The sequence below is a fragment of the Centroberyx gerrardi genome, chromosome 13 (assembly GCF_048128805.1).
Source record: "Centroberyx gerrardi isolate f3 chromosome 13, fCenGer3.hap1.cur.20231027, whole genome shotgun sequence".
In the NCBI taxonomy this organism is placed as follows: Eukaryota; Metazoa; Chordata; class Actinopteri; order Beryciformes; family Berycidae; genus Centroberyx; species Centroberyx gerrardi.
In genome coordinates, this window is record NC_136009.1 from 25,022,007 (window position 1) to 25,082,954 (window position 60,948).

General features: G+C 41.1%; 2 protein-coding genes across 2 annotated transcripts; both read left to right on the forward strand.

Moving 5' to 3' along the window:
- The first annotated feature begins 38,587 nt into the window (after positions 1 to 38,587).
- On the forward strand, positions 38,588 to 47,162 carry pold3 (polymerase (DNA-directed), delta 3, accessory subunit). Its single transcript, XM_078287520.1, has 12 exons — positions 38,588 to 38,724; positions 39,484 to 39,539; positions 40,111 to 40,210; positions 40,317 to 40,356; positions 41,081 to 41,213; positions 41,554 to 41,809; positions 41,922 to 41,994; positions 43,927 to 44,053; positions 44,708 to 44,811; positions 45,208 to 45,296; positions 45,773 to 45,854; positions 46,154 to 47,162. The coding sequence occupies exons 1-12, from the start codon at positions 38,668 to 38,670 to the stop codon at positions 46,357 to 46,359; spliced, it is 1,323 nt and encodes a 440-aa protein (XP_078143646.1). The 5' UTR covers positions 38,588 to 38,667; the 3' UTR covers positions 46,360 to 47,162.
- A 2,516-nt stretch (positions 47,163 to 49,678) lies between these two features.
- On the forward strand, positions 49,679 to 60,709 carry LOC139918628 (sodium- and chloride-dependent betaine transporter-like). The gene is made up of 14 exons (XM_071908048.2): positions 49,679 to 49,835; positions 50,011 to 50,145; positions 50,647 to 50,784; positions 51,029 to 51,116; positions 51,250 to 51,382; positions 51,587 to 51,721; positions 55,250 to 55,353; positions 55,598 to 55,722; positions 55,814 to 55,926; positions 56,236 to 56,373; positions 56,462 to 56,564; positions 58,973 to 59,073; positions 59,886 to 60,056; positions 60,614 to 60,709. The coding sequence occupies exons 1-14, from the start codon at positions 49,679 to 49,681 to the stop codon at positions 60,707 to 60,709; spliced, it is 1,737 nt and encodes a 578-aa protein (XP_071764149.2).
- Positions 60,710 to 60,948: the final 239 nt, after the last annotated feature.

The following is a 60,948-nucleotide window of genomic DNA, read 5'->3' on the forward strand; positions in this document are numbered from 1 at the left end:
AATTCATGGTGGAGGAACGTAATCTTCACATAATTCGTGTCTACAACATGTAATCTGTGTTTCAGACTTTGTGCCCATTTCACGAAATTTGATGACACTGTGTTGTCCTGTTAATGGCTATCAGGCTCACGGCTCACTGGCTGGTAAGTGGCGGCCTGGCTGGTGGCTGATGGGAACCAGGCGGGGTGACACTGCACTCTCAGCTCTGTCTGTCTGAGCCTGACTGAGACAAACAACAACACAGAGAGACACTCCTGCTTCACACCACAGCCCACACTGTTAACCACACTGTCACCGACCGCAACGGAGAACACATTACCGTTTATGTCAAATCATAATCACCGCTGGCGATATTGGCAGAGCTGTTAGAGGCGTCGCCGCTGCAGTTTAGCTGCCATTGACCGCTTATTGTTTATATGGTCAGTCTCAGTCCTGTTGTCCTGAAACTGCGCTGGGTTCAGATTGATCCGGCTGTGAAAGTGTTCAGCATAGACATAAACACATTATACTGAGATTGACATAAACATATTATACTGAGATTGACATAAACACATTACGAGTTGACATGAATAAATTATACTGAGGTGGAGATACAGTAAACAAAATCAACTGACATAGACATAAACACATGACACTGGTTTTGCATAAATACATCACAAATATAAACACATTAAACTGAGTTGATGTGAATAAATTATACTGCATTACACATAAACACATTACAATAAATTAATCCATGACTCAAACTTGGAGACAAATAGAGGCCAACAGAATCAAACCACGTAGAGTTTTATGTCTAAACTTTGTCTCTCTCTCTCTCTCTCTCTCCCTCTCTCTCTCTCTCTCTCTCTCTCCCTCTCTCTCTCTCCCTCTCTCTCATTAAGCCTCCACACAGTTTGCTGCCACATCGACAGACCGACGACATCTTCAGTGGGAGGAATTCAAAAAATCCTCCATAAAAGCACATCAGTCAGGCAGAACAAAGTCACTTATTCTCTGTCTGGATCATGACCCATAACCACCCATCACCACATCTCTCTCTCTCTCTCTCTCGCTCTCTCTCTCTCTTTCTCTCTGTCTGTCTGTCTGCTGGGAGAAAAGATTAAAGCAGACACCAAAAGTTTTCCTCATGTCAGCGGGGGCGAAGAGGAGCGGAGCATGACCGGAGCAAAGAGCAGAGAATCAATTTGAAGTAAAGTCAGATTTTAAGGCGGCTTCTCCAACATCCGTCCTCCTCCAGACTGATATGAGTGTCAGGGGATTTGAGTTGTTGTGTGGCTGGGAACTGACGACTGACACAAACATTTTACAATACATTCAGGTAATACTTTTTAACCTACGCCGTATTCGGACAAGATTAGTTTTACAGGGGGAGGTGGGAGAACGTAATCATTGTCTGTATTTCTGTTATTTTAGTTCTGTCTGAATTTGCCATGCCAGTAATTACTACAAATTTCACATTTCATGGAGTAAAAATAAGCTAAAACTAGTCCTGTCCAAACTGACTTCCCTGAGATTGTTGTCGGTCCTGTTCCTGCCATAGCCAAAGTTTTTTTGGTCATTTTTCTACAACAAACAACAATGGAGATGTCGAGATCAGACCCAAAGTCTTAATTCTAGTCCAGTTGCAACTTTTCTTATCGTACGAGTACGTCAGCATGAATCGCAGAAGTTTTTTGGTGTGATGACAATGCATAAATGGAGTAGACACTCCCATGTAATCTCTTATCCCGTGCAAATTGTCCATTAACATTACAGATGTCCTGTGTTACAATAATTACTTAACGGCCATTGTCCTGAAAACTAATCCCGACCAGATAGGGCTTTAGAGAGAGAATGGCAACAAATTAAAGAGGGGAAAGGAACAGACAGAGGTAAAGAGAGACAGAGATCGATAGAGAAAAAGACAGATGTGGAGAGAGAAGGAGAGAGAGATGGATGAGAAAGAGAGAGAGATGGAGCACTTAGGATCAATATTTACGGTTTAAAAGGCCTTCTGTCCCAGCAGGAGTCCCTGCAGCTCTGATACGCTCAAGTGAATCAAAACTTGGGGAAAAGTAAGTTCTGTTGATACTAGAAACCATGAGTTCCAGATGGAGGACTTTCAAAGATCAATGTGTAAAAACATACAACATGTGCTATTTGGTGGATGCTTTCATCCAAAGCACTGAACAGTATGAGGTCTAGACTGTTCAGCAGTACTGCAGAGTGAGTGAGTGAGTGAGTGAGTGAGTGACTGAGTGAATGGATATGTGAGTGAGTGAGCGAGTGAGTGAGTGACTGAGTGAATGGATATGTGAGTGAGTGAGTAAGTGAGTGACTGACTGAGTGACTGAGTGAATGGATATGTGAGTGAGTGACTGAGTGAATGGATATGTGAGTGAGTGAGTGATTGAGTGAGTGAGTGACTGAGTGAATGGATATGTGAGTGAGTGATTGAGTAAGTGACTGAGTGACTGGATATGTGAGTGAGTGAGTGAGTGAGTGAGTGAGTGACTGAGTGAATGGATATGTGAGTGAGTGAGTGTGAGTGAGTGACTAAGTGAATGGATATGTGAGTGAGTGAGTGAGTGACTGACTGAGTGACTGAGTGACTGAGTGAATGGATATGTGAGTGAGTGAGTGAGTGAATGAATATGTGAGTGAGTTACTTTCTGGATTCATGAGGTGCTTTGCATTTAATAACTAGCTAAGTAGGCTGGATTTAGCAGTCAGCTGTTGCTCATTGACATGGCTAAATGTTTTCAGGTCTGCACATTTAAATAAACAATTAAAATGTGTAAATCATGAGATGTATGAAGTGATCCTACCTTAGTCTCTTTGGTTCAGGTGAGAAAGGGAAAGTGTTGTTTTTCATCTTGTGTGTCTGTGCTTTATGAACCAAATCCAAAATCCCCAAATGGTGACTCTCAGCATCTTGTGTGCCATGCCTCCTAACAGCCACTAGGGACAGATAGGCTAACCATGAGTGAATGAGTGAACGAATGAATGAATGAATGAATGAGGATGTGAGAGATTTACTTTCTGGATTCATGAGGTGCTTCACATCTAAAAAAAAATATTCAAAAAGACTTCAAGTAAAGTTACAGTATAGAGATGCGATCGATCCCTTGAATCATCTTTATTGGCCTATGAATTTCAGAGCAAGCTCCGTATATTTTTACAAAATAGTGTTGGTGTCATGCTCTACCTACTGAGCGATACAGAACCACAGAGGAGAGAGGATCAATCCCAGATGAGCAAGGCAGAGTCAGAAATCTGTTTCTTCAGCAGAGGCTCCTCCTCGGTTCAAATATTGAATTGATGAATTGTGAAATATGGACTCTTCTACCTCAGAGGGAGGACAGACACATTCAGCTCATTCAGACTGCTGCCAGGTACAGTAATGCATTTTAACTGACAGAGGGAGCACAGTGATAAAGAGAGAGGCAGAGAGAAAGAAAGAGAGAGAGAGAGAGAGGTGCACAAGGTAATGAGAGAAGAACAGACAGACAGATGGAGACTGAGAGGAACAAAGATAAGAGACGAAGAGAGAGACATGAGGTACGTTCAGCCGACTTTCATGTGATGTATTCCGACAAGGACGGGAAGAAAGAGAGAGAGAAAGAAAGGAGACAGAGAGAGAAAGAGAGAGGAATAAAGGCTGTTATTGTCTGATTCATCGTCCCTCCAGGTGTCTGTGTGGAAATAAAAGAAGGAGCAGGTTTCATCTGCTGGCAGGAGGTCAATAAACTGAGAGCGGACACTGGAGCTGCTGTGTATTCAGCTGCTGAATGGAGATCCTCCGGGGGATCACACACACACACACACACACACACACTTTCTCTCTCTCTCTTTCACTCGTACACAAACACACTCTCTCACGTTCATCAAGACCAAATCACAGTCATCTAATCCGGAGCAACTCCTCCATTCTCCATTGTGTCGGTGTGAAAGAACCTGAGATCTGACCCAGTCTGGACATGTTAAACATCAATATATCAATTCAGTTCAATGATCTTTTATTGGCTTGACATACATGTGAACATTTTGCCAAAGCATACAACAACAACACAACAAATGTAGGACAAAATAATATAAGAAAATGTATCTTGTCTTTGTCTTCCTTAAATTGAATATTGGTGAATAATAATAACTTCAGCTTTTTGAAGTTATTTTTACTTTACTGTACATGTACTAATTATTGATTATAGTGTGGTGCCTCAGCCTCTTTGTGTTTTTTCTTTACATTTCCAATCTCGAAATGAAGCCATATGCACATTATGAAAAGCAATTATAAGGATGAACATTTGGTGAAGTTAAATTAGAACTGATTCGTCTATCTGTGTTTGCTATGCTGGCAGAAAGAACCTGGCATCATACGTGTGTGTGTGTGTGTGTGTGTGTGTGTGTGTGCTGTTTAAATAGCGCTACAGCAAAAGAAAAAAAGCCAGAACGAACATGTTTGATTTGCCGCTTTGCTCTGATAATGAACCTGTAGCTGAAAATAATGCAGACTTGTGTTTGAAGAACTTGATGCACTTGTTTCTTTCTCACACAGCGCTGACACTGAAGAGCTAACTCCCATACCAACAGCTCTAATTGGATCTTTCATGTCATTTCCTGTCGATGAGGAAGTGGTGACAAAGCCCCGGCAGATGAAAGCAGAGCGTTCTGCCACAGCCGCGCCGCTAACAGCCCGGTTAATGTATTCCTGCCTCTGTGTACCAAATTTTGTCTCGTTGCATTTCAGATGGTCGCGTGCAAAAGCTGATAAGGAAAATAGAAAAGGGAGGCTTGGATCCGCTCCCGCTTGTTTCTGAGATGATTTCTGCCCTCCCCTCCTCCTCCGTGTTGAATGGCTCCCAGTGTCTTGTGGAGGCAGTTTAGTATTCTGTCTCTGGCTCCACAGACAGAGGAAGCGCTGTGTGGTTTCAGATGCTCGGCCCAATCAAAGCCCTTCAAACAGAGCTTTGATTACATTTTAGAAACACAAATCTGCCGTTTGTCAGACTGACGGAGGAGCTGCTCTGCTTCATACTGCTTTAGATTCTTTTGTTGGTTCAAAGGAGGCTGTGATGGGGAAGATAACCTGTCTTCACCTGCTGGTAGATTAGCACACACACACACACACTCACACACACACATAAACACACACAAACACATGTGCCACTCAGTCTCCGCAGCCCTCCATTAGCTGGATATGAGACTGTGAAATGTGGCAGTAATGTCAGTCCTGATATAGAGCTGTGCTGAATTACAATGATGCTACAACTACACAGTGATACCTGACTCTCTCTCCCATACTAAACTATAGTCACTCTACCTGACTCTCTCTCTCATACTAAACTATAGTCACTTTACCTGACTCTCTCTCCCATACCAAACTATAGTCACTTTACCTGACTCTCTCTCTCTCTCATACTAAACTATAGTCACTTTACCTGACTCTCTCTCTCCCATACTAAACTATAGTCACTTTACCTGACTCTCTCTCCCATACTAAACTATAGCCACTTTACCTGACTCTCTCTCCCATACTAAACTATAGTCACTTTACCTGACTCTCTCTCCCATACTAAACTATAGTCACTTTACCTGACTCTCTCTCCTGTACTGTACAATAGCAGAATTTACTTGACTCTGCTACCAATCGGGTAATGTGTAAAGATAATCAATATCAATCAGTAACAAACTTTTGTAACTTTGTGTACAAAACATAATGGAAAAACGCACTGGACTGTGCCAGCATGGGAATGCCCCCGAAAACCACGAAAATGCTTTGCTTGTTTTCTACAATGTGTGCAAATAGCGCTAGCTGAAAACAAGAGCAGTGCATCATATTAGACTGTTTTCCATTGTTGGAAATCCTATGTCCTCTATTTACCCAGTCCTGTTAGTATGCAGGGGGGGCGTCAACTGCTGGAGATAATGGATACATTAATCCAAAGCTTATAATTATCTGTCCACTTTAGCTTCTTCCACGGCAAATTATCCAGTTACGGCTCACATTGAAGCAGGCGGAAATGGACTTTGTTTCTTGTTGTTGTGTTTTTCTGTTTGAGTTCTGGTTAATTGTCATGTAGTCGGATGTCTGGCTGCTCTTCTGAAGGACGCCGCTTTCTAAATGCAGCCAGTTCGCCCAGTGTCCAGGCTGTGGAGAGCAGACAGACCGTTATTCACTGTTGTGGATCACATTTCCCCTTCTGAACCAGCTGTGTTAGTATGCAGTATGGCTGTCCAATGAATGCATTAACACACAGCTTGTTCTGGTTCTTCTGTGCTGATTACCTCCGCCAACAGAGTCGGACGGGGTTTTGTTTCCACCCCGTTCCGTCTGTTTGTTTGTCTGGTAGCAGGATATCTCAAGAAGTTATCAATGGATTTGCACGAAACTTTGTGGAAAGATTGGTCATGGGGTAAGAAAGAACTGATTACTAATTGGCCAAAGGGGGGCGTGGTGGTGGGCGTGGCTAAAAAGGTATATAACTTCCGAACTGATTCACGTAACACCATCAAACTTTCAGCAGAGAAGACAGAAGAAGAGGTAAACCCTCCATTATTGGCCCAATCAAACAACATGGAGGCACAAGAGAGCTAATTTCCAGTTGACAAAATCAACCTGCTAATTTTTCCCAAACTTGGTCCAGTGGTAGAAAGGCAGCACTAATGGCCACTGAACAGATGTAGAGCTGATTGGCCATGTGGTGTTGCGATAATAGGCTAAAATGCTTAAAAGTGGCAAGAAAACAAAAAGGGAAAGAATGAGTGTACCTTCGTATCAATCGTTTTACTCATTTAAATGCAATAAATAAAAAGGCGATTTTACTGCCGTTTTGCTTTTGTATTTGAGTTGACACCACAGAAAAGGAAAAAGCGATGTGCAGTTTTCCTTTTTGCTTTTAGTTTGTCAATGCAGAAAAGAAGTAAGAGCTGCGGAGGAGTGGACAGGACAGCTGTGACTTCCAGACAGGATGAAGCTCCATTTCAGAGTAAGAGTCTTACTTTTACCGGTCTTAACTTTCTTAACTTGTCTGACCGTAGGTTTGAATAAGCTACGTTATAATGTTTTTTAGGTTTCACAGCTTGCTTTCTAACGTGAGTAGCCCTAGCTAATGTTAGCCTAGACAGTGGTCGTTACATTACGACCAGACGTCCAGGGGCAAGCCAAGCACAACAAACTGGAATAGGTTAGGATGAAGACAACGATGGATGAACTAACACTGAATAAATTACATTGAAGCTCCATGATCAGTGATGTCTTCATTTGTAGGACATTGAAGATTAATTCCATTGTATTGATGACAGGGTCTGTAAAAATAATATTTTATCTTATTTTCACTTTTCTGGAGGATGAAGTAGCCTAACTGAGTCTGACATACTGTGGTAAAATAGCTATTAATCCACTTAATAAACTGGAGGGGACATCCGAGTGCACATGATTATGAGCCTGTAGATGAGGCTGAATTGTTTTCAGAGCACTGGAGAAAAAACCCCAACTTTATTCTGATTTAACCGTGGTCTCTAAGGCTACATTTTACATTTACGTTAAAAAGCAAGCTGTGGAGCTTAAAAAAAAAACACTTTATAGCATAACTTTAACGTTACTGATTCAAACCTCCGGGGCGACAGATTTAACTGCCTCCCTCCTCTCTGCCACGCTTTGTTCAGACAGGAAGAAAGATGTTAATTACCGTTTGGTTCAAACGGACAAACACTAAGGCTTTTACTCTGAAATGGAGCTCCGTCCTGCCTGGAAGTCAGATTGGTCCTGTCCACACCTCCCAACACTTCACTCCTTTTCTGCATTGACAAACTAAAAGCAAAAAGGAAAAATGCACATCGCTCTTTCCTTTTCCGTGGTGTCAACTCAAATGCAAAAAGCAAAAAGCAGTAAAATCGCTTTTTCATTTATTGCACTTAAATGAGTAAAACGATTGATACGAAGGTACACGCATTGTATGCAGCTATCTTTCCCTTTTTGCTTCAGTACATTTTTATAGCCAGCACCTCCCTTATTGGTGTGCGTTTTTGCCTTTTCGTCATAAAGAAAACAGGTCCAGTCAGGAAAATGTGAGCATCTCCTCCTGTGAAACGTGGAACTGGTATATCACATATATATGTTGACAATTGCAAAGTGTTGGAGGAGGTATACGCTCTACTGAGGGACATCTAGTTAATGATCATGCAGACAGTTGACTTGAATGAATGAATGCTTGCTAAGGTGTTCTTTCAACTCATAATTTTCAGTCTCAAGTCCTGAACTCATGATTACTACTGATAACTAAGAGTATGTATTAAAATAAGAACAAACAAAAATACAATGGAACAAGGCCACAATAAAGAGTTACCAGCTTCTGTCGGGAGGGAGAGTGACAAAATCCCCATTTATTTTCCAACTGACAAATACAAAAACAAAAACCTCATGAATAATTAAGTGCATGAAATTAACCAGAGCAGTCGCTGTGGAGTAGATAAGGTTATAAACTGTCACCTACAGTACAGCTCACTGCAATGAAATCATAACAACTCAATTTCATCTTCAGCAGCCCGTTAATAAAGAAAGATTGTTTTTTGTTGTTGCTGTTTTTATACAGAAATGGGATTCCTGTCATGTTTAATTCAGCGTACACTGTAATATAATTTCATGACATTTCCCCATGGAGAAGTCAGTGAGCTTCGAATAGCAGAGGACAACATGAAGACTTTGCTTCCTCATATCTGCATGTTAGAAGCAGCAGGGCAGAGCCGGCTGCAGGCCTCACACACACACACACACACACACACACACACACATACACACACACACACTGGGCTCCGTGGGGGCAGGTTTGATGCAGGCTTAATTAATGATTTGATAACTGAGGCGTTAAGAGGAGCGCAGGGAAAGGCGTGAATCCCAGATGAGGAGTGAGAGCAGAGAGAAGCTGGCTGCAAATACGATGTGAAGGGTTTCTCTCCACATGCTTCAACACACGCTCTCTCTCTCTCTCTCTCTCTCTCTCTCTCTTCTCTCTCCCTCTTTCTCTTTATGCCTCTCTCTCATCTGTGTATCCCACAATCTTTGTCTTCTAGCTTTCAATCAGCCTCTTTCTCGTTCTCTCTCCCTCCCTCTGTCTCCCTTCATCTCTCTCTTTCCCCCTTCTATTTCTTCCTCTCTTACTCCCTCTTTCTCCTTCCCTTTCTTCCTCTCTTTCTCTGTTCTCTGTCTTACTCTCTCTTTCTCCTTCTCTCTCTTCCTCTCTTTCTCCTTCTCTCTCTTCCTCTCCTCCCCCTCTCTATCTCTCAGATCAGCGCAGCATGCGGCCTGCAGCGCGCTGCTGGTTATAAATGTGTAGGAGGAGAGACAGTTACAGTGGGAGCTGACAGGATTTCTTCAGTCTGCTCTCTGTTTCATTAGAAAGCAGCGGTGCTTCTTCTTGTATCTGGACAGAGTCAACAGACTGTCACAGGAATTATCTGTGAGTCGACTTTGAATGAATAAATTACAGTGTACAGTCAGAGGAACAGATCCCATCTGTAGTTTGGTTCAGCTGAATAAACATTAGTGTTGTAGATAGTTTCTGTAGGTAGAATCTTTGGATTCTTGTTTTTCTTGTTTGTTTTTTTGGCGACACCTTTGGTGATCAGCAGCCATTGCTTTGGTGTTTTGCACTCAGTGTCGGCACTGGCCCAACATACTGTGATAATAAAGACACTTAATGTAGACTGCGGCTTCTTATGTTGCTTCTACCTTCTTCTTATTCAACAAACCGCTGTCGTTGCTTCCGTAATCGTAAAACGCATCACTTCCTGTGCAGCAGAACCACTTCAGATGTTTAGAACAGCAAATGTAAAAGCTTTCATGAACTGGCTATAGGTTGAATCGCTGTTGGCATTGATGGTACCAATCAGCGATACAGAGTAGCGAAACAGACATTTGTTCATGTGAAAAAGCTGTGGATTATTACTTTAACTGATCTCATTGAGGCCAAATGACAGTCACAGCATTACAGTCACATACTATAACTACTGCATAATGTCCTGCCTTATTCTTCAGATACCAATGATTAGAGTCACACACCTTGACTGTGATGGCTCATTGTTAAATTAACAGCAATTATATATCAAAACTAGAATGCATTCAGTAGAGCACAAACATCCACCAATGCTGAGCAATTCTCCAACTTGCAAACCTGCAGCCTCCATTACGGTTTATGTTTATGTCGTCCGGGTTTGATTTTCCGACAAAATGGCATGTGAATATAATGCTGTTTAGCAGGCATTTTGGAAGCCCAGATGCCGTACTTCCCCACCAGCACATGAACGCAGCATCATTGTTGTGGCTAAAACATGAAAATTGTCAAATGTTGGAAATCCCAGATCTGGATCATCACCAAAATACAATCAACTGATCCTTGGGCCAAGAATCTCACATTTCCAAATGTTATCAAAATGTTGCTCGGCGGTGTGAAAACAGCAGCTTTGGCTGATGAAGTGGATGAAGCAGGTAACGACTCTCTGTCTGTCTGCATCCTGGACCTTCAGTCCAACACTGAGCTCCTTTTCTCCTGTCATTAACAACCTGAGCTACAGGCAAAGTCAGCCAATAAAGAAACAGGACGATTACACTCATAATGAACACCGCCGAGAGAGGGAATTAAAATTTAAACAGAGCCAGGTGTACCGCTGAATGAGAGAGAGAGGAGAGCGCTGCCAGGTTTATGAAATTAGACAGAAGGAGAAGAGGAATAGGTTCGACTGAATAAATAATCACACTGAAGCGAGGTGAGAATTAGATTTCTCTTCATCAGCGGCTGCTTCCAGGCAGATAGGAGCGCTGATGGGACACAAAGAGATTAAAGCACACAGCCACACAGAGAGAGAGAGAGAGAGAGAGAGAGAGAGAGAGAGAGAGAGAGAGAGAGAGATAGAGCACTTTCTGTCTATTATTTCTCTCAGAGGCAAATTCAGTGCAGCAAAGAGTCGGCTGCTTTCACATGAAACATTTATAACTTCAGTTTTAAAGTTTGTGGCTTTTACCAAGGCTTTTATTCATTAAACACATTCCACAGTTTTCAAATCATGTAAAGTAGTTTCCCTAAAACTTCTGCAAATCTCACTTTTTCAAGATATAAGTTTTTTATCCAAGAGCCGAAAGTGGAAGCATTGAGAGAACGGCCTCATAAGTCTCTCTCTCTCTCTCTCTCTCTCTCTCTCTCTCTCTCTCTCTCTCTCTCTCTCTCTCTCTCTCTCATATAATGACCTTATTTTCTCTGAACCATAATCCGGAGGTCTTGGTATTAAGTGGCCTTTTGATCCAGATGATGTTATTAATCAGCAGCAGAGGAGAGGAATCACTGATGACCTTTATAATGAGGAGGCTGGAGTCCACTTGTTTCCTCTCCTCTCCTCCTTACCTCCTGCCTCCTACCCTCCTCTTCCCCTCCAGATTCTGCTCTTTTGTCCTCCTCTCCTCTCCTCTCCTCTCCTCTCTTCCTCTCATCCTCTATTCTTCTCACCCCTCCTCTTTTCTTTTGCTTTCTCCTCTCCTTTGCTCTTCTCTCCCAATTTATTTTGAGAAGCGGAGAAGGTGTTTTTTCTCTCTCTTCCTTCCTTGTACTATAGCAAGGTAACCGCCGGGTTCAGAAAGCCACATTTGAGACATTTTAAGACGATTTACTGCTGCCTGGAATTTACTTGGAGATCAAAATAAAAATAACACAAAGCTGTCAAAATAGTTCTGAAACTATGAATGGGCAGAAAAGGAAAGTCCAGCTGTATTTGGTAAAAACAGGTTTCACATGCTAACCCTGTTCTGTATTAATCTTAGAGTGGACATGCAGCACAAAGAAACCTATCATTGCATCATGTAAAAAATAAAATGAAATAAAACCTCAAATACATTTATTTAAGGCATTTTAATATTTATTAAGGCCTTAAATTAGACATTTTTAAAGACATTTTTTACACTTTTTAATGATAATCTGTATAATAATTTTAGAGAGAGACTGAATAAGAAAATAGTCTCTGTGGAGCAAAAAGCAGCTCTGATATATTATCTGCTGTTTGGTAGATGTTTTTATCCAAAGCACCTTACAGGACTGTGAGTGCATACATTTTAATGACAGGTATTCCCACTAATTCTGGAAGTGTTAGTGCCTTGCTCTACCTATTCAGATACAGAGGGAATTGAATACCTAACCATGGTGTCGAGGCTAGGCTTTAGTTTCGCATTCAAGCATGCAAGCATTTATAGATGTGCGTTGGTGGACACTAGATGTAGTACCGTGCTTTGTTGCATTCTGTTAGAAGAAAAACAGAAGTACTCGTGTTTACTTTCTCTGAAACAGAACAGTAACAAAGGCGGCGGAAAGTGATTTGGAACCGGTAATGGCTTTGTTCGATGTGGAAGAACAGCTAATTTGTCTCTCGTTACTGAAAAGGAGAAGATTACATCGTAGGAGAAGATGGTGTCTCTTCGACCTGCTCCATGTTGTCCTCACTATCAGCGGAAATCAATCGCAAACGACACTGCAGACACCTACAGCGTAGCTACAGCAACATTTTGACACTAACCATAAATTAGCCTTTAGTGTCATGCTCTTCCCATTTAACCGTACAGGACCAGGACAGAATCTGTATGAGCCTGCATCTCTCAGGACAATATGTGGCTTTGAGCTTTGAGCATCCCTCCTGATGATGGGAAGCTGGGACTTCTCAGATGGGTGACAGAATAATAACACAGTTCCTGACATAATTGGCCTCAAGGCGACTAAAACGGCTTCACATTCAAGAACTAAGCCTGCATGTCTGTTTATAGCACACGCTTCTTTTTCTCCTTGCTTATAATGGAAAGAACACGCTGTTCCCAACAGCACCAAGAGCTTTGCATGTTTTTAGTTCCCACAGCACCAAGTGCTAGAAGTCAAGAATATTTCAACTTTTAATAAAAGAGTTTCTTGCTTTTCAGCAGTCACATAGCAACAGCAGGACGACCAGAACTTCCCACAGCAGTGACAGATGTACCTCACATTACACATTAATACAGAATTTAATTGTAACTACCGTATTTCCTCTAATAGTGGCCTGTAGTCAATTAAAAGCCAGGTCTCCGATAATGGCCGGGGCCGTGGTCGACACGAACAAATAAAGGCCGGCCTCAAATACAGGCCGGGGAAAAAACAAAGGAAAAAACAACGGTGGATACCGGTAAACTCCTGGTTCCTGTTATATAATGTAACTGTAGTTTGTAGTAACGTACAAGTGCCACAAGATGGCAGTAGCTCTATCCCCATTCAAGTTAGCAGAGGGCTAACTGGAAGTTAGCCCGCTCGGCCGGCGGAAGTCTCTGGAGCATGCCGTCGTCGATTACCGTAATTATCGTAATGCATTGCAGTAACAAAAAAACGTCTACCTAACGAACCCCAACAGAAGCAGATCAGAAAACAAGGAGGCTTCGTACTAAAATATGAGCAAATATACTTATCAAACAGAGGGAATTAGAAATAAAGGCCTGTCTCTAATATAAGTCTGCTTCCAATAAAGACCTGGTACCCTCTGCAGTTGAGGTAAATAAAGGCCCGGGCCAATATTAGAGGAAATACGGTATGTATATAGGCTGTTACCACACTTTGAAGAACCCATGAAGTGGCATGTAGAGCGTGATTTGCTTCCATGTATTGATGTATTTCCAAATGAAAGCTAGGGTGGGAGGCGTCAGTGGGAAGGGCTTATTTGAATATCGAGGAAGTGAGCACGTCAACGTCAAACCTGCTCAGATCAAACACGGACAGCAGTCTGCACTCGGTTGTGGAGGAATATTCTCCGCCTCTCTCCCCGTCTGGGAAAGAGTTTTAGGTGAAGTGCAGCCAAAAACGCTCCTTCATCCATGTTGCAGCTGAACCGAGCTAAAATAGAGGGGAGGTTTGGAACTAATTCCAACCGTTATCATTGGATGAAATTTTTGTATCCGCCCCTGAGTGCAGGATGAGTCATCAACAGAAATGTGCTGTTTACTGGAGAGAGACGCTCTGTTAATTTCTAGAAATCAACATTTTTTGTCATTTTCTGGCCTATGTTGGTGAATAGGTGAACACCGAGTCCAGCAACATTGGCAAAAAAGTTAAAAACATGTTATTTTTCACTTCATGGCATATTTAAAGCTACTGTCCAACAGCCAGTTTGAACCAGCTGATTGCTATCTGTGGCGCCACTGGCTTTGCAGCGATACATGGGACAGATAGCAACTGTAGAAAATGTCTGTAGAAAATGAATAGCAATATGGTTTCTTCAGTTGCTTACAATGTGAACGTACAGAAGTGAGATCCGCTCAGCCAGTCGAGCCTCATCTCTCTCATTATGAATTAGTCTGCCTCACTGACTGAACAGTGTTACTGTCCACTGCAGGATCACATTGGATTTATTCAGCTAATGGATGGGATCCATGGGTTAAGCATGAGAGGAAAATACTGGAGTCTGATTTTTCGCTGTTTACTCTGCACATGGGTGAAAAATTGATTTGAGGCAAAAGATTAAATCTAGCATTGAACAGATGAGATCTGTAGCTCTGATCCTGCTGTTCTGTTATTGTGGTTCTGCACTGCTGCCTTTTGAATACTAAAGTGAATATTGACATTAACTTTGATGTGATTTTTTTATTGTATTTTTCCTTTTGTACATTGTTTTATGCTGTTTATCTGCACCTCTTGTGCTCGTCTTGCTGCTTCCTCTTGGCCAGGTCGCTGTTGGAAAAGAGATTTGCAACCTCAGTGGGAAAACCTGCTTAAATAAAGGTTAAATAAAATCAATGAAATGTGGGTGGGAAACTCTGCCTCCAGGCTAAAGATTAAATCCAGCATGTCTAAGGCACACACACACACACACATACACACACAAACACACACACAGTCTTTTATGGGTGTGTGTGTCGGCCCACCCCAGGGGACTGCTCTCCCATCTACACACACATACACACACACACACACACACACACACACATATGTACATCCTGACAAGACCTCTCCTTTGACTCTTGCTACAAGTTCTGCATGGTAATCATATCCCTCTTAGTCATTTACACAAACACACACGCACACACACACACACACACCCACACACACACACACAGACACACACACACACACACTCGAACACGCACACAGATCTGGCAGGGATTTGGGTTTCAGGGACAGAGTTCAGACCAGACAAACCTGCAGAGAAACAGCTATGATGAAGACAATGAAGACGATTAATGACAATGAAGATGATTGATGATTGCGATGATGCTGCTATGGCAATAATGATGATTTGTCCTCCCCTGACGTCTCCCACCAGAGAATGAAAACAATAACTTGCCAAACGGCACCACAGAGGAAGAAAAGGTCCAGTTTGCTCTTGCCGGGCCCGTGGCCTTACATGGTTTCCATGGAAACAGAGCAGGACCGGTGACTGAGGGCCGTGCTGCGTCTCTGTCTGGCAGAACCTGCCTCTTGATCACGGTCTCTCCCCTGCCAGGTAAGAATCACCAAACATCCAGCAGACAGACAAAGAAAACTCCCTCCAGACCAGATATGATATATATATACTGTATATATAAAAGTGAGAGAGTTGGGTTTTTTTTTATTGGCAGAATCTGCTTTGTCAAAGTCCTGCCTCCCACCTTTTTTCACCTATTTACAATTATTGATAAACATACTATTTTCTTCCATCGGCTTAAGTTTCCCCCAAACGGATTTCGGTGTTACACCACAGGTTTAATAAACATAAAGAAAGCGATTCACTTAACCACAATTCAGCAGCATATCGTGTTTTTAATATATTGTCAGAATCTGCTTTGTTCGCGTTCGTTTGTGCTAGAAGTGTGATTTTCAGACTGTTCCTAGAGAGAGAAAAACACACAATTCTCCACTCTCTGCTACTGGAGCAACAGATAACAGAGAATCACCGATTTTGGGGTTTTATCATGGAGGAAGATATACAACCCAACATCACTTTAAGACTGCAGAAGACAATCCAACTTACAGTAATACCATGAAATCCCTCACTGGAACCATTTAGGTTTATTCCTCCTCATAGCTGCAGTTTAGGGCTTGTGGATACTATAAAGACTTATACCAGCTTACACACTCTCACACACACACACACACACAAATAAACCACCAATCATCCAGCAGTCAGACAATGAAAACTCCCTGCAGACCAGATATGAGCCTGGCTCTGCCATGAAGGAGGTGCACACTCCAAACCTGACCAGATGATTTATACTGAAGGCAAGAGCATGAAATAGAAAAAAGACACCAGGTAAGACTGAAGAAAGAGAGTTGAGGTTGAAATGCTGCTGAATAAAACCATTAATCCAGTGTGTGTGTGAGCGTCTTTTTTCTGTTTCACTGTCTGCTATGAGGAAAACAAAACATCAGTCACTGAAACACACACATGAACTTCGCATGAAAACACGATTCATACACTGTGACACACACTCAGGGACGCAGACAAACACACACACACACACACACTCTCTCTCTCTCTCACACACTCCACTGCCCATCAGCAGTCACACCATCCAGAACTATAATCGTCCTAATCCTGAATCTCTGCTGTCTGTTTGGCTGCGGTGTGTGAGAGCCGTCTGTTTGGAGCGAAGGTCGTCGTTTGGCTCATTCTGCCTCTGATGTTTGGCACCGAGAGATTTCTGCTTCTCTTTTTAAAACAAGTTGAACCACTCACTAGCAGAACGCTCGTCATTCAAACACTTTGCAGACAGGCGGTAAAAACAGACAGGAATTTGCACATCATGCACATTAGCTGCTTCTGTTTTGAACACTTTCTATACGAATAATGAGCACAGTGCAGAACTGCAGAAGACACACAGTGTGTACAGTAAAGCTGAGTGTGTATGTGTAAAGTGATTATACTCTACTGTAGTCTACTTGCACTGTCTCTCTGCACTGTGTGTGAGGTGGTCCTGTATAAGTGTCAGTATGTTCAGTGTTACTACTGTTTTTAATTCTAGACACATATGCATACAGAGCATGATGCATAACTCCAGAAGACAATCAAACATACTGCGGAATGAAGAAGAAACCAGCCATACAAGGTTTATTTTACAACTGACTGAAACACAGAAAGGTCCAGACTGCTTACACCAACACAACTAAAGGCTTTCTTTTAAGAAAAAAATAAAAATCCACAATTTGCAACGATTTGCACTAACCCTAACACTGCAAAATTTCCAAAGTCAACAGCAGCATATAGAAACAAAATGTCACACATTAAAGCAAGATGTTCATGTTCAGTTTTCTACCTAAAAACAAGGATTACTGACCAGAAAGGAGCAACTAAATCCTTTGATTTAGATAAAATTTGAAACTACAGCATTTTACTTTTTATCTTTATCTAACAAGGTAACTCATATTTATAAGTGTTCTTTGAAAATGATAACTGCAGCATACAGAAATACAATTAAACACATTAAGCAATAATAAGACTTTACTAATATAACTTTCTTCTGCCTCTGGCTTCCTTCAGGCAGACAGAAGGTCTGGGATGTTTCCCTCCTTCTGTTCTCCAGAGCCACAGAACATAACTAAAGTTATATTGAAAACTGCATTGAATATTGATTAAAGTGGGCTTTTTGTTCTTGTTACGCAGAGATACAGCAACACAGAACACATATGAATACTAAATGACTGTCTGGAGACTGTAAATCCCAGCTGGAGTTTTAAAAGCTTCTCTTTTCAAATAAATGTATCGCACTGAAGTGGAAATCAAATGAGCTTTTCCCAGTTGGAGTGTGGATTCCTGAAGTTAGTAACTGGATGTCCTTGGAAAAAATAACTTACTGGATGAGAAGTAAGAGCAAAACATTTTACAATATGGCAACCCTGTATTGATTATGTGAAGAATATTCCCTCCAACCAAACTGAATGTCCTGCTACCTACTGACCTAATACACTTTGTATCTATTGTGCTGAAGAAATGTCTGAGACCAAATGAACCTGAGAATTGCTTGTCACACCTCTCCTTGAATTTTTTTACTTTTTCTTTTTTTCTTTTTCCCCTTTTCTAAATCATTTTTTTTGTATATTCATGCTGTCATGTTGTGTCTTTGTCCTTTCCCTGTTCACTCTGAAAAAAGCAAGATAAAATATTTAAAAATGAAAAAAGTGTCACTTTTATGAGACTTTGCTGCTCACTTGGGGAAACTGGAGTTCAGCCAAGGCCGGGCGTCCAGCCTGACAGCTCCAGTCACCGTAAAGTCCAACTCCCACCTGACAGCAACAACCTCCTGTTGTTGTTCAGATGAAATGACCTTGGGTTTGTTGTTGCTGTGAGAATCTGAAACAAAGCCAGTTGAAGCTCGGGACGTCGAGCTCGACACCTGTGAGGACTTTAGTTTTCCAGCAGCAGATAAAGAGACAGACAGCCACAGTCACAAGAGCTGTTTGTTAATTTGGAGCCTTTCTCTAAAAGTGTAAACCTGTTGTGGATTATTTAGTACTTTAGTGACTGTGGAAGAAAATTGAACATACATATATTAGGGTCCCCCTCTGGGAATGTACTGTTTCATGATGAATGGTCACCTCATTGTATTCTTTGAGCCATAACTTACTAGGCCAGAGCTCTCTTGTCACAAGTGGCTCCTGGATGTCCCAGACTATCTGTGGATTCTCAAAACTAAGACATAACATATGCTGCCGTAACCCTGCTTCTGTGACCTCTTCCTATGTCAGCACATTCTGTACATCCTTGGAAGATACATAAAGACCAGTTCAAATCTATTCTCCTTTGAAGAAATGTATGTAGCCTCCTGCTGTGTGCATCTCTTCCTCTTTGAAGACTCCTTTTAATAAATATATGTTCAAATAAGACGAACCTCTGACTCCAGAACTTTTTCCTCAACAGTGACACAGACACTTCATTAGCTGCCATTAATTTTCCCTAACGACATCGTTAACAGTTTAACAAGTAATGAGAGGCAGGTGTGTCAGCAGCAGCTGTGAGTTACAATGCTGGTTCTCGTTAAAAGTCACCTCATCTTGTTTCCCTCTGTGAGGAAACTTGGTCGCTGTCCAAGGTGCTGAAATCTCTCTGAAACCGGTTGTCAGATGTCCTGTCTGTTTTGGAGATTTTCTTGTAAAATCTGAACATGCTGTATATTATTCAGAACTACTTTTTTCACCAAATGCATTTAAATATACAGGAATTTGTCTTGGTGGCATTAGAGCAGAGATTTATCACCAACTACGTAGTAACACATTCAGACACACATGGCATAAGGACAACAGGACCTGATGTTCAGTGACCGACATACTACAGACAGTAAACTAAACATATCACTCCACCTATATACATTCTGTCACTATGTACCAAAGATGGGGAGTCACAATTTTAATTTCTTAAGACATGACTTGATGCATGAAGAGAAGATTGACTTGACTTGGGTTCTGCTGACTTGGGACTTGACTCTGACTTGTACTTTGATGACTTGAAAAGGTTTCTAAAGTCTTGACTTGAGATCTTGTGTTTGTGTAAATGACTTTGAAAAGTGAAAGTGATGAGATTTGTTCCAGCAGACGACTGGATTGAAATTCTGTTTTCTGAATTTGTATGGAATGACTGAATTTATTGAAGTTGAAACTGATTATAGAAATCAAAATCAAGATGCTCTTACCAAGTTTTCATCTCATTAAAACGATATTGCACTGATGCATTGATTTGTTCAGAGTTGACTTGGTCACACCTCTGCTATGTCATACAGCCTGACTGCAGCTATAGTTTGAAAGTCCAGCAGCACTGGAACAGTTTGCCATGAAATAGTTTTACCTCAGCAACACAAAGGTTTTATTAGTTTCCATTAAATATCCATAATTACATCGTTAACAGGTCCTTATTACTGTGGCCTCGACTCTGCAGAAGTGCCAGCTGTTATCCAATCAGCTCTCTCTCAGCCTCGGCCAGGTCGTCTATTAACGGTCACTCTGCTTCGGGTCACTGAGCCTTTCAGCCGCTCCTCTGAAATGATGATCATCTCTATGCTGACTGGCATGAAGTCACAAAGTTATATACCAGTTAGCTTACATTAGTCTCATCATTCAGATTGTATACACATAGGAGCCACAACAGCTTTAAAGCTACAATACACAAAACTTAAAATAACATAAAAAAAATATATATATCAGTATGTGTCTGTCTATGATCCTGTGTGTTCATACTTAATCCCTCCGTTTGCCTGAAATTGGCTTTTGGGACATAAACCATTTGCTGTGGGTGTGGTCAGTGGTGAGCAGCAGTGTAGTAAGAACAGTAAGAACAAAAAGCACAGTGAAGCGAAATGTGCAGCAGAAAAAGCCTGTTAATAACATGGTGAACAACAACGTTGCTTTATTTATAGCAGATCGGCTGCGTTCGCCGCCTGCTTCTGTAGCGCCTGTGGTGTTTACAGATGTTGTTTTAATGTGGACAGCTCATCAAGATGAGTGACATGAGTGTTGGGGCGGGAAATTGACTGAGCGGGAAGGAGGGCAGGACAAACACTTCCTGCCTCAGGGCAAAAAGTTGCATATTGTAGCTTTAAATTTAAAACACACCTTGTATATTTTAGTTGCTCCTGTTTTGCGTGTTGGCTGCAAAATTCCCTACAAAACATGATGCATAACTCAGTTTGTCTCTGTAACAGCAGATAGAGGTGTGTCACTGATACTCTGATGACTGGGAAACTATCATGCTCCAGATCATGTGAAGACAGATAATAAAATATATCACTCAGCAGTCTCATTAGTCAATAATTATAATATATTTTATTTGTATAGCACTTTTCAAGATACTCAAAGACACATTACATGACATAGTATATGGACAAAAACAGTGCACAAATACATAGCATATATATATAAAAACTATATAAAACCAAGTATGTAAAAGTATGAACAACAAAAACATGGGTTAAGTCAATAATTAAGTCAATATGTCAATGGCACAAACAGTAGCAATTGAACAGTGGCAGTATCGATCAATAACAATAGTCAAGAGACCTTTAAACTGTGCCGATAATTCCCAGTAATCGTGTGTTAGTCGTGTTGGTGTGCTTTACTGGTTGCGATTCCTACTCTTGTGGAAACCAGGGAGCCAGTTAATGATTTCCCTTGCTTTTCCCTGTTTTGAATTTTATGCATGTAAACTACTTTGAAGAACATTTTTCAGACAACGTAACACAGACTGTGATGTTTGACGAAAAAACCCCAAAAACCTTGAGGATGTTCTTCACTGTGATTATGAATTTTCAGCTCACACCGAGCCGCATCACCATCATACTCCTAATCATAATCACAGTGAAGAAAACCCTCTCAGGTGTTATTGCTATGTTAATTTCCTCGAGTGGTTAATCACCTTTCAAGGTCTGTTCTCGAACAGTTTCTGCATAAATGTTCACTCTGCTTCAGGTCAGTGAGAAGCTCTCCGACATGGAATAATTATGAACTTTTCATTCTGAGTGGCTTAAAGTCACCGAGTCTTCAAACAGCTCTGTCCTCCGCACTAAGCCTGAGCAAACTGAATGGAAGCTATTTAGCGAGGAGGATTTTCCCTTAAAACCACTGACACATTGGATTAAGAAAGGATTGAATGCATAAAGAGCTGAGGAGCGGACTGTGAGGATGTTTTGGTTCAGTGTGTGAACTGACTGCTTCTTTCTGAACTGCTGAGCGGACTGAATTCATTTTGAATTGTTTGTCATTGAGAATTTCTTCAACAGGTGATCTAATGCAATTCAGTTTACAGTAAATACATAAAGCAGAACTGCAGCATGAGAAGATGCTCTTCTTATGTGATGTGTGTACTGTGAAAGAGCTCCTAACTACTGAAACCTACTCTACTTACTGTACTTAAGTAGATTTGTAGAGTCATTCTAATTTTCTGACACTACCTTAATGATTTTAGCTTGATAGTAACTCAGCACCTGAGCAAAATTTGGGTAAAATTTAACTGAAGTAGCAATACTTCTGCTTAGTATTTCAGACCTCATTGAACCTTGAACTCTGATTTTCTCCTTACATTTACTCTTGTCAGTTTTTTTTTCCATACTGTACATATTCTGTATCTGCTCCAATGCTTCCATTCCAACGCTTCATTGAAGCTATATCACACTTATACTGAGTGAAAACCTAAGACGACATTTTTTTTTTATGGCTGCACCATTACATCAAATGGGAAAAATCTAGATGCCTTGTGCATCATTTTACATACATTTTCATGTAATTCAGCCTGACATATTTGGTATCTTTGGAAACCTTGGGATCTTGACTAGAATTTAAAATAAAGTTCTGTGGATTTGAACAAACCTTGGCCATGCAATATGCGTTGGTTTGTAATGATGGTCCCACCGGCGGGACAGGCAGGGGGGAAGAGGCTGGAGAGCCAACTCTGTTCCACAAAATGTGTTTGTTGGACCACAGACAGAAATCAGAAGTCTTGTGAAGCTCAATAAGCAGAGCAAGACACTTTTCACTTTCCCACTTTCCACTGGGCTGCCCAAACTGAAAAAGTCCCTTCACTCTCAGTACTGTAAGCTGCTGCGGATAAGATCGTCCACCGAATGGCAAAGACATATGATGGCATTTAGATACACATCCATCTTTCTGTCCGCTGCTTCTGAATGGTTTTCATCTTCTGCTGATAGATTTCTCTCACTCGGACCATTTGAACTCGTTCCCGGCTCTGTTGGTGGGGAGATGCAGAGGAAAACTAATTGCTACCAAAAATCCTCCTGGCTGCTCGGTTCGGCCAACACTTTCCATCTGACGGCCTCCTGATAGAATCCAGTGGAGATCGGTCTCTTCCAAAGCTTTATCAGCAGCAAACAGCAGCAAAATGACACCGTCGACAATGGAAATGATTACTGGAAACAGAATCTGGGAATTTACATAACTGAGAATAACTGCCATCTCACTTTCTCACCATCTCTCCTATTCCCTCTCTCCATCTTACTCCCTCTCCATCTTTCTCTCTCACACTCACAAACACACACAAACACACACACACACACACACACACACACTCACACACACAGCAGCAGCAGCATCCCTGCCTATTCTATGCTCCACAGTTAAACCTGTTAACACACATTACATGGAGCAAAAGGATTCCCCCAGTTTAATTCACATTGCTGTGATTGCCAGCGACAGTTGTGTTGGTCTGGCAGACTTCAGCTACACAGCGATTAGTGAAGGAAACACGGAGAAAACATCTTCGTTTCCTTCCAAAGCAGCTGAACACACAGGAACGTCTCCAACATTTCTCCTCCTCCATCTTCCCAGTTCTTCTCTAAACCAACAGGCTGATAACTTTTTTTACCTCGTCTGCCTTCAGGTTTCAGGCTGGAGGTCTTTTTTAGAAATTACAGGATGGAGGCGTGGAAATGAAATGGTGTATGAACTGTAGCTTTGTGGGGAGAGAGAGGGAGAGAGAGAGAGAGAGAGAGAGAGAGAGAACAGCTTGAATCATGAATGAGAGAATCATCTGTCTTCTAGTAAGTTGCAGGTTTGAGATCTTGGTAGAAATTACAGAGTGGAGGGGAGAGAGAGAGGGGGATGAGCTGGTTTTCCTCAAGAGGTTCACAGAGAAGCAGAGAGCAGCTATTATGCAAATGACTCGAGAAATCAAAGCGTGTGATGTTTCCCACTGGAACTTGTTGACACCAAGCGGCCGGAGAAGTGGAACTTGTTGGAAGTAATCAGGCGAGGCGGCCGAAGCTGGAAGCCGACACGCCGGACAAACCTAACTGAGCGTGTGAAATCCACGACGAGTCGATCCTCCCGCTTTGTTCCGGCGTCTCCCTGCGGAGCGGGAAGCTCGCCGATCTAACCGAGCGAGTTGTGTTAGCAGATGCTGAGAAGATTTGTGGGATTCGTTTAATGACTTCACATGGAGGTTTAGCTGCTGCCGCAAACAGAGGCAAAGAAAACAGCTGCTCAGCCTTGAAGCCCCAAGTTTTGCAGGATGTGTTGTTATTGTGTGCGGTGAATATATTTACTGGAGACAGTGAGCAGCAGCAGTGTGCCGACAAATCCCAAAGCTGATTCTTGACACTTTGTATGCTAATCTGCTCTATTATTTGCTTCCATTCGCCCTTGGTGGAGACAGCTGAACCCTCAGGCCTGTTGGCAAAACAGTTAGTGGATTAATGTCTGCCGTGTCAAGTCCACACACACACACACACACACACACACACACACACACACACACAGTGTTGATCTGATAGTGTGAAGCCTCAGCACCAATCTGTCTCTCCATTACAGCCAGCAGACATTTATGAGCTTTGTCGTCCAAAACAACAGAATAACGCAGCGCTGCAGATGCTCTCATTGGTAGTTTGTGTGGATAAGAGCATCTGCTGACATCTAAAATGTAACTGTAAATATCTGAAATGTGTTTATTTTTTCACCGAGTTATTCATGTCACCTGTGGTGACGACACAGCTTCACTGAACGATGAGGAACAAGAGTCAGGAGGTGCAGAGGGGAGTTGATTGTATCTTCTTCATCTGCAGACATTTATCAATACATAGAGGAGACAATAAGATCACAGTCAATCTTACATATTGTTGTTATCCTGTGAAAACCTTATAAACCTTGGATTTTCATGTTTTACATGTTCCTCTATGGGTTGATAAAATTCACCAACCTCTTGGCTGATGAAGCCCTTTAAAAACCCCATTAGATAAACTAAAAAACACATTGTCATCAAGCCAAAAACAAAGCTGTTTCTTAGTTCCTGAAAAGTTTACATTTTGGACACACAAGTTTTTCGCCCGACGGCAAGGAATTATGTGTGGTCTTGTGACAGGAGGTGACAAGCAGTCACCTGTTTGTAATCAGTAATCAATAAGCAGAGTGTATTCACACACAGTTTCATTCCCCCCGTAGCTGCCAGACATTCCTGATCTGTCAGCTCCAGACCGCAGAAAAACACTGAATCAATACATGCAAGATAAAAACAAGGAGATGAGAAGTAAATATTACCTGTGGTCTTGTGACAGGGAGTGGCCGACTGTCACTTATTTGTGATCAGTAATCAATAAGCGGTCTATGTCTCCTTATATGCAAGTCTGTGACATGATAAAATATAGGCTATACATCATTGGGGTGATCAAGTTGGACGCCTCCCATCATGCATTTTACTGAATTAGGCCCAAGACTCTTCCAGAAGACTCAACTGTGCTTAAACGTTATCAGACCCAAGACCTGTCTCAAATTAGAGACTTCTGTTTGTGTGAATAAGAAAATCACCTGCTATTTTTATTAAGAACAAAATCCTGTCATGTTTGAAAAGATTTTGAAAGCTCACAGTTTCTACCGAATTTCCTTGTCTTGCTGTCTTGAATCTTACTCTGCTTCAGGCATCCAGACAAACAGATTTTGAAAGTCCATATTTCATCCATCAGCCCTCTGTACTTCTCAGTGTTTCCAGTGAGTAATTTCATTAATGTTAGCACTTCTTTGATCTTAATGTTTATCCTGCAGGGCAAGTCTGCTGTTCTGGACATTTATTGATAAATCTTAAAAAAAAGGGAGAAATGTGAAATATTGAGATATAGTGATATCTACTGACACAAACTGCATGATAGCATAAATTTAAAACAAATTATTGTACTTATATTGTACTTATAGATATTTTTAATGATGAACTACAGATTTTTTTTTTTTTTTCCAAAGTAGGTCAATATAACTTTGGAATCCAAAATTTTAACTCTTTAAAATCATGTTTGCAGCTCTCTGGCCTGTACAGTATGCGTTTAGTTTGGTTCCAGTCAGGGATTTAATGTAATAAAGTCACTTCTTTTCTTCTGCAGTCTTAATGTTGGCAGCTGCTGTCGTGGCCACTTATTGATCAACCTAAAGCGGGAGAAATGTCACCCGTCTCATTGTCGATTAGCAGATTGGCCTTTCTGGATAAATCTCATTAACTCAGTCACATGCCATTCTCCTGTCAGTCATCAAGCCAAAATGTCAAGAGAAATTTGTCACCTTTGCTCCGAGTGCTGAGAGAATTCAAACAAGGCAATCAAACATTTAGGAAACTTTGACTGTCGCCTGGCGGACCGAGGCTTCATCATCTCCTCAGACCCAGCCGGACCACGTGAGTCACATCAAAACAACAGATCAGTGCTGATGCTTCCTCACCCGACTGGACCAACATTACTGGTAACTCACTACACTTCCATCTAGAAGTGCAACCAAACTGCAATGGCAATGACAGACTAGTATGGCTAGGTGGGAATGACTGACAGCTTGTATTTATTCTGAGATCTACACTGAGCATCTTTAATGTAAATTGCCTTTTATTAAACAGTGAAGTGTGAGCATGAATTTCAGAATCCATGTCAGTTTAGTCTTCATTCAGCCAGTCAGAATAGTCCCACCTTACACAAACATGCAACTTGAAAAACACACCTTTGCCCCCTTGCCACCAAATAGAATGGACTCTATGGAGGATTTGCATAAAAGTGTGTGTTGTGAATAATTGAAAGCTCCAATTGCATATTGAATGTGGTGACATATATAATAAGACCCAGGTAGTATTTCTGCTAGATGTAAAGCTTGATTATACACTTTGTTTTGCCTCATGAATAATTCATGCAGGTCTGATGATGTCATTTGTCAACGTGATTTCCAGCAGCTTTTTTTTTTTTTTTTTTGCTGTGTGGAAGTGTTGAAGACTCTGTGAGCCATGCTTTCATTTAATCCTGGTTTGTTTTATTTATTGATTAGCTCTAGCTAGTTATATGAAATTACAGCAGGTGAAGTGTCAGTTGACAAGGTTGCCTGCAGCAGGTGTCGTAAACGGGTCGTACGGATACGGGACCCAGCTATTTATTATTCATGAGCCCTTTCAGCCAATGAGCGCTGATTAGCCACAATGCTTTGTGTTTGTTGAGGTGGATTCTGATGGTTTTGAAGCTGCAATGAAGAAAAACAAATCGCCATACTTAGCTTAGCGTTACAGTTTTTCGTGGCTTTGTGAAGCGAGGATTATATGTAATTTCTACTCCAAAAAACTCACCATTGGTACAAATAAATAGATAAATAGATCCAAATAGATCTAGACAGTGACCCTCTGGGTAACTGAGCGGCTCGTCAGCCACTCAGCCCAGCTGGCCGCTGGCTTCAGTCTGGTTCAGAGCAGAGAGGTGAGCCGGTGTCGGCAACACAAACCACTGTGGGGACTGTAATCATCATGCAGAGCTGGTAGCAGGAATCAGAGGAGAAGCCTGTCGGGGTGTAAGTGTGTGTGTGTGTGTGTGTGTGTGTGTGTGTGTGTGTGTGTAAATGACTAAGAGGAATATAATTACCATGCAAAACTGGTAGCAAGAGTCAGAGGAGAGGTCTTGTCAGGATGTACGTGTGTGTGTGTAGGAGAGAAGGAAGTTGCTCTGGGGTGGGCCCACACACACACACACAAACACACACACACACACACACACAGTCTTTTATGGGTGTGTGTGTGTGTTTTGACCTGTCTTTCACTGTCCGCTGTTGTATTATTGATGTTCTTCATATCCCTCCATCCGTCTCCGGCCGGCGCGTCACTCTCTCCTCTGAGGACGTTTTTTCACTCAGCAGTTTAATCAAACCTGAACGAATATGGAGAAATGACATTAATAGATGTGGCAGACAGACAGAGCAACAACTTAATTAGAAAAAAAAATATTAACAGGCATGGAGATATGACACTGATAATGACTTTCTGTGTGACCTAATGAAGCCGGCGACTGAATCTCCATATGGATGAGAGGTAATAACATGTTATTAATGAGAAAATATCTGCCAGAAATCTTCATAATTCTCTTTAGCACTAAACATTTTAACACGGAAATCATTCATTTCCCTCAAATATAAAAATTGAATCAAGTCTATTTCAAGGTTTCTGTGCTACATAAAATAGAATAAAGTTATTCAGTATTAAAGTCTTTTTTCTTTAAAAAGTGAAAAAAGCTAGTTAGTGAGGTAATTTCACTTGTTTCCAGTTTTTTTCAAGAATTAGAGCCAGTGTTTTTTAATCAGGCCGATCAACCCCCTTGAAACAAAGCTGATTTGCATTGGAAACAAGTGAGATCATCTCACCGCATTGCAGGTTTTTTTCCCTCACTTGTTAATAAGATTTTCAGACTGAACACAAGATGAAATGATTTAAGATGGAAATGTTTGTCAGTGCATTATTCATATTCTGTCAGGTTCTGTCCTCAAGCTGCTGTCAGGTGGGAGATGTAGATATAACTGAATCTGTTTTAGGATTTCCATTTGTTTTTTTTTCTACTCTAGAATGGGCTAAGAATGCAATGAGAATCAAAAGAGGAGTGTGATTACAGGAGGAGGAAGAGCTAATACTAATGCATGAGACAGCAGTGATTTTCTCCTAAAGCCCTGTGTGTTCTTCTGCTCCCTCATTCGTCAGCCTCTCCTCCTCCACCTGTTAGGGCCCTAAATCCCTTTTTTAGATCACACAGCGTCTTTGTCGCTGGCCTTAAAATGAGCTTTGGCTTAACGAGTGCCGAAACACACTGTTTAAAAATGAGTAAAAAAAAAGAGTAAGTGGGGTGGAGAGCGAGAGGGAGAGGCAGGTTGTGTCTCTGTGTCTTCTCACAAGCCCACCCACTTGTTTAATCTACACCAGCGGCCTCGAACCATGAAATTCAGGTTTGCAGGTTTTCATTCCAACCAGAAATTACAGCAGCTGATTTCACTGATTAATTATTCCCCTCCGGTTGAAGGTGTTAATCAGTGGAATCAGCTGCTGTTGTCTTTGGTTGGAATGAAAACCTGCAGGCTCTCATCCCTCCATGGCTCCTGCCTTCTGAATTGTGAATTGGTGCTCATATCTGTTCACATCTATTTTTAAAGACCCCATGAAATTAAAAATAACATTTTTACCTTTTTGCCGATGTTACTGGACTTCATATTCACATTCACCAATACAGGCCAAAACCGTCTCTTTCCGGTAAACAGCACATTTCTGTTGATGACTCATCCTGCACTTGGGGGCGGATACAAATATTTCATCCAATGAAATTTTGATAACCGTTGAAATTATTCCCCCCCCAACCACCCACTATTTTTTTCTAGCATGCAGCTCAGTTCAGCTGCAACATGAGACGAAGGAGTGTTTCTGGCTGCGTTTCACCTAAAACTCTTTTCCCAGACGGGCGACGGAGGCGGAGAATATTCCTCCACAACTGAGTGTAGACTACAGTCCATGTTTGACCTGAACTGCCCACTTCCTCCATATCTCATTAATATTCAAATAAGCCCCTCCCACCGACGCTTCCCGTCCTAAACCTTCTGTTTCATTCGGAAATACAAAAGCAAATCACGCTCTCCATGGCACTTCATGAGGTCTTTAAAAACGTGTGTATGGCATTGTATCAGTGAAAAAAGTAGAGTCTGTATGGCTGACGTTTCAACCCCCTGGCCCTCTGTTTCTGTCCCGCACCTCTGTTGACTTTTTTTGGATATTGTCTCAGAAATGTTGATCAGAAATATTGATCTCATGTCCAGAACTGATGTCTTTCACCATATGGAAGGCATACAAACAATATTACAGCTTGATAAATGTGACTTAGGCTTTGAGATTTATAGGGTTTAGTCCTATTTCTTTTACATTTTAGGTATTTAGCAGCCACTGTACGAGCGAACAGGGTTTCGGTGTCTTTCTCAAGGACACTTCAGCAGTTCTGGCAGCGGCTGTAGCAGGGATTGAACCTGTGACATTTTGGTTGTGGGACAGCCATTGTCCCCACTAAGCCAATCTGTCACCCCATTCATTGTCTTGTGTTTTGTTTCAAGCACAGGGAGCTCAGGGTTTTGGCCGTATGAACACTCTCCTCTATTGTAGAGTAACAAAAGCCCCGGGGCTAGATTCCAGTTTCCAGCTCCCTGACAGAGTGGATGGCAGAGCAAGGTGTGTTTATCATTTCCCCGTGCAGCCAGCGACCGAACAGATATTAGCCCGGCCTTATCAGCGGAGCCACAAAGAGCCGAGGGTGAGGTGGAGCTGATGCTGAGGGGGAGCAGCAGCTAATGATCCTCCACACTGACAGAGAGACTCTGACAGCAACAGCAACAACTACCAGCTCACAGAGTCTTTATCCAGAATTCAGTTCATTATAATTCAGAAGGTGGAAGCAGGCTGCTGGTTGGAGAAGCAGGCTTGTGACTGAAAGGTCTCTGGTTCATACTGGCTGGGACAAAATCTAGGTTGTGGATGTGAATGATTCCCGCTCTCTCTCCCCCCTCAACAGAAGCGATTTATCCACATTAGATTTACATTTGTTATCAAAAATGTGTCTTCAGCAGCTGGATAGAAATCTGATAGCCCTCCCTCCGCACTTTCCCTCACAATAGACTAATTCCTCTTCTCGAATGTAGATCTAGTGTTTAACCATCCTTCCTGTCTATTAGCAGGACGTAACGTGTTGGGAGGAGTATGTGCCTTGGAGAAACTTTTCCATTTACACTTCCAGTGCAGCCACAATGCATCTCAAACCTCCTCCCAAGGTGGTTTAAGCAAGTGGATTTTAATCCGTCCCCAGTCTTACGATTTTTATGTGGATAAGTGCGATTGGATTGCTATCCGATCACTCAAGATGCATTTTAATGCCCAGGTGTTTAAGACTCTCCTGGAAATGAACCTTGGTTGTTATGAGACTGCTGCAGCACATCACTGTAATCGAATTCAGCAGCCAGTCCCTTCAGATAGAGCAGATATTAGATTGATAGCAGCAGGACTGCAGTTCTGCCGCTGGTTTACAACATAATTACAGTAAAAGGTCAACAGAGACCCAAACAGTCCAGCTGAAGGAAAAACTGAAATGTAGTGAAGAAGAAGAGAGACGCTCCTGCTGGAAGTCTTTACCCAGCCGTCTGGTTCACAACATTTTATTGGTTGTTCATTCAGGTGGAACTCCTGTAAACAACACGGATTACATAATTGTTTTCTTTATCATCATTGTCATTTCCCTTCAGCTTCAGACCAGCAGAGCAGCGTTGTGTTGGTGTCAGACTTCACACATTCATTCGAAACTGCAGAAGAGCAGTTTCTCCAAAGTGTCGCTGGTCTTTACAGACTTAATGAGTTTGTGACAAAAACAAAGCTGATCTCTTATTTTCTTTCATCATCAGCTGTCAATCATCTGTGTTTACTGTGGATCACCTACAATCTGAAACAATACATTTATCCTCACAAAACAAAATCAAATGTGCATTCATGCATCTCAGTCTGCACTTTTTATCGGCATAATTGATCAAACGTTTTTGTGTTTGTGTGCGCTAATACTTGTGTGGGGGTTTTATCTGCATTCATGAGCGCCTGTATGACTGTCTATAGACCTTTATTTATTTAATCTACTCTTCTACAATCCTTTGATTCCTCTGTATTGAGCCGTTCTTTCTGATACTCTCTCTGTCTCCCGCTTCCTCTCTCTGTTTCCTTGATGTGGATGGCCAACGTCACCAAAAAGTCCACATTTTCTGCACCAACAAATGAGAAAACGAGGCAACTGTGTTTCTCTTTTTGTTCAATATGAATGTGTTTACAGCGACAGTTTTCTCAAGTCGATTACAGTGAGAACACACAGCTCAGGTTGTTGTGAGGAGGATTCAGCAAAACAACTTCACTTTGTCCTGCTAATCTGTGACTGAGAACAGACGGTTTAAAGCACGTCACCTGGATCAGTGGATGCCAAAGCAGAAAAATGTTTTATATAGTTTTCTTTCATTATTCTCTCACTCGTCTCAGATGTTGTTCCTCTTATCAAATAGGTTCTGAGGTCTAATGCATTTCTATTTGGGGCCGCTGACATGAAAAAGTTCAGGAACTTCTGAACCGGACTCTGTCGGAAACTGAACGGTGTGTCATTATCATATCAGCAGCATCACAGTTTCCAGCCGCTGTTTTTTCTGCATGGATCTGTCTGATCTCTCCATGTTATTTCACAGGTGTCCGGCTGCCTGAAGCCTCTGATGGGAGGTGAGACGGCCGTCGCACAGCTGAGCGGGTCGACGGCTGAGCGGGTCGACGGCTGCGGCTCTTAGCAGATAACCCCCCGGAGCCGCTGCCGCTTGGAGGTTTTAAATCACAAAAGTAATCAGGATGTTCTGCAGGGGGAATCCTGAAGCCTCTGAGATGAGAGAGATCTAATAGATTCTCCAAAAGCAGATTTTTCCTCCTCTGTGACTCGGACACAGCAGCAGTCAGACGCTTCAGCAGAGGACAGAGAGCAGGAGAGCAGGGGAAAGTCAAAACGCCGACAGTTTCTCCAACATGGAAGATATTTCCACAGGGGTACAAGAGGAAACCTTTGCCCTCTGTGAAACGCTTTGCATTCTCCATCTTGCACCAGGAAATCGCTGATGAAAGAATCTATTATCAAGGCTTAACCCAGACCAGACATCAAGGATCTCATCAAAACAGATTAGATTGGCCAGCTGCCTTTTGGAGCAGCTGCATGGGCAAATTCTGACTTTGCTGTTTCCTTTCATGTGATTGTGATTGTAGTTTTCCTTTTCACATTGTTGTTTGATGTTTGTCTCTTGGCCAGGTCTCCCCTGAAAAACAGATTGTTAATCTCAGTGGGGCTTCCTGGTTTCATAAGGTTCACATCAGAAAGAACAGTTTTAAAGGAAGCTCTGCAGTTCGCTCCCTGTGGTTTTTCAGTGGCGGGACTGTCATGATGTTATGAGCTGAGACCGTCACAGCAGAGTGTTTTCTTATTCCTGAATGTTTTACCAGTTGCAGCTTTGCAGCACCACTATCCTCTTTTGATCATTTGCATGTTTCATAAACACTTCATAAAATCACAAACTGCCACCTGCTCTAGATGATTCAATTACACAGTAATCCACATTAGTGAATAAAAAACACTCAACATCCCCAGAAATTTCATCTAATTTTTTTTTCTCTAAGTTTTGTTGACAAACAAAATTAGATGCAGGATGAAATCTTGACTGTATACTGTGCGGCAAGAAGCAGCTGTTCAACACGGCTTCTGATATGATGCCTTCCTCCTTGAGTAAATACAAAACTGATATATGCAAAAATTGGACAATCAAAAGTTTGAGTCTGTTGTTGAAATCAAATTAAAACATTTCAGAAAACTCCAAAGTTCTCCATTTACCATACTGAGTCCATGTGATGCGTACCAGTTCTGCCTCAATAAAAAACTAAATGGCATTTTGTGATGCACCATCCTGTATATTAAGCATGCTAGAGGCAGTGTACACACCACACTGATGCAGAGAGTAGCACTTGCACAGTTTTCTGAAATGTTCTAAGTTGATTTTAACAAGAAAATCTAACTTGTGAGTGACTGTTGTCCACATATACTGTATCTGTTTTGTATTACTCAGGGAGTAAAGTGGCTTGTTTTACTTGGTATGCAGTGAAGATTTCCTCTGAGGTTTTCAGTGGGTCACAGTCAGACTCAAGATGCAAGTCAATGTAAATGAATGACAGCAGCATGTTAATGTCACACTAAACCTGCCAGTGAGTTTTATTTGTGCCACTACCTCTTCTCTTACAACAGAGTTCTGCTGGGAGAATCTGTCTTTCTATCTGGTATGCGGTTCACTGCAGCGTGGATAATCAGGGAGGCTGTTAAATATGTAACACTTCATCAGCATGTTGATTTTCATTGGCTGTCAGCTGGGTCATCGCTGAGAATAAAGTAATATGACTTGGCAATAAAGTTAGGAAGAAGTTCAAATGACCAAGTTGCAGATTTTGCAGAGTTTTAGAAAATGGCCTTTGGATTTTAGATCGGTGGGTCAAACCACATAAAACACACACACGCATTATCAATAGGAGAGAATTTTGACATGATGCTGAAACACTGAAAACACTGAAACGCAGAAACACTGCTGTTTAGGTAGGAGTTGATACACTGGGATATTCAGGGTTCACTGTTTCAGAGTTTGGTGAGGAGCAGAAAGTACTGAATGTTTGACAGCTATTTCACATATGGAAATATATCACACACAATATATATACCGTATGTGATAATGATGTGATATCGGATCCTGCTCTCACCTCAACTCTCCCTGAATTAATGCAGACACCTGCAGACGGCAGTGACTTCATCATCACCTCCTCATGTGAGAAGCATGTAACCACGTCATCCGGTGTGTTTAATGTCAATGTGAAGGCTCATGTTAGGTCATGCTGCGCTGTGTGAGCTACAGAAAGAGACTGCATCTTGTTTTGAAGGCTTTTAAGTGGAACTTTTATGCAGACAAGCTGAAGTCCAAGTTCCAGTAGCCTATTTACTGTCCTGTGAGGGAAATTTGGTTTGCAAGGCTGTGTGTGTGTGTGTGTGTGTGTGTGTGTGTGTGTGTGTGTGTGTTGGGCCAGTCCCCCTCCAGTTAAAAAGCATCTCTCTCACTGTCTCTACATCTCTCTATAGACCTTTTTCACAAACATGGCTGACGTACTTCCGCAGGGTATCGATCGAAGCAACTTTCTGTCTCCTCCTACTCTGTCTGTGATCACTTATTTTGTCTTTCAACATAGAGTATAATACAATACAGTGTTGTCATAAACTAACATTCCTGTTTCTGTTGCCAAGCAACTGCAAGACTATTAAAAAAGTGATTTGATTGAGGGTCACAAAATGCTCACAGCACACAGCATGTGTGCACACCAAGCGCACAATAAATCACTTGAGTGCTACAAGCAAGATACAGTGTGCGGGTTCTTTTCTATTTCTTTAAAAAATCAAATGACAAAATATAAAACTCCAGTCTTTAGCATGGTGATGTATCACCTCTTCAATAGACGTTTCTGTTGGATCTCTGCTCTAATTAGCTAGCTTACTCCTCTCTGTTGTGAAAATGTGACTTTATTGTTTGTGTCAGTCACAGGCCACCGTAGCTCAAGGGGAAACTTGTGTAGGAAGAGAAAAATTCTATCTGCAGTACCTGCTTTAGCGGTCAGTAAAGATCATAGATTACTTCACTTTAAAATGTGCTGTCTGTACTGAACAACAGACTGTATTGATACTGGTCAGACTGCGGCTCTGTCTCCAGTCTTCCAATCACCAGCTGATAATCAATGCCTTCCATTCAGGAAAGCATCAGCTGACACTGTGATACCTCTGCTTCTCACTCGGCTCCAGACAGACAAGCAGAATAAAACATGACTGAACAGCGGGCGGAGAAGGCCGAGGTGAGAAAGGTGAATGTGACTCATGTTCAGAAAGAAAGAGAAGATCACAACAAGCCCGTTCCTCCAGGCTTTTCCTTCCTCTTCCACAACCAGGATTTGATGTTTTTTTTCTGTGTTTACGAGGTGAAACTATGATGCTGAAGAACTGAGTTCACTTGGTCTCCATTAGGGGAATATTTTTCCCTTTTCTGCTGTGCGTTGCCGCCCCTCTGCTTGTTGTTTCTATTAGAAGTTGTGTTGTGCTGGACTGCCTTATTATCTGCAGATCAGCAGCACAGGGAGCTGAAGACTAAGAGCTGCTTCAGTCTGAATATTGTAGAAGATCCTCTGTGTACTGAGACACTAAGAACAACCTGAACTCATCACCTAATATACACAGTGTGGGACAGATGTGGGACAGTCTGAGGTTCCAAAGGTATCGTTTAGCATTTTAAAAGCCTGCTGAAAGGTGAGGAGGTCGAGGAAATGTCTCTGGGCAGAAACTGAATTTGAATTTTCTCTCAACTTTCAACTTTTATTTTAAACTAATTTGAGGTTAAAGTTCAATAAGCTTTCAAATTCAGTTCTTACAATTCAGTTTCAAGTCTCTGAGACACGTATCTGAGGAATTAGGTGCGTGGCTACAGCTTGAGGTGTGTTTGTTTTACTGATCGGTTCTCTGCTTCACTTTCTGCTGGCACTAATCTCTGCCCATAAATATCCCCCTGGCAGCTGTTTGGGTAGAAAATATTATTAGTCATTATTATCAGAAGCTCATATTTAAATTTCCAATTTCTCAGTCTCTAGTTCTAAACAAAACAATCATCAGTAATCAGTCCCAACACTCAGTAATCAGCATTCATCTGACTCTGTATCTTCTTTCAAACTCCAACTGAAAACTCACTTTTATCAACTTGCTTTCAATTATTATTATTTTCATTATTATCATTTCCTTTCAAATGCTTCTTGTAACTTTCCCTGTGTCTTATGTCTTATTTGTGTATTTGTGTTTTTATTCTTAAAATTGTGAATCACTTAGCACTTCTTATGCAAAATACAATAGACATAAAGTTTATTATTAGTATTATTATTGTTATTATGTATTCATTTCTAGAAGCACAGACCAAAACAGCCAAGGTCCCAGCAGCTGAAACATTTGAATCTTTAGTTTGTTAAAAAGACTTTAGTCTGAGCAGAGTGAAGTCATGTCACTCTGACTGCTTTGCTTATCAACTATGTGTATTTGTTCATGTTCCCACAGTGTTTAGATGTTAAACAGAAACTTGAATTGGTTTTAGGAGAATAATCCCAAACTCTGACATCCTGCTTGTTGGTTTGATTGGAGACGTTTCCCTCCGCTGTTTGTTTCTGTGTTATGATTTCCTGCTCCATATATTGAATATTTGCTCCAGTCTGCTTCTCCATCATATTAAAATTCAATCCGGCTCAGAATAAGCATTTCTATTGGCTCTGGTCTTCTGCACTGTAACAGGTGATGATGTCATCTCTATACAGACAGATCTAATCTTTTCTGGACAGATTGTTTCCCATGAAGACACATTGATAATGGTAATTATATTAAGTCCACTGGCCTCATCACCTCATTCATATTTTGAAGCTCTACTGAAAATGAACAAGCACAGATCCTGTACAGGCCCAAGGCGCGTGTGTTCAATTCCATGCACTGAAGCACTGCATACAGTTAAATTACCTAATTCCACTAACGTTACTTAAATACCACAAGATGACGTCACCTACCGTTAAAGTTTGTAGGACAGCGAAGACGAGTTACTGTCTGCAATCCCCCTTACTAACTGTGGAAGGTTAAGTTTCACTTTTGTTTTCACACCGGGAGACTCTGTGGATTGAGTTCAGTGCTGCTGGTCTGCTGTCTGTACATCTCCAAATTACAGACATGACGTGATGCGACATCAGGCGCATTAGAGATCGATTTAGATCCATTTCTATACACTGACCAACTTTTGATTTTGTGCCTCTGTATGGGAAACACTGCATCTCACAGTCAAAAACGCCCTCTAGAGGCCATCTGACGAAGCGCATCATCTCACTAAGCGTTACCTGAGTGACTGACTGACCTGAACTTGCTCGTGATGCCCTCAGCTGCACTGTGGGAAAAAGTGATGTATGAGTTCTTCCACGGGTCACTTTCCTAATCAAAATGAGCGTCACCTGTTGCAGATGAATGAGGAGCGGGCAGACACTCCTCTGCATGTTTCTATCAGGGAGGATGCTGGTAAGAAGTTGTGTCCATTTTTGCCCAGTTGACCGATGATTTGCCTGCAGGACCTCAGATTGATTGATGGAAGTTTCATTTTCCAACATTTTCCCTCATTCAAATTCTGCCTCGCTCACATCAACATTCATACTGAGTTTGTCTGATGCAGTGATAACTGGTGCTGATCTCTTTCCTGTAGCTCAGCCTCTTCTCCTCTGCCTGTTTCCCATTTCCCAACCAGTTGGTTTCTCTATTGAAAACACATTAACAGTGCTGATTATTATCCAGGAGGAGTGGTAGAGGTTTGACACGTTTTGGAAAGGCATGCTTTGGTTATTAAGGTGTTAGTGGAGCGTAGGATCCATCTTTCCTGTGGCTGAATGCACTGGAGAGAGAGAGAGAGAGAGAGAGACAGAGAGAGAGAGAGAGAGAGAGAGAGAGAGAGAGAGAGAGAGAGACCCAGCAGAGAAAGCAGGGAAGCAAAAAGCTCCCAGTACAGCAGACTGGGACCAGTGAGGAGCAGCAGTTCAGTCCCAGTCCGTCCCACAGCTCTTAGTGGTTTGTCTCCTCTCCTCTTCTTTAGGAAGAAGACTATCTCTTCCATCACTGGAAACATTTCAGATCCAAGCTGCTGTTCAGCCTGGCAGGCAGAGTGAGCTGAGCTCTGACACATACATTTAATTCAACACACTTGATGAAGAGCACTGCGCTTTGTTAACACCTGTCTTGGTGTTAATAAATGTATACACCTTAGGAGCAGTGTGCATGTTTTGTTTGTTTGTTTCTGTCCAGAATCTGTTTAGGATGTGCGTGTGTTTTTGATGAGACATCACAAAGAAAACAGCAACTGGTCAAACAGCAGAGAGATTTTTTTTTAATTTATTTATTTTTTTCATCCAGAGAAAATCTGATTTCTTGTCTTCATTGTTCGATTTTCATTGACTTATGCTCGGGGGAAATACCGGTTTTATAGAGTGGTTTAATAGATTTATTTTAAGTTTTATTAAGTATTTATTTGATTGTTTGCATATTCATTTGTGTTTACAAAAGCATAAGTAGAAGGATTAGAACAGGTTTTAAAAGGATACATTGTAATATCACAGCCTGTGAACAGCAGCAATAGCCGTTGTTCACCTGTAGAGGGCAGCCGTTAGTCTCACAGGAAGAACAGAACAGCACGTGACATGTGACCGGAAGTAAATAAAGAGTGTTCCCGCGCAGTTAAATTGTTTCAACGAAAGTCAACATAGCAACGTCCACCGACACACTAATTTAACACAATGGACGAGCTTTATTTGGATAATATCGATGAATATGTCAACGACCACAACAAGATAGTAAGTGAAGTCTTGATTGATGATGTGTCCTCTTGTTTGACAGCCTTTCTAGCAGACGTTAACGTTACTCCTGGTGATAACCAAGCTAACATTAACGTTAGTAGTGCGCCAGCAATGTCTATGCAAAAAATCTGCCTGTTTAATGTTTGCTAGAGCATGACTTCAGACATTTTACGAATCGTTAGGGTCTTTTGGTAAATTCGGCGTATAGAAGATTCAGCAAACAGCGCTTAAATTCAATTGAACCTCAACTTTTAGAATTGATTCGCACTGCTAGCTACCGCCAACAACGGTGCATTTTGGTGGAAGAGATTCCGAAAGTTTAAATTTTGTTTAAATAAGTGCTACTTGGTGTGTTTGATATGTGCCGAATTGAAGGGTGGCCCCTAAGGGTTCGTTAAAGGTTTTAAGTCCTGCTCGACCAGATATATACGTTTGCCGATAAGTGAGACAACATTAAACTGCCAGATTTTTGAATGGCGTTTGGCGTGACGTTTGCTCCATACAGAGAATGGCACGCACCGGGCTACTGGTTGGCTAACTAGACTAACAACCTTATCAACACTATCTATCAGGAGCAACTGTCATCCTTAGATTAACGTTAGTCTGGTACCTTTAACGTTAGCTGTCTTTAGATGTTAATGCCTTTGTAGACTGAAATACTAAACCGAGATGTCTTTCTTTCACCTGTGTCTTATTAATTTGGACAGCCAATGATACAACTAACACATTTTAACCATTGCTGTCTCAATTATACAGGTGACCTATAAATGGCTGAGTCTCACTCTTGGGGTCCATGTCAACACAGCAAAACAGTGAGTGTTATTCCTATCTAGGCTAGCGACTTAAAACGTGGATGAGGAAACGCCAAATATTTTATATTCAAAGCCAGACTTGAAGAAACACTAGTCATCTATTGCCTGTCCTTTTTATACTGTTGTAACACTCACAGTCACTTAATCATCATGTAGACTACAATACATGTACTTAAATTTGTCTCAGAGACTATGTATATTGGCACCTTACAGGGTTTGACAGTATGATGCAAGGCAAGGCAAGGCAGCTTTATTTGTATAGCACATTTCATACACTGAGGCAATTCAAAGTGCTTTACAGAGTAATAAAAAATACAGTAAAGGTAAAAAATTTACAATTAAAAAAGTGCAAAATAATGCAAATTAAACATGACCTCACATACAGTGCAACATACATATAGAGTAATATTTACATTTGTATATCTTTTTCTGATTAACCATATTGGGGAATACAGTATAATGTCACTTGTCACTTAGCTAAAAGGATAATTAATATCAGAGTTTATCAGATAGCTGGTAACTTTCTTTTACTGCTAAAACATAATGATGAAAATGTGTGTCCTTGTTTCAGGATGCTCTACCATTACCTGGATCACAAGAGGAAAGAAAGCTCAGCTCAGCTCCATGCCACCTATCTGGTGTCGGGCAAGTTTGTTGAGAATGGCCACACGGTAGGGAAGGAAGAAAATTGGCACCGTCTTCATCCTTTTGTAGCCTACATATGTGACTGTTTTGATTTCAGTTGTGACAGTGCTTTCTGTCATGGTTCCTTTTCAGAGTCATAAGGTGTCAGTGGTCAGAGAGGACCAGCTGGAAGGTAGGTTGATGCCATGTGGTTTCCTGATAACCACGCAGTGTTAACTAGTTTTTGATGTTAGTCTCCTTTTTGTTTCTGCTATAGGCTGCAGCACTGAAACTAATCTTATTTCTGGCATTTGAGGAAAAGCAAAATCCACCCTAAAACATTAACACTGTTAAAAGAAATGGCTATCGATGATGTAATCTGCATTCCTGGGTCCTTTTAGTTGTTTGATGGTGTATTTTTCTTATTCCCATGGATGATTTTTTTTTCAACCATCTAAAACATCATTGGTAAACATTGGGTTTTGGTGTCAGTCCCTCAGAATCAAAGAGCGAGGGCTTCTTTCTAGAGCCGCCATTTTGCACCAAGAGACGTTCAACAATCATACAGAGAGAAATCCGTTGTAGAAGAGGAGAGAGACCAATTTCTCCACCGACAGCAGCCTCAATAGACCAGAATGCAATGCAGCCGTGTTTTGTTTGAGTAAGGGGGGTGGCTGCGATCATGTGCCCACCTTTGATTGAAAGTTACATGTTCATGCCCCTTATCTGGGGGTAGTCGCAAGTCATTCTGGGAAACACAGGAAATCACTGAAGTAAAAGCAGACAAGGCACATTGAGGGAAAGTGGGTACACCAAAAAAGTTAATTACAACACTTGATCACATAAAAAGAGAAAGAAGCCAGCACTTTGTAAAGTTTCCCAGTGGACACGTTAACTGTAAGCGTTTTCTTTTGCAGATGTCAAGTCCAAGATGAGCTTGACAGTCAGTGTCCATGTGTACAGCGTCCAGAAAGCTGTACTGAGAGACAGCGGTCCGCTCTACAGCGTGGACTACGACGCTGTGAAAGACAATCTGAAGAACTGCAGCAGGTACGTCTGTCTTCTCAGTGTGCGATTATAAGTGAAAAGGGATCTGGGCTTTTACAGTCCACAGGTGTGGAAAGTCTGGAACAATATGGAAAATGTGAATAAAACCCCAAGACAAATGAACTCGGCTGCTCCCCCCCTGGGACAAGTCAACTTTTTCTGGGAGAGAACTATGGCCTCAGTAAATATCAGTCATCGTCGTCATGAGAAACGAATGGGAATTGTCTTCAAAAACACTGTACTTCTGAAAATAACAACTGAAAAATCACCTGTTTGATTGTAGGATTGGTAATCCGTAGGAAAGTGTTGAATTATCTTGCTTGTGTTTTCATTCTGTTTGCAGGTACAGTGCCATACGCTGTGCCGGTGCAGAGCCCATGTCCTCAGTGGAGATACAGCAGGCCAGGGAAGCGGTGCAGGCCCCAACGCCAGAGCCTCAAAATGTCAAATCGGGCATGAATGGTCACGCCAGTGTGGCTTCTAAACCTTCCACCAAGCCGCCCAAAGGCATCATGGGAATGTTCGCAAATAAGACGACTCCCAAGAACCAGGACGCTGGCAAAGAGGTGAAGTCGGAGCCGAAAGAAGTTGCACCTGTGGTATGGCTTTTATGTACTTAATTGTTGTTCATAGAGAAATCAATGTACAGAATGGTAGAATGATTGTTATAGTGTTTTGTTTTGTTTTGTTTTTATTGTGTTTATATTGTAGGTTGAGGCCCCCAAAAGCAAACCAGCTGGAAAGACCAATCCTATGATCAACTTCTTTGGGAATCAAGTAGCAAGTGAGTTATATTTGCAACAGCTTAGTCTCGCTGTCATTTTATTTGTGTAGACATGTAAAAAGAATATACAATTTAAAAACAGTGAATGACTAGAAATAAATGTCAACAAATATTAGGGCTGAACAATTAATCAAAATTTTATTGAGATCGCAATATGGCCTACTGCAATTTTCAAATCGCAGGAGGCGCAATATTTGTTAAAGGCAAAATGTGTGTCAAAATACCATTTTAAATTAAATATTGTCGTGCTGCAGAGATGTCCTGGCCTACACATCATATTCTACAGACTTAAGAAAACATCTTTGTTTGGTACAGATCCCTGCAAAAATCACACCATAATCATTTTAATACGTTTTTCAATGAAAATGAGAATAATGATGTAAAAATGATCATTCCCTCTAACATCGCAAATCATATCGCAATTGCAATATCAGTCAAAATAATCGCAATTAGATATTTTTTCAAAATCGTTCAGCCCTAACAAATATTGAAATACTATGAAATAAAAATTTGGAAAGTTAGCAACATGTTTAAAGCATGTAGGGAAGCGAGGGTAAAGGAGCGTAAACCTGTGGCAACAAACGTCCAGAGTTTGATCGCCAAGGGAAAAATTTCTAATTATTATCGTAACCACAGCTTAACCAAACATTTTTCCTGATTTACAATACAAAATGTTATTCAAACTGTTTTTATCCCACGTGTAGCTGCAGGGTTAGCAAGATTAGCTTAGTTTCTGTTCCCGTTACAGGAACTAGTTACCAGTTAAAGCTACAATACGCAACTTTCCCTTGAGGCAGGAAGTGTATTGTTAGTCGCGCCCTCCTCCCCCTCAGTTGGTCAAATGTGCACCCCAACACGTGTCACTCATGTTAATGAGCTGTCATCTAGCCTGAGGCAGAGGTAACCGGCATCCGTAAAGCTGTTGAAGAAGCAGACAGCGAACACAAGTAATCTGCAGTAAAGAAAACAAAGCTGATGTTTACTTTGTTGATTGGGCTTTGTTTGTCACACATTTAGCTTTGCTGTTCTTTCAGTTCTTAATGCTTTTCACCATTCTTGTGCTTTGGTATACGCCCCAAAAACATACCAAACGTCATTGAAAAGCCAATTTCACACAAACAATGGATTTGGACACTGACACACAGGGTCACAAACGGACACTGACTGATAATGTACAACATATGTTATTTATTTGTTGTTATTTTAATGTGAAAAAATTGTTAGGGATGCACCGATGCCACTTTTTCAATGCCGATACCGATTACGAGTATGAAAGTTTAAGTATCGGCCGATACTGAGTACCGATCCGATCCGTTACTTTTACTGAACAGTGCAGGCTTACTTCCTTAGTTTGGGGTCAATGGACAGAATTATTGAGATAAAATCCTTGTTTTTCCCACTGTTTGAGAAATACAGGCTTCTATGTGCCACAAATGCATAAAATCAAGACAGTTTGCTTTTATTTCTTACATGTTACTCATGGCTTTCGGTATCAGATTTTAGTCTTGGGTAAAATCTCCGATACCGATATTCCATTTTAGCCTGGTATCGGCACCGATACCGATACCAGTATCGGTATCGGTGCATCCCTAAAAATTGAGTCCCTTATTGTCGCTTTAAATTTGAAATTTCAGGCAATGTGAACAGATTCAGATTCTGAGTGCAAATAGAAGCACACAACAGTAAAAAAAAAAACAATAAAGCACTAAAATAGAATGTAAACAGTTGTGGGGTTCTATAAAGCTATGCTGATGTGAATTTAAACATACATACATATGACATGCAGTCATATAGACTGCAGTATGGATTACTAACATGTATGGACTGAGTTACAATTGTTACTGCGCTTACTCAGATGTTACTAGCAGTCACGACTGTACTTAAATACAGATTACTAACTGTCAAAGTTAACGCTCTGCCTCGCCTCACCAGAGAGACCCGACAAAAGTGTGAAGGAGGAGGAAGCCGCTCAGTCGTCCACAGCGGAGCAGAGAGCTGAAGAAATACAAGAGGCTGTCGCAGTGGAGCAGCCGAGGGAGGCTAAGAAAGACTCCAGGAGGTGTGTGTGTGTGTGTGTGTTCCTGTGGGAAGTCTGTAACAAAGCATAGATTTAACATTCCTTTAAACAGCTCAATTACACTATAAAGTGATATATCCAGGGTCTAAAACAAAGTTAGTCTTTGGTGGATAAATCAATAAGCGTCACCTGCCACACTGGCCGCTAACTTTTTTTGAAAGGATAACATTTGAAAGCCTCAGGTAGTCTTCGGTGTTTGCCCGTTGTCAAAATTTCTTCCTGCTGCTAAATTTTGGACACTGGATCCATTGTGATCCAGTGTCACCACTGGCATTCAGTAATCAATAATAATTCAATAATCAGATCTCAATGTGGATAATTCGAACAATCAAAAATGAATTACTTATTACGCAAAAATTCAGATGCAGAACAGATGAAATATTACCTGGATCTAGTGTTTCTTGTCTGTAAATGTGTTGAAAGTATGCTAATTTTTTTTTTAGAGGTTCAAAAGGATTTTAAAATGAAGGTAAGAAAGCCATTCTGAGTACAGGTCCTCACAGCAGCCAACTTCGGTAGTTGACAGTTTATAAACTCCTTTGGAGGTGTGCGCACTGAAAAATGTACGTGGTCTACCAAAAGTCAAATATGGCTTTCAACATAATTAAATACAAATATTTTTTTCCCCCCTTGAAGCAAAACTAAGCGAATAGAAGACTCTGACAGCGAGGAGGAGAAGATGGAGAAGAAAAAGAGACGCAGGATTAAGAAGCCTGAGCCAGACAGCAGTGATGATGAGGGTGAGTGGTCTGTAGCCTGCTAGTGTAGCTTTATTCTCCAATTCCTCTAGTCACACAATTATTTTAAATGGTGAAATATAGTTATACGAACAGATTTAACTACCTAAAACCAGGGTTCTCTAAACAGGTCTGGAAATACATGAAAAATAGATTTAATAATTGAGTTTAGGGGAGGAAATAACTGTTCTTCAGTCCTAATACACACATGACTTAATACACATATTACTTCACATTTTATGTAGTTTTACTGTCATCTCCCATAATGTTGTAGTTACCGTGAAGAATAATCCTCAGCTACAGAGCGATGTGGCCTAGCCGAGTCATATTCTCTAGCTAAAGTTTCAAGGCTCGTTGTAAGAGAAAATATGGAAAACTGATGTTTGTTCACTTGTCCAGTCATTCCAGATTCTCCACAACAGCAGCAAGTGAGAGAGCCGTCACCGTGTCCTGAAAGAGAGATAAAGGAGTCTGTTTCACATTCAAATGTAAGCACTCAGACTTGGCGTTTAGACATTTAAATAAGTCAGTATTTGGAAGAGATGTGTGTGATAGGAGTTGCCCCCGGTGTGTGTGTGTGTGTGTGTGTGTGTCTGTGTGTGTTCACCACCGGCATTTCTACGGATGTGACCGTTTATTCAGAACTGAAAGTAGGCTTCCAGGAATTGGAGCAAGTACATGACATTTCTAGGGATGACCGAGAAAGCCTGAGTGGTTTGGAACATCTATAAGGTTAAAGGATGCTTAATACTATAAATGTCTCTACCAAAGTGAAGCATCGCTTGAAATCTTCTGTTTCTTAGGTCAAGAAATATTGTAGAATTGATGTAATTACTGTAAGGTGATCGTCTAGGGAGTCCATAGGAAATCCATTTCATTTATTAGACTTGCATGAAATGTTCTTTATGTGTTGTATGTTGAATATGTGGTTGAGCATTCGTGTGTTTCTGTCTTATTTCTACAGCAGCAGCATTCTGAAATTAAGATGAGAAAGAGGAGGCGGGTCATGAAATCTCGTACCTTTATCGATGATGAAGGATGCATAGGTACGGTGCCAATCAGAAATTGAAAACTAATGAATGTTTTGACTGAGTTTCAATTGCTCAATTTATCTCAAATTTGAGTAATTTTACCAAAAAACAAACAAACTTGTAGCCATGATGAAGACCATAGAATAACCAATGTATCCACAGAAGAGAATAACCATATATAACCATATATAAACAATGGCCACTAAATGAACAAATATGGTTTTCTCACTGGCCTCAGCTAAGACCATAGGTCATCATTATGTTGTTCAATGCTTACTCCTAATTTCTAACCCCAGACAATCTGTTTTCCATAGTGACAGAGAAAGGCTATGAGAGTGAATCGTACTCTGAGGCGGAAGATGATGTTAAGGCCACCAAACAAGCTCCAAAAGATCCCATGCCAGCAAAAATACACACAAGCAAGAAAGAGGATGAGAAGAAAAGTCAAAAGAAAACGGCTTCCAACGCAAATAAAGGAAGTAAACAAGCTTCGATTATGGGATTTTTCCAAAAGAAATGACGGAAGGCGCTGTCAGACGCTTTCGTTGGCACCGAGGAATAAGCACTTGAGACTTGCTGTAATGGTCTTCTGGGTAAAATGACTCTCAGCTGTCACACATCACACGGACAAACACATATTACTGTAACTGTAACACAACAAAAAGGATGTCGCTTTCAACACATCGATGTGTTAGGTTTAGGATGACATAACATTTTACTTTTCAACACCTCATTAACGGCAAGAGCTGTGTGAATATTTGTCCTGTGAAATAAGTACTGCATTGAAAAGTAACAGGTGGATGTTGAAGATGATATGTGGTGGAGGCTGCAAGCATTTGGTGACATGAGTGAAACAACTCTCTGCTGTACAGCATCTTGACAATCTCTGGTTAGCAGTTTCTAAAAGTTCGCTGTCAAAACATTGCTGTAGGGCAGTCTGTTTTACCTTTGAATGTTAAACAAAACATGCTGATCATTTGGTTGTCATGTTCTCAGACACGAGGCTCTAATTTTCGATTAATTCTGCCTGTTAAAGGTTTATTCTAGAGGTGGGGAAGTTACCAAATGGGGCTAAAACCATCCAACTGATGACTATTTTAATGCATTGCAGCCTATCTGCCACTGTTGCACCTCATCCAAGCTATCTGGGGGCATAAGTCGGTGTCATTGTTGAAAAGCTGATTTGTACTGATGGTCTGATAATGTGTGTGGCAGCCTTTCTGATGTGGGTCTCATGAGTTGCATAACTGTATATCAGCATGTCTTGTTGTCAATGGACACCTAATCTTCTATTTGAGTTCATTAAAGTATTTTGTATAAGTTGTTGTGTCTTCTAGTGCTTAAACGATTAGTCGATCACTAATCGATTATAATTTTGATAATTATTTGTTTTAATCAAGTAAAAATACCAAACGTTTGCTGGTTACAGCTTCACAAATGTTAAGATTTGCTGCTTTCTCTGTTTCTTATCATTATAAAATGAATACATTGGGTGTTTTTTGGCTGCTGGTCAGATTAAGTAAGACATTTGAAGAATCACTTTGGCCTCTGGTAACTTGTGACGGGCATTTGTCATTTTTTACATTTTATACGCTAAATGATTAATCGAAAACATAATCGATAGATTCATCGATAATGAAAGTAAGCCCTAGTGTCTTCCTATGGTAAACATTAAAGGTACCCTGGACATTATTTTTAGCACTATTGTAACATAATACAAGCTCTTTGGTGGATGCTTTTATCCAACGTGCCCAAATTAACCATTGATTAATACTGATATTGAACAACAGCTCATCATATTGAACGAAAGTGTGGCAATGTTTAACAGATCATGACTTGCATATCTAAACACAATCAACACATTTAAACACATGCTCCAAGTTTGATGATATACTATATGAATGAGGTTGATATTTGTGTTACTCAGGGTGTCTGTGCATCCTTAAAACATATTAGATGTCCACTCTTAGATTAATACAGAACAGGGTTAGTTGTACAATATCCATCGTATCTGCTTTACTAAACACAATTGGACTTCGTCAATGAATTTCCGCTGTCCTTTTTCATATTCTGAACTTTTCTGAACTTTAATTAGCTGCAGTATGTTCAAACAGAAATAAACTGGTTTGCCAGCTTTGGTTCTTTATTTAGGTTTTTAAATTGGTCTTAAGTTCAGTTCCAGGTAGCATTAATATGGTCTCGAAAAGTCTAAATTTGGCTTTCTGAAACTTGCAGATACCCTGGTTACTGCATTAAAAGCCTGCTCTCCCTTGAATAGGATCCTATGATCAAGTTTGATGTAGTTTCTTGTTCCCCTACTGCTTCCTTTCCAGTTCATACAGTAGACCAAGCCGCAACATGGCTGAAGTGGAGCTAATGATTATTGAGTTGAGGCAGTCACAATTTAAATATCGCTGGAAACTGTAAAATCTACAAAGCCACAGACAGTTTGGAGTCAAGTAAAACTACAAAATCAAACAAGCAAATGGAGGGAGGAAGCACTTGCTCTGCTACTAAATCCTGACCCAACTGAGTCTGATGGGGCTTTGAATGTTGGAAGGAGAAATAAAAAAATAGGTGCTATGCAAGGCTGGCCTGAGGTGGGTGGTATGGAGCAGGACCAAATATGGTTTATGTCTGTTTGTGATGCTGTAGCCCGCGGTCTGAATAGCTTACCCGCAAAAGGAAAAACAAGGGTTAAAGCTAAAATAAAAACTGTGACATACACTGCTGTTTTACCAGAGAGGAACTGTATCTCTTGTTTTCAGTTTGTACAAATCGCACTGCTACACTGCTCCTATGCCTACCTGCCTGCCGATTCCTGTTATATAAATCCAACCAAATTTTAATATGATCTCTTGTCCCGCTTGTGCTCGATGCTTCCTTTACAGTCTATAGCCCATAGAGTAAAAATCGCTTCACCAGGGCTGAGGTACAACTAATGAATTCTAACTTGAGGCAGTCACAGTTTGAATAATTCTGGTTGTGTACAGAATGTAGTAAAAGTAGGAACAGGTGAACAGAGGAGCTTGAAGAGTTGCACAAGCTCGTTGGCAACACTCCCAACAAGCTGGATGTGGCGTGGCCAGAACCCCCGCTCCCCACCAAATCCAAACTAGATAATACATTTCATGCTGTGCCGTAGAGGGCACCACCTGCTACACTGCTCCCATTCCTTGAGGATGCACATAAGGAGGTTGAGCAGCCATGGAAAAACCCATAAGATGTGCAAGCTCCGATCCAGGGCTTCCTAGCCTATACCAATACCATATCGATACCAATCTAGACCAGGCTGCCAAACGCGGTTACATTGCTATGCCACTGGTCAAGGAGAGAGTGGCTCGTTATCTCTCTCCTGCTTCATCACATGCGGATTAGGCTCCATGCCTGTGTGGAGAGCTTCCAACCAGGGATGAGAGTGTAGGTGACGCTTAGATGTTAACATGCCACAATTAATATTAGAGTAAGCCAGGCAACTTAACTGGGTTTCTCATAAACCGAGTATGAGCCTAACTGGGTTATTGTAGCTGAGATATGACGTTTCCATGCGTCAAAACCCAAAACCAGGTTACCAGAGTAACCACGGTAAGAAGGAATTTCTCTGTGCATGTTGAAGTAGCCAGTGTGTGGCTCTCCGGCTCTAGCAAAACAAAAGCCCAAGGGCACTGGATACTGGAATGACTGGCTTTACACTTCAGGGTGATAGGTGGGCTAGTAGCCAAATTAGTCAAATTAGGAAACGTTGACATGACAAAAGAAGCAAAGATTAGATTGCAGTATTCTGGAATCATAACAGAGTGGATTACCTGCACTACATTGGAAGTCTTCCAGATCTCAAGATGAACAGAGAAAGAAGGAAGGCCAAAAAAGAGAGAAGGATTGAAGACAGAGGACAGTGGGCTAGTAAAACAGAATATATTCTGGTTGTTGCAGGAAATGTGGTTGGTCTGGGCAATGTGTGGAGATTCCCATACCTCTGCTACAAGAATGGTGGAGGTGAATAATACAAAATCATAATTAAGAAATGCAAAGTGGTATGTTTTGATCAGCAGGAGTGTATTGCAGTGGGTGCACTGGATTTCTTCTGAATTAAAGAGGGGTGAGTGTGAACCTACAGTTAATCATTTATTTGATTATTCCTTATCTTGTACATGTCTGTTTTTGTGCCCAGGGGCCTTTCTGGTGCCCTACGGTGTGTTAGCTGTGGTTTGTGGGATACCTCTGTTCCTGTTGGACATTGGGATTGGTCAGTACACCCAAGAGGGAGTTGTTACCTGTTGGAGGAAAATTTGTCCACTAGCACAAGGTGAGTAGATGAAGATACGAAAAGCCTTAGCAGGAGTGGGTGCAAAGCAGTAAATGACAGTGTCATCTGCGTAGAAATGAAAGGCTGCGTTTGGAATATTCTGTCCAAGGCAATTTATGTATATAGTAAATAATATTGGGCCCAAAACCGAACCTTGTGGGACCCCCTTGTGGACTTGCAGTACCTCCGAGGTAGCACCCTCTAACTGAATAGCCTGGGTTCTGTCTGTGAGATAGTTTGCAATCCATCCAACTGCATGTTCAGAAAAACCAATAGCTGTAAGACGTCCAATTAAAGTATTGTGATCAACAGTATCAAAGGCCTTAGAGAAGTCTATAAAAAGAGAAAGACAAGTTGCAATCAATAATGAGAAAAATAATAAATAGAAATTTTACAGTAAGTGACTGATTTATGACTTGCGTTTTGAAGGACCAAAGTTTTGAACATTGATCAATGTATAATCGAATATTGAACATTTAATCTACATCTGTGATTCCTTAGGAATTGGATATGGACAGCTGCTGATCAGACTCTATAGTTTCAGCTATATTGTAGTCCAAGCCTGGGCCATCTTCTACATGATATTCTCCTTCAGTTCCCAGCTCCCCTGGGCCAGCTGTGGAAACACCTGGAACACAGGTAAGGCTTAGAACGTGTTAATACTATATGGCTGACCGACTCATTCAGGGAAACGTAGATATTCTGTAAAAAATTTCCAATATAATCACTCTAAATTAAACAGTTATCAACAGACATCAACAATAAATTGCTGATGGCCAGATATAATACACTATTTTTTATATTATAATTAATCTAGAGTTATTTCTCTTACATCTGTGATTTTCCCTGTAACATCTTGTTCATTTTGATCCCAAAAAAACAGCTAATTGTGTGGATCCTCACTCACAGAGTCTGGCTGCAAATCTAACTGTGTTGACCAACACCACCTCCGCTGCTACTGAGTTTTGGGAGTGAGTTTAAATGAATCCAAGCACAACCAATCACTTTTTCCAATATCAGATGAAGAAATCCCTTTCTCTGGAGTTTATGTCACATTTCTCTAACTCACCTTTTGTCTACCTCTTACATTTCCTCTTACCTCAGACGGCGGGCGCTGGCCATCTCTAGAGGCATTGAGGAGCTGGGCAGTGTCAGATGGGAGCTGGCCTTGTGTCTTCTGGCCAGCTGGGTGCTCTGCTATTTCGCCATCTGGAAAGGTGTCAGATCCTCAGGAAAGGTCCTGTGGTAACATTTTATCTAAAAGGGCGAGATTTACCATACATTAGGAATCTGCAACATACCATACTGCAGGTGCATTACCATTTTCATCAGTGACCTCCCAAAATTAGGCATTTCATCAACCTGTAATTTGTTATAACAGATCATCTCAAATAATTTAGGCATAGTTGCATATCCTAATATATCCTGTTTTCCTTTTTAGGTAGTGTATTTTACAGCCACTTTCCCCTATGTGATGCTCCTGGTACTCCTAATCAGGGGGCTGACTCTACCTGGAGCTTGGGAAGGGATTAAGTTCTACCTGTATCCAGACTTGAACCGCCTGGCTGATCCTGAGGTAGGCTGTTTATGTTACCTCAATTATAGTATTTGCCTAGTAAACAAATATCTTAATATTTTTAGTCCGTCTTATGCGGGCTTGTTTATGGGCAAATGGGAGGAGGATTTTGTGTTCCATTCTCGCAATGTATTTAAAGATAATATTATTTGGTGGGCACGTTACATAGATGACATCATTATGTGGTGGAATGGTACTGAAGATGATTTGTTGTCTTTTCATAGTTACCTTAACAATGCTAACACTAATGTGAAGCTTTCTTTGGAATATAATAAAGACAAAATAAATTTTCTAGATCTTGAAATCAGCAAAGATGGTAATGGTTATCTTCATACCTCGATCTTTAGAAAGAACGCACATAAAAATACCATACTCCATGCTACGAGTTTTCATCCGGATACATTGATTAAGAACATTCCCTTTGGACAACTTCAAAGGCTGCGCAGAATTTGCGATAATGATAGTGACTTTAAGGAAAAGAGTGGTGAAATGTATAGTCGCTTCAGGGAACATGGGTATTCTCCCAGTGTTCTAGATACAGCTCTCTCTAAGGCTAGCTCTCTTGAACGCCATTCCCTTTTAACTAGGAAGCCCATGACTGTAAAAAGTGATCGAGTTTTTTTCTCTACCCGTTATAGTACCGAGGCTTACACTATACGTAACATAATCAAAAGGAATTGGGGTCTCATCCAGTGTGATGAGACCTTAAGTGAGGTTTTTCTAGACCCGCCAGTATTTTCTTTTAGGAGGGCTCCTACCCTCGGTGATAGACTGGTGCACAGTCACCTATCTGGCAAGGAACAAGTCACATGGCTGCCTAGAGTGCCCAATGGTACCTATAAGTGTGGCCATTGTAAACAATGTGACATAGTAGTCAAATCAAAAGGGTTACTGACCCAGTAACACAACAGTTATATACCACTAGGCATTTTATTAACTGTAAGACTACATATGTTATCTACCTACTTTCCTGTTCTTTGTGTGACGCTTTTTATGTGGGACGCACTAAACAACGTCTACAGGACCGATTGGCTGAAGATAAATATGCTGTCAAAACTGGATTATGCTATTGCTAAACATTTTAAGGACATTCACAATGGTGACTCTGTCTTTTTTACAGCTATCGGTATAGATCATGTCCCTTTAACCTCTAGAAGAGGGGATAGACAGAGAACACTCAACCAAAAAGAGAGCCCTGGATCCATAAGCTCCAGGCTATGGTGTTTCCTGGTCTGAATGACTCCATTGACATGGTTTCTTTTTTATAGACTTATCTGATTTATATATTGTGTGTGTATGTGTTGACATGACATGTATGTTTGTTCATAGATAGATGTATACACTGACCTCTGGTGGTGATAGGTCAATATTGATGGCCTTACCTGGTAATTGCCTTACTACCTCACCAGCTGACTGTTATTAGACTAATGTCAACCTATGTTATATATGGTATGTGAGGTGAACTGCTTTCATTGCCATGCCCTGGCGAAGGCTGTGTGTGGCCGAAACATGTTGGCTTGATTTTATCTGTTCTACTATGAACTAGCCTTTGATTAAAGCTTTTTAATCATATGAAGAGTGCCTTGGATTCGCCTTTTTTTGACAAATCTTAATAATCCCTCTTAAATTCTGTCCTCGTTGCATATGGTCTTTTCCTGTTTTTTTTTTACTTATTTCAGTCTGGCATAGGTCCAACATTGGTGGAACAAGGTGCTATTAATTAGCATCGTTTAAGACAGTCAAGAGCTGATGAAGTAAAAGGGGATCAACTGGTTTACACAATGAACCAGTTCTATGTTCAAATTTACAATTCTATGTAAATGCTATGTTAAGTATATGTAGCTAGGCAACCACTGAATCTCAGTGGTTATGGTTGGTTATGGTTTGCTATGGTTATAAAAACACTCCAACACAGAATTGAACTTATTGTTCAACCTTCTCGAGGTGCGGCGGGTCTAATTCAACAAAACATCTGTAATGAGGGATGCTCACTTGATAACACCATTGACCTACCAGCTTTCACTCACCCCAAAGGCACTGTTCCTGAAATCGACGCAATCTTGAAGAGATGTGTCAATCACAACACCCTAACAATATCCAGAGCCTTCAGCATTTCAGGTCAGATCTTGTCTACTCCTCACACCTTGCCACTGAGGAGCTTTCCAACTACCACAGTGATCTCTACCAAGGAGATGGGCTCAGACCCTCCAGAATCAGTCAGCACTGCCTCCTGAATGGAGGACATGTCTGTTGGGTTTAGGAGTTCCTCAAAGTGCTCCATCCTTCCTACAGTGTCCCCAGTCGAGTTCAGCATTTCCCTGCCCCTGCTGAGAACAGCCTGAGCTATGTCCTGCCCTCCCCTCCTGAGTCACAAAGTGGTTTTCTAGAATCTCTTTGAGGCTGCCCAAAAGTCATTCTCCATAGCCTGTCCAAAATGCTTCCACACTGGATTTTCATGTCTGTAACTACAGAAGCTTTTTGGCTTGCCGGTAACTCTCTGCTCAATCAGAAGTCCTTTGTGCCAAGCCGGTCTGAATGGCCTCCTTCTTCAGTTTGTCAGCCTCCATCACTGCTGGTGTTCACCAGTGAGTTCTTGGGTTGCAACCATGGCAGACACTGACCATCTTTTGGCCGGAGCTACTAGCAGCCAGTTCCATGACAGAGGTTTTGAACAGGGTCCATTTCAACTCCATGTGCCCAACCTCCTTGGGGATACATGGGAGGCTTGTTTGGAGATGAAAGTTGAAATTGTTCTGTACAGAATCTTTCACCAGGTATTCCCAGCACACCCCATTCCCATGGTTGAGTTTACCAGGTGACAGTTCAGCCCCTCTGTTCACCTGAGTGTCCAGAACATATGGCCTCAGGTCTGATGAAACAACTACAAATCGGTCATCAACCTTTGGCCAAAGGTGCACTGGTACCATGTGCACTTATGAAGCTCTTTATGTTAGAACATGGTGTTTGTGATGGACAATCAATGGCTAGCACAGAACTCCAATAAAACATTGTTGCACTGCTCAGGTCCAGATCAGGAAAGCCTTTCTTCCCAGTCATGCCCTTCCAAGTTTCCCAGTCACTGCCAACATGAGCACTGAAGTCTCGCAACAGGATTGGTGTCGGTAGGTGGAGTTTTCTGAACTGCTACCAATGCAACTTTTACTTGCATTGAGGCAATTCAGTGGTCCACCAAGACACAGCCGGGGACTCATGAGTATTCCCCAGTCCGCTCAGCGTCTCTCACCCTGGACAATTCCTGAGTAGGAGACATCACCCCCTATAGAGGAGTTTGGTTCCAGAGCCGGACTGTGCATGAAGGTGAACCCAACAACATCTAGTTTGTACTTCTCACCCTCACTCACAAGCTCTGGTTCCTTCTGCCCCAGAGAGTTTATGTTCCCTCCCTGGTTCACAGTTGTTTACAAGCATTTGAATTAGGTGGATACATCATTACCATGAATGTGCTGTGAGACTGTACAAAATCTGGACTTGTTAACTTGTCAATTTTTATTTTTTGTGACAACATAGGTTTGGATGGAAGCAGGATCCCAAATATTCTTCTCCTATAGCGTGGGTGCAGGAGCTCTGATCGTTTTGGGAAGCTATAATGAGCGCAACAACAACTGTTACAAGTAAGTTTGAGTAAGTTTATCATAATTGTTTTTTATGAGAAAAATGAAGTTTGTCTTGTTACAGTTTTACATACATATTTTCACATTGTAAGTACAGTTTGTCAACCTTTTCTCTAAATGTCAATAATATTGGTCTCACTTCATAATCTTACAGCCCATAACTGATCTCAGTTATGAATCAAAATAGAAGAGCAAACTTGAATACTGAAATGCTGACCACATATTTTTGGTATAATCACTCTAGGGATTGCTTTTGGCTCTGTCTGCTGAACAGTGGGACCAGTTTTGTTGCTGGATTTGTAGTCTTCTCTGTACTTGGATTCATGGCTCAGAAACAGGGTGTTCCCATTGACATGGTGGCTGAGTCAGGTATAGTCACACCATCACTGCATGTAATAAATTTAAATCCAGTTGTATTTGTTGAAAAAGCAATCTCTCCTTGTATGTTTTTGTTACACAGGTCCAGGTTTGGCCTTCATCGCATACCCTCAGGCAACAGCCATGATGCCATTGCCTCAATTCTGGACTGTCTGCTTTTTCCTGATGCTTATTCTACTCAGTGTTGACACACATGTAATGCTATTTGTTGTAGTGTATCTTGAGAAAGGGTTAAACCATTGCCCTGCCACTTAAATTTAGTGTCCTGGCACCAAATTTTGGTGTCCTGCCACTGTACTGGCATCACATTTTGGTGCCACTGTGCTGCCACTATCCCAGGACTAAAATCTGGTGTCCTGCATAGGGCACCCATTAGTGACTGGGTGGCCGCCCAATGATACATTTAAAATGATTTAACCCCTACTCTGTCTTTCATTAATAATCAATGAGTGCATTACAAGTGAATACAATTTAAAGCATTTGCTCATTTCATTTTGCCTCCAGTTTGTGTCCGTGGAGTGTTTAGTCACCTCAGTGAGCGACTTGTTTCCTAAGCTGTTTCGCACACGAGGAAGGCATGAGATCTTTGTCCTCCTCATCTGTGTATCCACCTTCCTCATACAACTGTCCCTGGTCTCTGAGGTGAATATCATATAATCAGAAATATGTGAATTAACTTTTCTCACATAGGAAATTTCCCTTATTGAAATGTTTCTCCTGCATGCTATAGGGAGGAGTCTACATATTTCAGCTCATTGAATATTACGGCTGCAGTCGAGCTATTCTGGATTTCATGGCTATATTTGAACATGTGACTGTGGGCTGGATATTTGGTAAGCAAAAGGCTTTCACTTTTTACATGATGTCATTGGATTCCCAAGTTTTTTCACATTTGTTTTCAACTCTATTTACTGTTATGAGGTTACTCCTTCATTCTACATCCTCATCAATGGTTTTCAAATCCTGTTTCTGGGGACCTGTTTTACCAATAAATTCTCATGCAAGCAAAATAATTATTTGACAACTACTTAATATTGAGGTCTTGGCAACCCATTTAAACCCATTTCAATTTGTAAGCCACCACCCCTTTGGAGCCTAACACAGGCTTTGAAAGGCCCCTTGCTATTTTCAATCTATATGCTCCCCTTGGGTCAGGTCATTTGTAATCAAAATATCTTCTTCCACTGTTATGCTAATGATACCCAGCTGTATCTCCCACTCAAATCTTCCAATTTTAGCAGTCTAGCTTACCTTCAGGCCTGCCTAACTGACATTCAGTGCTGGATGTCCCAAAACCTTCTGCAGCTGAATGCAGACAAATCAGAGATTGCCCTATTTGGCCCTCCAAATCAGATAGGCCTTTTAAAGGACAAACTCAGAACTCTATCAGCCAATGTGAAACCGGTGGCTAAGAACCTGGGTGTGTTATTTGATTCTGACCTGTGTTTTAAGGACCAAATTACAAGGATTGTCCAATCATGTTTTATTCAGCTGAGAAACATATCGAAATAAGGTCATTTCTTTCCCATGCTGATCTAAAACGAGTTGTAAATGCCTTTGTGGCAACCAAATTAGATTACTGCAACTCATTATATTCCGGACTCAGCCATAGCTCTCTAAATCGGCTGCAGATGGTCCAAAATGCTGCTGCAAGGCTGATTACTGGTTCAAAAAGATATGAACATATCACACCGATTTTAGCTGCACTTCACTGGCTTCCTGTCAGTTTTAGAATTGATTTTAAGATTTTATTGATAACCTTTAAGGCCCTACGCAGTCTGGCTCCCAGCTACATTTCTGAGCTCCTAACCCCATATGTGCCACGGCGTAACCTGAGATCCTCAGAGGCAGCCTGACTGGTGGTACCGAGGTCCAGGTTGGTCACAAAGGGTGATCGAGCTTTTACTATCAGAGCAGCGAGGCTTTGGAATAGCCTGCCTGAGGGTCTTAGGTTAGCCAATACAGTTTCTTCTTTTAAATCTCTTTTATAAAAAGGCCTTTTTAACATCTTAATGTATTCTATTTTTTCTGTTCACTTAGTACATTCTTTTAATCTTCTTACAGCATATTTAAACAAAATGTCCTTTAAATATCATGTTGTGTATGGCTTCTCTGGTTTCTGTATATGTATGGTTTAGTTCCTTCCCCTGATTACAATTGTACTGCTTGCTCTTACCTTTGTTTTATTCCTTTACTGTATCCAATGTTTTACTGTTTTTATTTTATTTTTTCTAATTATTTTAACGGCATACCCATGCGTTCTGGCCCAATGACCTCCTGGATATAGCCTAGATTTGTTTCCTCTGTCAAGAGACTCGGGACTAGTCAAAAAACACTCCCGGCTAAAACCCCGGAAGCCCGATGCTGATGACGGGATCAATACCCCATAGGCGAGAGGCCATCTCTTAGTCAAAGATGCCCTCTAGAGGCCATCTCACTAAACGTTACCTGACTGACTGACTGACTGACTGACTGACTGACTGAATGCATGACCTGAATGCGCAGCATGATGCCCTCGGCTGCGCCATGGTAAAAAACACCCTTTCTACCCCGCTCCTCAGCTCCTATTTCCTTTCCTCGCACTTCTCGATAATGCATCGTCATCTAAGGTCACAGGAATATTTTGTTGGATCTATATTGTCAGAACACTGTGGTTCAGATGTTGGTGCTTGCTATTGGCTGCTTGTAAATGTAGGAAAATTGTAAGTCGTTCTACGTTGTACTGTATAAGAATGACAGCTAAATGCCAAAAATATGAAAATGTAAAATGCATTGCAGCTATTCAGGCCTTCTGTAACTGTATTGGCATTGCAGTCACTGATCTTTTCCTGCTTTACTTTGTTCAGTCATGCTGATGATGCATAGGTCTATCAAAAAATGTTAGGGGAGTTTTGCAGACCAAAACAGTCTTTGAACTTTGTTTTGTCACACTCAATTGTTTTGCTCAGATTGTGGCAGACATAGTAGACAGTATGTCAGGGGACTGTCATTGATCCCAGATAAACACTCTTTCTAAACCTGGAAAGAAGGAACTACAGATACTCATTGTTGAAAGAAACGTATTACAAAGGAGTGCTCAGATTACTTTTTTGTGGTAACTCGATGTGAGTAATGCAAAAGTACCCTAATGAGTTAATTTTAACAAAGAGTAACTGTAATCAGTTACTTTTTACATTATTATTTTTAAAAAGTAACTGTCCCAAACACAAATGTGAACTTGGACAATCTGTTTCACTGACAGGTGTTGATTGTTTTTCTGACGTCATTGAGGACATGACAGGGCAGCGACCATGTCTTTTCTTCCGTCTGTGCTGGAGGTATTTCTCTCCTCTGTTCTCACTGGTGAGTCAGCCAATTTCTGGAGCCTGATCATCTCTCTCTCCTTCATAGTATAGTCCTCTAAAATGTTGTCATCATTACTCGGATCCATTTTTTTTCTCCTATAGCGAAAATGAATGGGGTTTTTGATCTCATTTGCCAATTGTTCTGTTCTTAAAATGGGGGAAATAATGTGAGTAGAAATGACATATGCCAAAGTTATTACATATTTGAACACATTGTTGAATAAAAATTTTTTTTGTGCTAAAAACCATGTTTTTTGGAAAGAAAGGCATAATAGAGGAACTGACAAAAGCAAAATAGTCAAAATTAGCGTTACACATTAAAGGCGATCATTTGATACTCATTCATTTTCACGTTAGACTGAAAGGGGGCGGTATCCAGAATCTCTCATTTTCTGATCGCAAACTATCTCACAATGCTAAAGGTGAAATACCTGCCTTGACATCACTGATTGAGGTGTGGCCAGACGTTTCACCCCATCAACGGTTTTCTGCCCCTAGAAATACAAGACTTAATTTGAAAAATTAAAGTACAGGATTGATGCTATTCACTATATAAAAGCCATATAACCATGTTTACAGCTCAAGAATTTGATTTAGTGCTAATTCGTTCTTTAAGACTGAATAAGAGATAAGAATGCAGCAGGAACATTTTCTGACTCCATGTTTAATGTATTTACAGGGGCTAAATGTTGATGTCTGTCAAATTACCTCCATTTCTGACCAGACATGTTTGTAAAAAATGTTCAAATTTTTCATTTAAAAAACATGTTCTATGACTGTGGTAATCTGACACTCCCCACACCTTTTTAGACTTCCTTTATCCTCTACTTGGTGAACTACAAACAACTCAGGATTAACCGCTCATACATTTACCCTGACTGGGCATATGCACTTGGCTGGACCGTGGGACTCTCATCTATGATCATGGTGCCGCTGTATGGGATTGGACGGATTTGTTTTGTAAAAGGCACCTTGAGACAGGTCAGTATCAAACCATTTCTGTCTACAAGAGCTTTTTTTTTTAGTGAACCCTTATAGTAATAGTGCTGGTGAGCAGCCTGCGTGTGAGTGAGTGAGTGGGCAATCCACCTTAAGAGCAAGCTGAAAACAGAAGGAGAGGTATTTCCACATTAAGAGGCAAACAGAGGAAAGAGGAAAAGGCCACAGCATTCTGAGAGCTGGGATTTGAACCCCAGCCTGGCGTGGTCAATGATATATCCACTGTTATAGTCACTGTTTGTGTGTGTGCCATTCTCAATATAATGCTGGCTATCATATCATTATATTCTATCATTATATTCTTCCTCTTAATTTTAGAATTGATTTTAAGATCTCACTATTTTGGGTTAACAAGGTCTTACCCCAGGTTACATCTCTGACCTTCTGACCTCTTATGAGCCTGAATGTGGCCTGAGATTAGTAGTAGTAGTAGTAGTGTCATCCAAAGTGAAAGCCAACATAATGTATAAATAAGGAGCTCCTAATCACTAAAAGCAGTAGGAGATCAAACTGACTCACCAAGTTTTTTCCTCCACCAGCGTTTGTCCGTCCTCTGTCGCCCTGTAAATGATCCAGGCTGGCTGAGGAGGAAAACAGAAGAAGAGGCGGGCGTGGAAATGACGTCTCTGCAGTAGTCATACAGTGGCAGCTTGGAGTAACATTCATTTGTTTTAAATTATGCAAACCTAGTGTCAGTCAGTGGCTTAATAGCTCTGTCACTGTAGTATGAAAAACATCTCTAATTCCATGTGTTGACTTGGTGGGGGGGGGCTACCCTTTGTTTATATTCAAATTAAGGGCTGGGTGTTTTAAGAAAGAGAGACTGTGGAAGTTATTAATTGTGTATAATAAATTGTGAAATGAAAAGTGAAGA

What these genes read in the sequence shown, in the direction of transcription:
- pold3 (XM_078287520.1), top strand. Translation starts at nt 38,668, where the DNA reads ATGGACGAGCTTTATTTGGATAATATCGATGAATATGTCAACGACCAC. An exon ending in TCAACGACCACAACAAGATA is followed by an intron (nt 38,725 to 39,483) that starts GTAAGTGAAGTC and finishes TCAATTATACAG; the next exon opens with GTGACCTATAAATGGCTGAG. An exon ending in CTTTGGGAATCAAGTAGCAA is followed by an intron (nt 41,995 to 43,926) that starts GTGAGTTATATT and finishes TCGCCTCACCAG; the next exon opens with AGAGACCCGACAAAAGTGTG.
- LOC139918628 (XM_071908048.2), top strand. Translation starts at nt 49,679, where the DNA reads ATGAACAGAGAAAGAAGGAAGGCCAAAAAAGAGAGAAGGATTGAAGAC. An exon ending in AATTTGTCCACTAGCACAAG is followed by an intron (nt 50,146 to 50,646) that starts GTGAGTAGATGA and finishes GTGATTCCTTAG; the next exon opens with GAATTGGATATGGACAGCTG. An exon ending in TACTCAGTGTTGACACACAT is followed by an intron (nt 55,927 to 56,235) that starts GTAATGCTATTT and finishes TTTTGCCTCCAG; the next exon opens with TTTGTGTCCGTGGAGTGTTT.